The 71310-nt window shown below is 44.0% G+C and overlaps 5 protein-coding genes across 7 annotated transcripts; 3 read left to right on the top strand and 2 right to left on the bottom strand.

The window, feature by feature from the left end:
- The first annotated feature begins 32593 nt into the window (after positions 1-32593).
- LOC147856135 (uncharacterized) lies at positions 32594-41554 on the top strand. 2 transcript variants are annotated; one of them, XM_087329457.1, is made up of 20 exons: positions 32594-32845; positions 33100-33173; positions 34766-34843; positions 34976-35231; positions 35462-35542; positions 36454-36630; positions 36787-36930; positions 37482-37553; positions 37652-37945; positions 38488-38529; positions 38738-38785; positions 38891-38947; positions 39078-39245; positions 39328-39456; positions 39906-40010; positions 40131-40409; positions 40519-40674; positions 40760-40845; positions 40934-41045; positions 41163-41554. In XM_087329457.1, exons 1-20 carry the CDS (start codon positions 32711-32713, stop codon positions 41286-41288), a joined length of 2619 nt encoding a protein of 872 aa, XP_087185583.1. In that variant the 5' UTR covers positions 32594-32710; the 3' UTR covers positions 41289-41554. The 2 variants fall into 2 exon arrangements, with proteins under 2 accessions (XP_087185583.1, XP_087185582.1); XM_087329456.1 differs by having other exon boundaries at positions 32597-32845; positions 38488-38553.
- A 1284-nt stretch (positions 41555-42838) lies between these two features.
- Positions 42839-59291, bottom strand: LOC147856132 (Pseudouridine synthase family protein). Of its 2 annotated transcripts, none has more exons than XM_087329739.1 (5): positions 59029-59291; positions 44520-44659; positions 43841-44203; positions 43671-43733; positions 42839-43450 (listed from the first exon to the last, which is right to left on the bottom strand). In XM_087329739.1, exons 1-5 carry the CDS (start codon positions 59255-59257, stop codon positions 43208-43210), a joined length of 1038 nt encoding a protein of 345 aa, XP_087185865.1. In that variant the 5' UTR covers positions 59258-59291; the 3' UTR covers positions 42839-43207. The 2 variants fall into 2 exon arrangements, with proteins under 2 accessions (XP_087185865.1, XP_087185866.1); XM_087329740.1 differs by having other exon boundaries at positions 44525-44659; positions 59029-59172.
- LOC147856134 (uncharacterized) lies at positions 46926-48726 on the top strand. Its single transcript, XM_087329886.1, has 2 exons — positions 46926-47560; positions 47640-48726. Exons 1-2 carry the CDS (start codon positions 47055-47057, stop codon positions 47662-47664), a joined length of 531 nt encoding a protein of 176 aa, XP_087186012.1. The 5' UTR covers positions 46926-47054; the 3' UTR covers positions 47665-48726.
- On the top strand, positions 50179-51592 carry LOC147856133 (uncharacterized). The gene is made up of 3 exons (XM_087329568.1): positions 50179-50403; positions 50441-51325; positions 51444-51592. Exons 2-3 carry the CDS (start codon positions 50563-50565, stop codon positions 51590-51592), a joined length of 912 nt encoding a protein of 303 aa, XP_087185694.1. The 5' UTR covers positions 50179-50403; positions 50441-50562.
- Positions 59292-60543: 1252 nt separating the features above from the next.
- On the bottom strand, positions 60544-63566 carry TAF7 (TBP-associated factor 7). The gene is made up of 5 exons (XM_087329898.1): positions 63366-63566; positions 61534-61667; positions 61291-61410; positions 61112-61181; positions 60544-61018 (listed from the first exon to the last, which is right to left on the bottom strand). The coding sequence occupies exons 1-5, from the start codon at positions 63484-63486 to the stop codon at positions 60882-60884; spliced, it is 582 nt and encodes a 193-aa protein (XP_087186024.1). The 5' UTR covers positions 63487-63566; the 3' UTR covers positions 60544-60881.
- Between the last annotated feature and the right edge of the window lie 7744 nt (positions 63567-71310).

Here is a 71310-nt window from a genome sequence, read left to right as displayed (position 1 = left end):
GTCTGATTCGACCACCCCAAAGTACAAGGCCAGATTAGTTGCGAAGGGCTTCCGACAAGAATATGGCGTCGACTTCGACGAGATTTTTTCACCAGTGGTGAAAATGACAACCCTTCGTTTTCTACTCGGCGTAGTGGCAGCCGACAACTTGGAGCTGATTCAGCTAGATGTCAAAACAGCCTTCCTCCATGGTGATCTTGAAGAGGAAATTTATATGGAGCAGCCAAAAGGCTTCGTGGCAACTGGCCAAGAACATCTAGTCTGCTGACTCAGGAAGAGTCTATACGGCCTCAAACAGGCACCGCGACAATGGTACAAGAAGTTCGATGACTTCATCCAATCGATCGGCTTCTCAAAAAGCGATGAGGACCATTGTCTTTTTACCAACACAGCTCAAGATGGATCACCCATCTTCCTCATCATTTACGTGGACGACATGCTAATTTCTGGACGCCACGCGGGCGAACTTGCCGATCTCATTCGGCAACTGCGGTTGAAGTTTGCCATGAAGGACCTCGGTCCGGCACGACACATACTTGGCATGAAGATTAGTCGGCATCGCGATAAACGACATCTTTTTTTGTCTCAGACCGACTATATCGGACGTGTCTTGGAACGCTTCAACATGCAATCAGCCAAATCTGCTTCAACCCCGCTCCCCATGAATCTTCGGCTCTCTCAGCGAGACTGCCCGACATCCGGTCCGGAGGGGGAAGATATGAAGTCGGTACCGTATGCACCGGCAGTCGGCTCCCTTATGTACCTGATGGTCGCGACACGACCTGATATCTCTCATGCCGTAGGAGTCGTTAGCAGATTTATGCACAATCCTGGCCGATCGCATTGGAACGCAGTCAAGCATGTGTTCAAATATCTGGCTGGCACAAAAGACCACGGCATTCTTTTCGGTCCGAACTCAACCTCAGGCGTAGTCGGTTACACCGACTCGGACTTCGCCGGCTGTATAGACAGTCGGAAATCAACAACTGGATACTGCTTCAAATTCGGCAATGGAGCAATTTCGTGGAAGTCGAAACTTCAGGAGTGCACAACGACCTCAACGACCAAAGCAGAATATGTAGCTGCGTCCGACGCTGCAAAAGAAGCTTTGTGGCTCGGCCGGCTGGCGCACACGTTTCGGCAAGTCGACCACGACTCGGGTCCAGTTGTCTATAGCGACAGTCAAGGTGTTGTTGCCTTGTCGAGAAATCCGGTTCACCACAACGCCTCCAAACATATCGACGTTCGATATCACTTCGTTCGGGATTGCGTCATTTCAGGGAAAATCGGTCTAGAGAAAATATCCACAACCGACAATGTCGCAGATGGAATGACCAAGTGTCTTTCGGCAGACCGCTTTCGGTCCCTTCGGCATTAGATGGGCGTAACGACAAACCAGTCCGGTTAGAGCCGGACACAGCGCAGGATGGTTTCAGACAACCGACATCAGTTCCTTAATGATCGGCTTCAACTCTTCCGACCCGACCAGTTCGGTCTTCTGCCTTCGGACCCTGCCGACTCGAACAAAACTGATATGTCCGAGAACCTAGGCTTATACCTGTAATCTTAGATAACCCATGTATACGCCCATTACGGGGGAGTGTCGAATACAAGTGTATAATGGACGTATTCACACTATCCCTTTGTATAGATCAAGTTTGGGCCATTTGTGTAATTAGCATAAATGGTAGTTGCCCTAAGTCGGTCACTATATAAAGTGACCTTGTAACCTTCTTGTAAGGTTGGTTGTGTTAGGGTTGTATTATTGTTTTCTATTGAATAGAAAGTCTTTTGTGTCTCTCTCTCTCTCTCTGTGCACGATCTTAGAAACTGTCATACGCAGGTACTCAACTCGAATCGAATGCTACTTGATCTTCCGCATCGACACGGCCTTGTCTTCAACACTTGTTATTGGCCGATCTTGTCGTGTTGGTTCTCTGGGTCGTCTGCAGCTAAACAACCATTCGTTGTTGCTCGTCTGTGAGGAAACATAGATCACCAGGTGTGCCAAAAGTGTTGCCGTTTAGGAACACGGTCCGTGGTCAGTCCTTCGACCTAGACCTCAAGGTGGGTGTGGAACAACGAACAGGGGTTTAAGCGTAATGCGTAAGGGGAGAACCCCTGTAACCTCTCCGCGTATAAGGGAAGACGGCTACAACCGAATCCCTATCAAGGGCTACACTTACGTACTACAACGCTTAAGTATCCAAGACACCGACACTGAATTAGCCGCAATTATACACAGAAAATCAGAGAAGATAGAATTCTATTATCAGGTGTTTCTTTACATTCCCAAAATTACACGCCCCTCCATAAGAGGTTTTCTGCCCTTTATATATGTAGGGTCTAATTAGCCGTTCACGCTTCCTGCGTGAACCGTTACATGCGTTATGCTCTTTTATAGTTTCTTATTCCTACGCTTTTGTCCGTTGGTTACTATTCCGGCGGACAACAATCGTCAAGTTGGGGATTATCGGAGCCAAACCGGAGGCACATACTCGAAGTGCCTTTCCGATACCGGAGTATCCACTTGACCACGTTCCAGTGCTCTCTTCCGGGATTGCTCATGAATCGGCTCACCACTCCGACTGCATATCCGATGTCCGACCGAGTACATACCATCGCGTACATCAAGCTTCCGATGGCAGAGGCATATGGTATCTTCATCATATCCGTCTTCTCCGCCTTTGTCCTCGAGCTTTGTTTTTTGGACAACTTGCTGTTTGCCAAAAGTGTTGATTTGACCAGTTTCGCCTTCGACATGTTGAACCTTTGTCACGTACTTTTCCTGTGACAACCACAACACCTTCTTCGACCGGTCCCGGATGATGTGCATTCCCAATATCTGTCTTGCCAGACCCAAGTCTTTCATTGAGAAGGTTTGGCTCAGAGCCTTCTTCAGCATCCGAATCTTGCCTTGGTCTCGTTCGACGATCAACATGTCATCCAGGTACAGGAGTAGTATCAAGAAGTCTCCTCCGTCAAATTTCTTCACAAACACACAATGATCGGCTTGTGTTTTGTGGTACCCTTGGTTGGTCATGAAGGAGTCGAACTTCCGGTACCATTGCCGGGGAGCTTGCTTCAGTTGGTATAAGCTCTTCTTCAGCCGGCACACCAGGTGCTCCATCCCTTTCTTCTCAAATCCTTCCGATTGATGCATGTAGATCTCTTCTTCAAGGTCCCCATGGAGGAATGTCGTCTTCACGTCCAGTTGCTCTACCTCGAGATCCATGATTGCCGCTATGCCCAATACCGTCCGGATGGATGTCATCTTTACTACGGGGGCAAAGATCTCATCGAAGCCTACTCCTTTCTTCTGCTGGAAGCCCTTCCCCACGATTCGGGCCTTATACCTTGGTGGATTTCCGGCATCTCTCGGTTTTAGCTTGCACACCCACTTGTTCCGGAGTTCTCTCTTCCCTTTCGGCAACTTCGTCAGTTCATACGTGTGGTTCTCATGTAGGGAATCCATCTCATCCTACATGGCACTCAACCACTTGCGGCTGTAGGTGTCTCTCTTCGCTTCTTCGAAGCTTTCCAGCTCCCCCTCATCGGTTAGCAACATGTGCTCTGCATCCGGAAATCTTCGTGGGGCTCTTCTCTCCCGGAGAGGATATCTCCGTCCCTAGTTTCTGACTACTGGTTCCTCCGTCTGTTCCTCATCCTCATCCGATTCGAGATCTTGTCTGGTGTCGAGTTGCTACGCGCGTGCGTGGAGAACAAGGCGGGAGCACTAGGGTCTTGGACTGAGGAATAGGTGAGAAAAGAGGGAGAAAGAGAGAGACGCTCACACACGTATAGACAAAGAAGCGCACGAGGACGCGGCCCAATCAACACAGGAGACACGAGTTGAGAACACTAGCGTATGTATATAAAAATATGTATGTATTTGTATGTATGCGGACGACTCGAACGGTTACATCCGATCAGGTCGGCGAGATGGATGCCGACGCCTGATCACCCACCCATGCACACAGGGGAGCAAGATGGAGATTCTGTCGGAAGCACACGGGCGTTCCACGGAGCAGAATCAGCCTCCTGAGAACCTGCGCAAAAGAAAGCTATGGAGAACGACAGAGAAGAAGAGCTCAGTCCTAGTCCAACAGCACTTCGTCCCCTCTAGCGCGCGATACCTTCTCTCCCCGTCTCCCTCTCTTTTATAGCTCAAGGAGGGAGGCCGTTTCACCCGTTTACATCGCATTAATTCTCTGTCCTTTCAGACAGAGATACTCCTCGATTCTCCCTATAGAATCTTGCTACCTAGGATTCGACTTTTGTGCCTACCTATCTACTATACAACAAGGGGCGTGCCCACGTGTAAGGGCCGGTTCACACACGCTATACACGGTTTGCGCCTGGGTACGGTTTTCTTCACGACATCCACCCCCACCTAACCGCGCATCCACCGATATGCGCCAAAATTGGGTTCCTACTGGAGAAAACAAGTCCTTGCTTTTATTCCTTGTTTACCAATTCGTCCTCCGCCTCGGGCTGCTCGTCATTGCTGTCCATGCCCCCTAGCTCCGGCTCACCGTCGTGTCGTTTCTTGAATGCTTTGATCATCTTCCCCGCTACCGGTATCGCCATTCTCGTACCGTCGAGCTCCGCGAGATGGTACGTCCCATTGTCGTTGGTGCCTGTTACTACGTAAGGCCCGAACCACCTCCTCGCAAACTTCCGCGTGGCCCTGTGCTGATTGTCGAGGCTGCTGTCGTAGACTAACACCTAGTCGCCTTCCTCGATCTTCCTTGGTCGGAGCCGGTGTGTTCAGTCGAACCGGGATTTGTTCCTTATCCTCGCTACCCGAAGTTTTTCCGCGGCTCGCTCTATGTCCTCCGGCCTCCGCTCGAGCTGTCGAATCCGCGCCGCCAACAGTTCCTCCTTGCTCATCTCATCCCTCTAGTCCACCGTGGCCCACGAGGAGATTGTTCGCTCTGTTGGCATGATCGGCTTCTGTCCGAACATAAGCTCTGCCGGCATGAACCCGGTTACCGAACTGTGCGTAGTCCGGTTCGCCCACAAGGCATAAGGCAGCAGCCGTGGCCAGTTCCCGACTGGGCCTCTGCACGCCCGTACTAGCGCTTTGACAACCGGCCCGTGTCCGCGCTCTACCTTCCCGTTCGCCTCCGGATTGTACGCTGTGGTGAGCGAAAGTTTGACTCCTAGCCGGTCGAACAACTCTTCGGCCTCTTCTGCGTCCAACTCACCACGGTCAGCCACGATCTTCCCTACGCACCCTTATCGACATACCACGTCCTCAATCAAAAACCGGCACACGACTGCAGTCGTCTTGTTCTGCAGGGCTCAGACTTCAACCTGGTTCATTAGATCCTCCCGAGCCAGCACCAGATACCGCATCTGTCCTACCCCCATTGGCATCATCACCAAATCCACCATCCACTTGAAGTGGACGGTCGGAGGGTAGGTCGGGTGAAGCTCGTCCTGGTGTTGGATCATGGAGCGCGCCTGACAGCTTTCGCAAGTCGTCACGAACCGATGCACGTCCCGATATAGTCCCGGCCACCAGTACTTCCCCTTTAGCTTTTCGAACGTGGCCCATGTTCCACGGTGTCCCGCCCAAGGACTATCGTGGTACGCCGCTGTAAACGTAAGTGTTTGCGGAAGCATAAAACAGAGAACAACAGAGAGAGAGAGAGAGAGAGAGCAGAACACAATTTCAAAATTATATCAAAACTCTGTACACACACTGTGCTAAGTAGCACTATTTATACAAGTCCTCTTGGGACTGACAGAAGTACCATGTACTTCAATGCTCACACGAGCATCTGACACTTGCTACGAGACTGTAGCTACCTAGTAGTCTATCCTATACTAGGCTTCCGATTGGACTTCCGGTTACGGATTGCACTCAGCCTCCACTGCTTGTCGGTTCGGTTGCTCACCGTCATACCGATCCGTTTCGCCCGATCCGTCTTGCTTACCGGCTCTAGCTTATTTAGCCGATCCGGCTCCAGTTGAGCTTGCCGCTCAACACTCCCCCTCAAGCTCAACCTGAGGTGGGGTCGCAGTGTCGACCTCTGTGGCAGTCGGTTCTTCCAACCGACTTCTCCTGGTGTCACTCCGCCTTGCTCGCGCTCCTCGTCCGGTCCGGTCCCGTTTGCCGCGACCCCTTTGGTTCTGCGCGCCTCGACCCTCTCGATCGGCATGTATGCTCAATAGGCCCATCTCAGCACTCACGTTGCTGTGACTCCGGCGCTTGCCGATCCGTCGGTTCTCCCACGATGGCATCGACTTCTGCTGTGTCCGTGTCCCCTTGGCCTTCAGTCGATCCGTCTCATCCGGATCCATCTGTTGATCCGAGTCAGCTGTCTCCGACTCGTTCCAGCTCTTGTCCGAATCGGTACACTCCGATTCGACTTCCGGCGTCAGGCCTCTCACCACATCGGACCACTTCCGAGTCTTGGCCTTCTCCATGCTTCCCTCGGCTTCTTCAGCCGGCGAACCGAAATCGAATTCTTCATTCGACTCTGTATCATGGTCAGTACCGTCGTGATGACCTTCGCACAGCATGCGCTTCTCTTCCTGAGTGCACAACTCTTCTTCACAGCCGCTTGCTCCGACCTGTTCGGATGTGTCGACTTCCTTCGTCGACTCGGCTTCCTTCATCTTCTTGTCTCCTCTTCTTCTGGCTCTCCTCTTACCAACGGGTTCAACAGGTTTTTGGCCTTTGCCTGTTTCGGTAGAGACTTTGCCCTTGCTTCTCCCCCTCATGTGCGGCACGTCGAGATGCTGAATACCAAGCATGTCGGTAAAGTACTGCAACTTGTCCGATCCGAGCGGCTTGGTGAAGATGTCGGCAACTTGCCGATCCGTATGAACATACCGTAGGTCAACTTCACTGTTCAGGACCTGCTCACGCACGAAGTGGTAGTGCATCTCGATGTGCTTTGTGCGAGCATGGAACACAGGGTTCCTGGCGAGCTGTACGCTCATGTTATCGCAGTAAATCGAGATCGGGGTCGGTACCTCGATCCGCAAGTCTCGCAGCAGTCGCCGAAGCCAGATGGCTTCACAAGTGGCAACAGTAGCGGCCCGGTACTCAGCCTCAGTGCTTGACAAAGCCACTGTGGGCTGCTTCTTGCTGCTCCACGCAACGGCCGCGCTACCTATGGAGAACATGTATCCGGAAGTGGAGCAGCGATTAGACGCATCGCCGGCCCAGTCAGCATCTGTGTAACCGACAAGCTCTTCGGGTATACCTCGCCGGTATAGCAGTCCCCGGTCCTTAGTGCCGCTGACATACCGTAATATTCGTTGTGCGCAGTGAAGGTGCTCCATGGTCGGCTTCTGCATGAACTGGCTTACCATGCCGACCGGATAGCTGATGTCGGGTCGGGTGATGGTTAAGTAGATCAGGCTTCCGACAACCTGTTGGAACCGTTTCTCATTGCAGGCCGGTCCGGAGTTGGGACGGAGCTTCTGGTTCCGGTCCAGGGGTGTGGAGACAGGTCGGCAATCCGTCATGCCGAACTTATACAACATATTCAACACGTAATCTCGTTGTGAGAGCAATATGCCGTCGGGGGTCCGGATCACTTCGATCCCAAGAAAATAATGAAGGTCCCCTAGGTCCTTCATTTCGAATGCGTCCGACAACTGGGACTTGACGCGGTTGATTTCGGGAAGACCTGGTCCGGTGATGACTAAATCATCCACATACAAGAGTATACATACCGGACCGTCAGAGCCTTGCCGGATGAACAACGAAGAGTCCGACTTAGAGACCGCAAACCCTAGCTTACGCAACCGGTGCGTGATCTTCGCGTTCCAAGCTTGGGGGGCTTGCTTCAAGCCGTAAAGAGACTTCTTCAGTCGGCATACCGCTGATTTGTTCATCTCCGATTGAAATCCGGGGGGCTGAGTCATAAAGACTTCTTCTTCAAGCTCTCCTTGAAGGAAGGCGTTCTTCACATCCATCTGGTGAAGATGCCACCCCCTTGCCACAGCAACCGCCAGTACCACACGAACCGACGTCATCTTCCCCACAGGAGCGAAGGTCTCGTCGTAGTCGATTCCGTGGGTCTGCGCGTATCCCTTCGCCACTAACCGGGCTTTGTACCGGTTAACAGAACCGTCGGCGTTGTACTTGACCTTGTACACCCACTTGCATCCGATCGGTTTACAGTGACGGGGAGGATCAACTAGGTCCCAAGTTTCGTTGGCATCGAGTGCCCGCATTTCTTCGTCCATAGCGGCACGCCAATTTGCGTCCTTTGCCGCTTCTACGTAGCTCTCCGGCTCACGCACTTCTGTTACCTTAGAAATGTACGCATAATGATGCGCCATGTATTCATTGTACCCGTACCACATGACGGGATCCTTCTACCGGGTTGATCTGCGCAACGCACCGTCACTTGATTTGAGGCCCTTCTTGGCCAGTTCGGTCTTCGTTGCCGAAGATCTGCCTTTCTCCTTTCCGGAGTCGGATACGCACCGATCTGACTCATCGTTGCCGGTTTCGAATTCCAGCATCTTCCTCTTCCCCTTCTCTTTGCGCGTGAACCGTTTCCTTGGTTCCTTGCACGGGGAGAGCATGGCAGAGTCTCCACCACTTGCCGTCTCTTCATCTGACTGTTCCAACCGACTCAGTCGCTCGTTCGGTCCACTCAACCGCAACGATTCCGGACTCTCATCTTGAGTCCCGGCTTCATCATCCTCTTCCAAGGCTGATTCAGGCTCACTGGCCTGATCTTCCGGCATTCGGTTGGGATCGGAAGTCGGAGTCTGTACGGAGTACCAGGATGCTGATTCATCGAACTCGACATCCCGGCTAACTCGGACTTCCTTCGTCCGGGGGTTATAGCACTTATACCCCTTTTGCTCTTGAGCATAGCCGACTAGGATGCATTTTTCCGATTTTGCATCCAACTTCCTCCGCTTCTGATCCGGCACATGCACATACGCTATGCTGCCGAATATCCGAAGGTGTCTTAAGTTCGGCTTGCGCCCGAAATACAGCTCATGAGCTGACACCTTGTCACCAATGCGGTTTTGTATGTAGACGGTCGTCCGGACCGCCTCCGCCCAGTAGAACCGGGGCATGCTCTTCTCCTCCAGCATTGTCCTTGCCGCTTTGACGAGTGTCCGGTTCTTCCTTTCGGCCACACCATTTTGCTCCGGTGTGTATCTGCAGCTGAACTCTCGCCGAATTCCCTTCTACTGCAGATAACTAGTGAATTGGCCGGAAAAATATTCCTTTCCGCCATCCGACCGAAGGCATTTGATCTTCCTCTCTGATTCCCGTTCCACCATCTTCTGGAGGCTCCGGAAACAATCGAAGACTTCGCTCTTCCGCTCAATGAGGTAGATCCAAGTATGTCGAGTATAGTCGTCGATGAAGGAGACGAAGTACCAGCTCCCGCCAAGGCTTACACTTTGTGCCGGTCCCCACACATCCGAATGGATGAGATCGAGCTTGTTACGGCTCCGGTTCCGTTCGGTGGGGAATGGAAGCCGGTGTTGCTTCCTAAGTTGGCAGGCTTCACAAATTTCGGCTCTCCGGCTGCTGAACTTTGGCAAACCGAAAACGACTTGTTTCGTTTGCAGGTCTTGAAGCCTCCGGTAGTTGACGTGGCCTATCCGCTTGTGCCATAGGTCGATGTCCGACTCGACCTTCTGTCGTTTTGCGAACAGAGCAGTGCCAATGTCATTGGTGTTGAGGATAAACATCCTCCCGTCTCTGCGCCCTTGCGCAATGACTTCGCTCTCATCCTCAATGAGGCACCCGAGGTGCGTAAACCGCACCTGCATTCCCTGGTCGACAATCTGACCGACGGACACCAGGTTCTTCGTGATCGTCGGAACGTGTAATACGTTCATCAGCTTCCCTTTTTGTGCAACGTGGCTTAGAGGGACTTCTCCGACGTGCACGATTGGGTGTGGAGTGTCGTCTCTAGTTTCGACTACTCCTGGTTGATCCGGTTTTTCTAGAAAGGAGAACCACTCTTTGTGGATCGTCATGTGGTTTGACGTGCCGGAATCAACATACCACACTTCCTCTGTTTTGGAAGTGGTCTTCTTCATTGAGTTTGCCTTGTGATTCATCACCAAGGCTGGCCCCTTACCGACCTTTCCGGTTCCGGATCCTCCTGATCCGTTTGCGTAGTGCGAGTTTTGCCGACCATCCTTACCGGTCTTGCTGGATCCGGATTTGTCCGAATCAGCACGCTTTCTCCAGCACTCGCTTTCCCTGTGGCCTTTTTTGCCACAGTACCAGCATTCCATAGCGGATTTGTCTTGCCGGCCTCCGGCACTGCCTTGACTCCCCCTGCTTGTGGAAGTCCCAGAACTGCTGTCGGCACACTCATAGTGCCTCCGTTCCTGCTCTTGCCGGCCGCCTCCATTGCGTGCCGACCCACCTCTTCCACCACGCCCACAGTGCCAATCCGTTCCCGTGTACAACATTCGGCTGTCCGGGGATGCACTGGTAGATGCACCGACGTGGTTCTCCTCTACAAGGAGCATCGACTGTAAGTCGAAGAATGAGGGGGTATTCTCCCTTGTACACACCGCAGTCCGGAAGGCTCCGAACCTGGACGCCAAGCCTCCGAGACATGCCTGCACCATCTCGTCTTCCTCTATGGTAACATTGATAGAGGCGAGTGAGTCGCAAATCTCCTTTATCCGGCCCGTGTAGTCTGCCACGGACATGTTCTTTTGTCGAACATTGCTCAACTCCTGTCTGAGTTGCAGCTTCCGGGCAGTGGTGCTTGCGGCGAAAACCTTTTTCAGGTTCCCCCAAGTATCCTTCGGTGTCTTGGCGTCACGGATGTGGCTGAGCAGCTGATCGCCGACACTGGATGCGAAGCAGTACATCACACTGCTTGCCGCCTGTTCCCATACCGGGAAGTCCTTGTGTGCCGAGTCTGGCGCCGCATCATTCGCTCCTTCGACATAACTCCAGTACCCATGTCCAAGCAGGTACTGGTGCATCTTGTAAGACCAGGATGCGTAGTTGCTCCTGTCGAGCTTTTCCACCGGGAGTGACGTAGCCATGCCTCTATCCATGTCTTCTACTGTGTCTGTTTTTGACCTGTTAGGGTTTTCTTTTCAAGAGTAAATGTCTGCAGCAGAGGTTCTCAACCCTCGCGCTCTGATACCATGTAAACGTAAGTGTTTGCGGAAGCGTAAAACAGAGAACAACACACAGAGAGAGAGACAGAGACAGAGAGACAGAGAGAGCAGAACACAATTTCAAAATTATATCAAAACTCTGTACACACACTGTGCTAAGTAGCACTATTTATACAAGTCCTCTTGGGACTGACAGAAGTACCATGTACTTCAATGCTCACACGAGCATCTGACACTTGCTACGAGACTGTAGCTACCTAGTAGTCTATCCTATACTAGGCTTCCGATTGGACTTCTGGTTACGGATTGCACTCAGCCTCCACTGCTTGCCGGTTCGGTTGCTCACCGTCATACCGATCCGTTTCGCCCGATCCGTCTCGCTTATCGGCTCCAACTTATTCAGCCGATCCGGCTCCGGTTGAGCTTGCCGCTCAACAGCCGCCAACAAATCCTCTTGTTCCTCCTTCGCCACCACTCGGAGCGGGATGTCGTTCCTCTTCTTCGGGTGCTTCCATATGTACCCGTCCCGGAGAAAGAATCGGTACGCTTTCTTCCGAATCCGGTTGGCCTCATCCTTTGTCCATGCCGCGTCCGGTGTCATTGTTTTCAGGAACCCGCCGATCTACAGCCACTCCCCGTTGTACTTGCTCTCGTCGAAATCGTTAAGCGTTGGAGTGCATTCCCTACCAGTTGTTACGTAAGCCGCCTCGAAGAAGTCCACGCCGACTTCCTCGTCCTCCGAAACCATGCCGCCCGCGTTTTCGAACCTTGCCCTTGAAAGCATGTCGGCCATGGCATTGTCTTTCCCGGAAATGTGTCGTATTTCCGGATTCAGGGACTTGATGTACGCTATCCACCTGAGCATTGCTAGGTCTGGCGTCGCGCATCCGGAAACCATGCCAAGAATTGGCAGGCAGTCCATCTCGATAATTACCTCTGTCCCAATCAGGTAGTCTTTATCGGCCTTTACCGCCGAAACGATACCCCAGAGCTCACCTTTAACCTGGGCGTATCCTCGTTGTCACTCACTGAGGACCTTCGCGCCGAACCGGATCGGGAAACGCATGCCGTCCTCGTCCTCTTGGTTGACGACCCATCCGATCCCGGTCGGACTTGTGTCTACCGTTACGTAAATTGGAGTGTTTTTTTCGTAGACAGCCTTTCGGAGCGTCGGAGTTGCGGCAAGTGCTTCCTTCATCTTTCGGACAGACTCCGTATGCTCGTCTCTCCACTCGAATTTTCACCTTTTTTTCAGCAACCCGTATAACGGCTCCGCGACATGGGCGTAATGCAGGATCCATATGTGGTAGAACGCGCATGCTCCCAAGAACCTCCGAACCTCCGTGACCGAGCTACAGTCGTGCTTCATTGCGGAGATGGCTTCTACCTTAGCCGGAGACGGTTTCCGGCCGTACGACCTGCATAGGTGTCCGACGACCATGATCTCTGATTGGCCGAAGGCCGATTTTCCCCCGGAGAAGGTGAGCCTCGCGCCCTCTAACCTCTACAGCACCTTCTCGCAGTCATTGATGTGCAACGCCACGAATTTCTGGCACCCGTCCGGTCCGATCGTCTCGTCCTTTTCCTCCACCGGGCATCCCTTGATCAGCACGTCGTCCAAAAACGGCATGTTGATGTTCGGGATACAATCCCTCAGCACCTTGTTCATTGCGTTCACCATGTGAGCCACCGAGTTCGTCCCTCCTTGCGGTAGGGTACACATCCGTACTAGGCCGAGAGGAGTTCGCATTGTCGTGATGTCTCTACTCTCTATGGCTAGCTGGAACTGATCGTACCCCGAGTACAGATCACCGACCGAGTAAATCGACCTTTCGGCGAAGGCCTTTTCTTCTTCCGGCCAACGACGTCGACTATCGTACACCCTCCGTTGTCGGAGAACCAAAATTTCCTACTTATAGTACAGGTCTTCTTCGCTATCGTACACTTGTGGGGTTTTCCCGAAGTGTCTGGACTACCGCGACCCCACGCCTTGATAGCCCTCTCTAAAAATCCTCTCGGCTTTCGCCCCCGAGGGTCTCGCGGTTCCGCTCATGGTTCGGTCTCACCGTCAGGAACTGGACCGAGTGACGCCCATCCTGGCTCTTGACCCTTGCATAGGTTGAGCCGTTGTCCAGCACCTTGGTCTCCATCCGTGCTGTCGTGATGTACGGTTCTCCTAGTATAACCGGATGTGAGGACATCTCCTGCACGAAGAAGTGTTGGTCAATCTCGACATCGCCGATCTTTACTCGTACATTCGGGCAGGCTCCATGCAGTTCTTCGGTGGCACGCTGTCGCGTTGTTACGCGCGTGCGTGGAGAAGGGCGGAACCACGGGGGTCTTGGACTAAGGAGAAGGGGAGAAGGAATAGGACTTCGGAATGGAGCTTAGCACAAGAAGAGAAAGAATGAACAAGAGGAAGATGGAGGCCAAATGCTCAACAAGTTATATTAGAACCGAAAACCGATTACAAAATGGCGGCCGCGTAGGCCGCACCGAACGACTATGAAAAACCCGAAACCCTAATCCGACGAAGAAGAAAAGAAACCCTAACTAATGAACCCTAAACGAAATGGTATACCTTACTCTCACTCCAAAATAAGGCAACCCCCACAATGGTGCTCTTCCTCTCCCTTTATAGCACAAGGAGGGAAGACCGTTACATAAAAGGGTGCTACAAAATATCCCCTTTCAATCAATGGGGATATTTCCCTTGATTTTAGGGGAGGTGGGAAGGATGGGTCTTAACTCCCACCTCTACACGAACTACTATGTACCTATCTCTCTCTCTCACGTGGATGTGCGCGCAAAAGCACATCACCTCTACACTTTACAAATCCTAAGGTGCATTTCTAGCACCATACTTATCACTATCGATAAATAGAAATACAACATGGTGATGTGCAACGTTGCACATCGCGGGTTTGCTTGCTTCGCTCGGTTTTCCGCCTATGGACGAAAATCTTCACGACATCCGCCCCCACCTAACCGCACATCCACCGGTATGTGCCAAAAGGGGAACAAAACGCGAGATTTTCGGCCAAGGCGGCCAACCGAGCCCTTGACAACCTCGTGGGCTTGCCCCGCTTCGTCTTCCACTTCGAGCAAGTCCACCCCGTCCACACGAACCACCGTCGCCTTCCGGCCCACCATCTTCGTCGAATGGTCTCGAACCGTCGGCCCCATCCGATCCGCCACACTCGACGATGCTCGCCGAGTCGTTGCCTCCACCCGATCCGCCACGTCCACCGTGATTCCTCGAACCACCGTCTACATCCGGACCGCCGTTTCCGATGCCCGAGCTTTCTTCCCCGATCGGTCCTCCCGAACGCCGTTGCCGACCCGGTTGCTCTTCTTTTGTCCGCCTTTCCCGTGCCGCACACCTCGCCGTGCCGACTCTCTCCGCTCCGTGATTGCCTTCCGTGGGCTTTCCCCGTATGTCGATGCTCTCCCCCGAATGCGTGCTCGTGCTTCGGTCCTTCGACGACCCCATCGCGCATCTTCCGCCTTCCCTTCGCCTTCCGTGCTCTTTCGCCGTAGAGCATACCATCATTCCCGTGCTCGTTGCTTGGCCCTCATGCGGCCGCATTGCACGTTTCGCATTCCGCTCCTCTTCGCGTACCCTTTCGGAAAGGTACCTTTCTTCCCCGATCTCCGTTTCGCTCGGAGGAACACCTTCTTGGCCCTCTTGGCCCGCTCGACCGCACACATCCTTCGTGATGTCGTGTTCGTTCTTTTGGGCGCATACGTCTTCGTTCCCCGCGACCTCCCGTATGCCTCTCTCGGTGCCTTCATCCGTTGTGGCCTTCGTCCCCTCGCCGCCACCGTCCGCCACTCTTGGTCTCACGTCGGCACTCGCGCCGACCGCCGGAGTCTCTATAGCCGGTGTGGAGGATCCCTCTCGGGCCTTATCTTCGTGGCCGCCGGTCTTAGCCTCTCCGTAGGCCACCTTTTCCCACCAATCTTCCCTAGCATCGTGCCAGGTCTCGTCGTCGCCGCCTTCTTCCTCGTATTCGCCTCTCGAAGGCGTGATCCGACCGTCATCTTCGGTCGCTCGATGTGGCTCCTTCGTAGGCATGCTTGTGTCTTGGCCCTCCCTCGGCCGTATTGCATGCATCTCGTCTCGCTCTCCCGCCGTAGACCCGACCTCCGTGTCGGTCTTCTCCTCCTTTGTCGCCGTAGCCCGTTCCGACACGGGCTCGCCGTCTTGGACCCACCCGTCCACCATCTCGTACCGGATATCCGTTCCGGTAACCTCGTACGCTCCGGCCTCCGACTCCTCGCCGCCACCCGCCGTTTCTCCGGTCTTATGTTGATCCGCAACCGCCGTAGTCTCTAGAGTGGGTATGGAGGGTCTCGTTTGTCTCCGTTTTTCCCCCGAACCATGGTCGTCGTGCCCGGTTAGCCTCCATCTCGCGCTTACCGGCTCCCATCGTAACCGTAACCGTAACCGTACAATCGGTCTTGCCGGCTTCCTTCGGTTTGGGCCCGGTTCGCCGGCCCTTACTCTCTTCTTCTTCCGTGCCGTATTCCGGTCGGGTCGGTTCCCGACTCTCTCCTCGTTTCCGCTCCGGTCCTCTCCGTCGGACCCACCGTATACGCCCATTCCGGGCCCCGCATACTCGTCTTCGTATGCGCTCTCTCCGGGCCTCACCTCCTCACGGTCACCGCCCATCTCTCCGGTCTCACGTTGGCATCCGAGCACAACCGCCGAAGTCTCCGGCTCCGGTGTCAAGGGGTCTTGCCTCCGTCCGCTCCGATCTTCCTTCTCGTATCCGTTGCCCGCCTTGCCGTCGTCATCTCCCGTCGCACTAAGCCTCATGCCGGCACTCGGGCCGGCCATTGGAGCCTCTAGGATTGGTGTGGGTAAGGACCCGGTACCGCCGCTTGTTGTCTCCGTAGCCGCTTTCGTTCGGACGTCGTTGTCCGCGGCTCCCCCATCTCCGATTCCGTAAGCCTCTAGTATGCTTGCCACCACCTCTTCTTCGCCGTTCTCCGCATCATTTTGTTTGCCCGCCTTGCCGCCGCCACCGCCCGTCGTTCTAGGTCTCGTGCCGGCACTCGGGCCGACCGCCGAAGCCTCTAGGGCCGGTGTGTGGAAGGTCGCGGCACCACCGCTCGCCTCCCCTCCGCTCGATGTTTTGGGCCGCCGTGCCCCGAATCTTCCGCCCACTTTCGAAGTGGCGCTCTCCGCTTTGTGGTCACCGGCCTCATCCTTGGCCGTCCATTCGCCGCAAGACGAGAGGGTTGCTCGCTCCGCACCCTCTCCCATGTCGTCGTCGTTTCGGTTGCCCGCCTTGCCGCCGCCACCGTCCGTCACTCTAGGCCTCTCGCCGGCTCTCGGGCCGGGTGCCGGAGTCTCTAGGACCGGTGTGTGGAAGGTCGCGACACCACCACTCCTCTCGTCCGTAGCCACCTCCATTCGGACATCGTCGTCCGTGGCTACCCCGTCTTTGGTTTCGCAAGCATCGAGTATGCTTGCCGCCGCCTCTTCTTCGCCGTTTTCGTCCTCATCTCGGTTGTCCGCCTTGCCGCCGCCACCATCCGTAGCTCTCGGTCTCGTGCCGGCACTCGGGCCGACCGCCGAAGCCTCTAGGGCCGGTGTGTGGAAGGTCGCGACACCATCGCTCGTTTCGTCTTCCTCCTCCATTTCGCAAGCCTCGAGTAAGCTCGCGAAATCCTCGTAGAACGTTTCGGGCAACCGCGTCCCGAAACTTCCGCCCACTCTCGAAGTGGCGTCCATCGCTTCGTAGATATCGGCCTCGTCCATGGCCGTTCTTTTTCCCCATGTCGAGAGGGCGGTTCGCTCCGCACCCTCTCCCGTGGTACCGATGTACCATTCTCTTTCGGCCTCCGCATAGGCCCCGTCCTCCATGTGTGAGGAAGCTCCTTCCTCCGCGTCCTCCGATCCGCTCGGGCCCGACCCCGCAATAAGCCATTCTTCGGCTTCGATTTTCGCCGTTACGAGCCCGCACGCCTCCCGTATTAGCGCTTGTAGGTCGAGCCCCTCCAAACCGGTTCGCGATGAGCTCTCGTCCGACGGCACGGCGTAGTCGGTCGTAGCTCTCTCTTCTCCCCCGCTCGCGGGTCGTGTTGTGGCCGACCACCTCTTATCATGTTGTCGGCACACCCGTTCTACTTCGGGCCACTCCTCGGTGAGACCATGCGCCCCATAATCGTCTTGAAGCTCGATCATGATGTCCATCCTCTCCTCATGATGGACCGTCTTCAAAAATAGGAGGACTTTGTCCGCCCCCACCGATCTTCGTTCCCACTCCGAGAGTTGAGAGAAACGACGCTCGAACTCTCGGAATGCCTCTATTGCGCTCCGATGGCGCCTCGCCGACGCCATCCACCGATCGAACTCTCGCCGACCTCTTACCTCCGATTCCGCGCACCCGTATGCCTCCATTAGAGCCCCTTCAAAGGACTCCCACGATTCGTGAGCTTCTTGGAGCTCCTTGACCTCCTCGTACTTTGATGCGGCCGCCGCTCGACGAAAGAACTCTAGCCTCGTCGCTTCGTCCACGCCCATCCCCGTCATTTCCGCATCGTAGGCTCTCAAAAATTTTGGGACCTCCTTCCCATCGAACCGGCCGACTAGACGGACCACCCTTTCGACCGCTTGTTGAGCCGCCTCTCGCCTCGCCCTCTTCCGTCCGGCGTCCGTCAAGATCTTTGTCATCATCTCCTCGAAGTCGAAGCCTTCCTCCATCTCTTTCTCCCTTGCCGCCCTTCACGTCGGGTTCACCAAAGATGTCGCGTTGTTACGCGCGTGCGTGGAGAAGGGCGGAACCACGGGGGTCTTGGACTAAGGAGAAGGGGAGAAGGAATAGGACTTCGGAATGGAGCTTAGCACAAGAAGAGAAAGAATGAACAAGAGGAAGATGGAGGCCAAATGCTCAACAAGTTATATTAGAACCGAAAACCGATTACAAAATGGCGGCCGCGTAGGCCGCACCGAACGACTATGAAAAACCCGAAACCCTAATCCGACGAAGAAGAAAAGAAACCCTAACTAATGAACCCTAAACGAAATGGTATACCTTACTCTCACTCCAAAATAAGGCAACCCCCACAATGGTGCTCTTCCTCTCCCTTTATAGCACAAGGAGGGAAGACCGTTACATAAAAGGGTGCTACAAAATATCCCCTTTCAATCAATGGGGATATTTCCCTTGATTTTAGGGGAGGTGGGAAGGATGGGTCTTAACTCCCACCTCTACACGAACTACTATGTACCTATCTCTCTCTCTCACGTGGATGTGCGCGCAAAAGCACATCACCTCTACACTTTACAAATCCTAAGGTGCATTTCTAGCACCATACTTATCACTATCGATAAATAGAAATACAACATGGTGATGTGCAACGTTGCACATCGCGGGTTTGCTTGCTTCGCTCGGTTTTCCGCCTATGGACGAAAATCTTCACGACAACGCGTCGCTGCCCGTATTTTCCACCCGTGCTTGGTGTTGATCGGCCATTTCCCTTTCTTGTAGAAGTCCATGGACATCAAATTGATTTCTGAACCGTGGTCCACCAACGCCACCACCGGTTCATGAACATCTCCGATCTTCACGGGGGTCTCCGTGGTCGCTCTGGCCCAATGCGGCCTTGAATAGTGGCTCTCCGCCAAGACGTCTTCCAACGCCATGTCCTCTATGTGCGTCGTTCGCACCTCCACCGGCTTCTCCGGTTCTGTCTCCGTCGACAGCCTCTTCCTCTTCACCAAGTCTACGATGGAGTCGTGGAACTCCTTCTTGGCGATCCCGAGCACTTCCCTCAGCGATAGTTCCACCTTGCTGTCGAGGATTCGTTCTTCCAGGACCTTTCGCAGGTCCGTGGATCTTTCGATTTCTGTGCCCAGCCGGTACCCGCCCTTCTTGGGATTATCCTGGGCGCCGGTTACATCGGCCTCATTCCGCCTTTGCCCGAATCGAGTTTCATATCGTTGCGAGGGCCCGGCCCCTCCGGTTTTTCCTACCCGCTTGTCCTCCACCAGAGCCTCGTAGTTTTGACAAGCGGCTTCGACGAAGCCCGTCTTTTCTTCCATCGGGTCACTCCACCCGGTTACCTCCCGAACCCGTTTTTCCGCACGGTCCGCCTCTTCTTTCCTTAGTCATGCGCCGGCGAGGCCTTCTAGCATTGTCGGCCAGAACCCGGCTTTGTTCGTCTTCAGGGCCTCGCCACCTCTGACCCGAATATCAGCTGACGCCGAGTAGTGGACGGTCTCCGCGTGACGAGCCGCCGCCTCCTCCATCAGCCTTTTCATACCTCCTCGCCCGACGTTCAGGTCCAGGGGCCTTTGGGTCTAGCTGGCGTGCACCCGACCGTTCCACAGGTACATCACGTTGCTTCTCATCGCCTCGGCGAAGTCCCCACAGTCCTTCCAAATGTGGCCAACCGCATCACACCACATGCACCTGTTTCCAGCCAAAGGTCGTCGGTCACGGGCCTGTTCGCCACTGTCCCTCCGTGCTTGGGCGATCTGGAGATCCTTTACCATCCGCGTCAGTTCCTCCAGAGCTGCTTCCCCGGGCGAGCCCTTGACCATGCCGGTCGAAGCCGATCCGGTCTCGAGCCAATCTCGGGTCTCTTCCCTTCGCGTTGGTGGTGTTGGCTCGAGCTTCCTTGCTGCGACAGAGCCCGCCCCTGCCGATCCTTTGTCAACCCATTCCCGTCATTTGTCGAAACGGCCACAAACCCTCTTCACCACGGCCCAGTCGGCCGTCAGCCCGTCATCAGTCTCCAATAGGAGGCCTACTTGCTCCCGATCCCACTCGTCAACTGACTTAACAAACAATAGGACACGACTTGTGTCCAGAATGGTCCGGTCAAGCACCGAGAGGCGCGCGATGCGTTCCTCAAACTCCCAGAGGAGCACCGACGCGTTCCTTCCTTTGTCGGGGGTCTCCACCCACTCCATGAAGTCCCGCTTCGAAAGTCGAAGCACATCTTCAAGCCCGTATTTTTCGAGGAGTCGACCTTCGAACTCCTCCCAGGTCCGGCTCTCGGCCCGTACCTCGAGCACCTCCGTATGGATGCCCGACATCGCCACTTGAGGGAATCCGGCTAGGTGCCTCTCTTCCGGAATGTCCTTCATTACCATCTCAGCCCGGTAGGACGCCAAGTAGCTCGTGGCATCCTTCCCACTAAATCGGCCGATCGTACCGACAACCGCCTCGATAGTCCTATCAAGGGCGCCGGTGCCTTCGTGCGCACTCACTATACGGTCCACAGCCGAAGCCATGGCTTCTGCGAGATCCGACCCCCTCATCTTCTACTCCTCTGCTGCCTATTCACGTCGGGTTCACCAAAAGATGTCGAGTTGCTACGCGCGTGTGTGGAGAACAAGGCGGGACCACTAGGGTCTTGGACTGAGGAATAGGTGAGAAAAGAGGGAGAAAGAGAGAGACGCTCACACACGTATAGACAAAGAAGCGCACGGGGACGCGGCCCAATCAACACAGGAGACACGAGTTGAGAACACTAGCGTATGTATATAAAAATATGTATGTATTTGTATGTATGCGGACGACTCGAACGGTTACAGCCGATCAGGTCGGCGAGATGGATGCCGACGCCTGATCACCCACCTATGCACACAGGGGAGCAAGATGGAGATTCTGCCGGAAGCACACGGGCGTTCCACGGAGCAGAATCAGCCTCCTGAGAACCTGCGCAAAAGAAAGCTATGGAGAACGACAGAGAAGAAGAGCTCGGTCCCAGTCCGACAAAACTTCGTCCCCTCTAGCGCGCGATACCTTCTCTCCCCGTCTCCCTCTCTTTTATAGCTCAAGGAGGGAGGCCGTTTCACCCGTTTACATCGCATTAATTCTCTGTCCTTTCGGACAGAGATACTCCTCGATTCTCCCTATAGAATCTTGCTACCTAGGATTCGACTTTTGTGCCTACCTATCTACTATACAACAAGGGGCGTGCCCACGTGTAAGGGCCGGTTCACACACGCTATACACGGTTTGCGCCTGGGGACGGTTTTCTTCACGACACCGGTTCCGGTGTCTTCTTCTTCGGCCAGTGCGGTTCCTATCCGTATCCAGCCAATTCGTCGAGTGTCATCCGGTTACCGGCTAACATTTGCTTTTCAACCGGGTAGGTCCTTGTTTCCTCAGGCCGGTTTTCATTGGATGATCCAAAATTGATCATCTTCTTCTCCGACTCCCAGTCGGCAATGGTCATGTATTCCATGAAGACTATGTCCTGTCTCCGGAACACCTTCTTGTCCACCAGGTCCCACACCCGGTAACCAAACTCATCATCGCCGTATCCAAGGAATATGCATGGGCGCGACTTTGGATCTAGCTTTGCTCTCTTGTCCTTCGCCACATGCACATATGCGAGACATCCGAACACCTTCAGATGCCGGTAAGCCACATCCTTACCGGTCCATACTTTCTGAGGTGAGTCTCCATCCAAGGGTACTAAGGGTGATCTGTTTATCACATAGGTCGCCGTCATCAATGTCTCAGCCCAAAACATCTTGGGTAACTTGGCATGTGCTAGCATGCTTCGAACTCTCTCCATTATGGTCTGGTTCATCCTTTTGGCCAACCCGTTCAATTCCGGCGTCTTCGGAACGGTAAATTCGAGTTGGATTCCCTTCAACCGACAGTACTCCTCGAACTGCCCTTGATATTCTCTTCCGTTATCAGCTCGAACCGCTTTCAACTTCCAGTCGGTTTCTCTTTCCACTCTCGCGTGGAGCTCCTTGAAGACGGATATCACATGATCCTTCGTCTTCAATGTTGAGACCCACAACTTCCGGCTGTGGTCATCTATGAACGTCACGAAGTACTGTGATCCGGCATGTGACTTCGTGTCCACTTGACACACATCGGTATGCACCAGCTCCAGTAGTGCATTCCATCTCATCGGTGGTCTTGACCGGAAGGAGGTTCGGTTTTGCTTCCCGGCCAAGCAATCGATGCACTTCTCAAGTTGCACGTCCTTCACCGGAATGAGGTTGTCTTCGGCTAGCCTCTTCATCCTCTTCTCACTCATGTGACACAGTCTTTTGTGCCATAGCTCACCGGTAGCATCGGATGCTACATTCACTTCTTCCCAGCATATCCGGGCATTCATCAAGTACAGTGTGTTGATCTTTCGGGCTTGAGGCACTATCAAGCTTCCCTCGCTGAACTTCATAACACCGTTCCGGATGCTACCCGTGTAGCCTTCATCATCTAGCCAACGAGTTGATATCAGGTTTAGTCGAACCTCCGGAACGTGTCAGACATCCTTCAACAACACATCTCCTATGCCAATAATTCGGCATGTACCTTCATTCCCCATCCAGACACAACCATGATCATTGATTGTGTAGGATGAGAAGCATCTCCGGTCCGGTGTTAGGTGGAACGACGCTCCGGAATCGACAACCCACGTTGTTTCGTCGCCGACAAGGTTTAACTCATTCTATTCGGTAATGAGCATAAGTTCTTCTTCACTTGTCGTGATCGCCGACGTTCCTTTCCGATCCGGGCCTCTCCGGTCCGAACTCTTCTTCGAATCGGTGGTGCCAGTTTCCTTCTCTTTCTGGAAATGCCAACAGTTCTTCTGGAAGTGCCCCGGCTTCCCACAGTAGAAGCAAGTAGGCCTCCCCCTTGACTTCGACCTCGTTCTCGATTTGTCCCGGTTTTGGGGACTCTAATACCAGCCTCTTCCCCGATTGTGGTCATCTTCCGTGACCAAGGCCTTCGGATCGGTTCCGGACTCCCGGTCCTTCCGGCGAGCTTCTTCATCTAGCAAGCTTGATTTTACCCTTGCTAGGGACAACTGTTTTCCTTCCGGCCCGGTGTTGCCCAACGTGACAACTAGCATCTCCCAGCTATCCGGGAGGGAACCAAGCAAGGGCAATGCGAGTACCTCATCGGCGAGAGGTACTTCCAACGAGGTTGCTTGATGTATCAGCCCCTGGAAGGCATTCATGTGCTCTGCCATATTGGAGTCGTTTTGGTACTAGAGCCTCACTAGCTTCCAGAATACCGAAACCCGGTTAACAACATTCTTGTTCTGGAACATGATGTCGATCTTCTCCCAGAGTTCATGAGCCTTGCTCTCTTCATTGAAGTTGTTGTATAGGCTCATGTCGATGAAACACCGGATGTATGTCATCGTCTTCATGTGCATCACCTCCCACACTATGGTGTCGATCTTATCCGGTCTCTTGTCCTTGAACTAAACCGGCAACCAAAGATCTTTAACCACCAACATGTCCCTCATCTTCGACTTCCACACTGAGTAGTTGGAGCCGGTGAGCTTGAACATGTTGTCAAACGATTCTTCCATTTTCTGTGTTGTTCGCTCTGATACCAATTTGTGAAGAATAGTGCGGAATATCGCTCGGCCACAATCGAGTCTTGAATCACAAAAATAGGAATGAACGAGAGAGTACATAGAAATGACACTGGATGTTTATGTGGAAAACCCTAATAGGGAAAAAACCATGGGAGCCCACAGACTCCAACTATCACTTTATGAGAGAAAATACAAAGTGGAGGCATAGAGGCAATGACCTCGTGCTCGTGATCTTCACCAGACGACGGTTACAACAGAGAGTGCTCGTAGCTACTCTCTCTCTCTCTCTCTCTCTCTCTCTCTGTCGCTCTCTGTATAGTAGTTATGCACATACAACAATATGACAAAATCACATTAAATGATTGGCCTAAGTCATATTTATACTTATATGAACTTAGGGTTATTTACAAATATAGCCTCAATAGGCTTACTCGAAACAAATTTATAGATATGTCTCTCTTCCGGTTCAGGGACCTGTCTCCCAACATATTGCAACTTAAAAAACACAACCACCACTAACTAGGTTACAAAGTCAGTTTATATACTGACTAACTTGGGGCAATTGCCCTTCTCACTATTTACATAAATAGCTTAAGCCTAGTGTGTACAAAAGGAGACGGTGTGAATACATCCATTAGAAGCTTTTATTCAACACATTCGACCTTCTCTCCGACCGCAAGCAATGAGTGGCCTTCTTTTTGTATGAAGCATCTTCCATCGTTGAAGCGGACTTACATGCCTTGTTTGACTATCTAGCCAATTGAGACCAAGTTCTTTGTTATTGTAGGAACATGCAGAACGTTCTTGATGAGGGTTTGGTTGCTTTCTTCCCCAAATGGGACGTTGCCGACATGTTGAATGGGGTGAATTGTGTCATCCCCAGTTTCCACACAATTGGGTCGTTCGGGCTTTCGTAGCTCCTTAAACTAATCCTTGTGGGATGTCATGTGGTTGGATGCACCCGAGTCGACAAACCATACATCTTCTGGTTTGGAAGTATTGGTCAGGTTGGAGGCTGTCATGGAGTTTGCTCTGTGCCTCATCACAAACATTCTGCCACAATTGTCGTACTCGGAGTTGGAGGTGTAGTTTGTGAGTTGTCGGCTTGTGGAGGTTGGCTCACTCTTCTTTTTCTAACACTCTGCCTCATAGTGGCCGAATTTACCACAATCCGCATTGAGTGGGATTGTTTTGTCGGCGGCTGGGTCCGGCCTGATTGCTCCCCCTTCTTCCGGACACTCTGCCTCGTGCGTTTGACACGTCTTGTCAATAATAGAAGTTATGTTCTTGGGGTTGCTCTTGATTGTGTCGGCCTTGGCCGAATTAGCCTCTTCTTCCCTGACCTTGTCTTCTTCCTCCATTGAAGTTCAAATAGAGCATTTTTCCTTCTTGCGCATTGCTTCTTATTCGAATGTGATTCTCCTCGACCAACAATATCGACAGGAGATCGAAGAAGGAGGGAGGATTCTCCCTCGCGAGGACTACCAATCGAATAGCTCTGAACCGAGGTGCTAAGCCTCTGAGACAAATCTGCACCATTTCATCGTTGTCAATGTTAACATTGATAGACCCGAGGGTATCACACAACTCCTTGATCTTCAAGGTGTAGTTGCTGATTGACATGTCCCTCTATTTTATACCGTTCAACTCTTGACAAAGTTGAAGCTTTCTTGCAGTCATGTTGGCCACGAAAATCTTCTCAAGGTCCCCCCACACCTCCTTCAGTATTTTGGCCTCCCTGATGTAGCCAAGCATGTGATCATGGACGCATGATGCAAGGCAATACAACACACGACTCTCCGCTTGCTCCCAAGCTGGGTAGTTGGCATGTATTGGGTTGGGTTGATTCTCGTTTGCCCCTTCGACATAACTCCAATAGCCTTGGCTGACAAGGTATTGGTGCATCTTGTACTCCCAAGATGCAAAGTTGTTTCTGTCAAGCTTTTTAATAGGAAGAGCACTTCCCATCTATGTGTTCAGATCGAGCTTCTTCTTCTTCTTTGATGTGAACTGTGCAGATTGCTGCTACAACAATCAACCGGTTCTATCCGAACACAAAATCGGACACAACACACGCAAAAGTGATGGCCTTCGATCAAGCTACCATGCACTTTGATACCATGTAGAGAATCAATGATGATTCTGTGCAGCGGAAGAATGGTGTGTGTGGAGAGAGAGCTCGCGATTGCCGAAAAATAGAAAACTATATTCACAAGGAAAACAAGAATAGCCAACTCTTACAAAGAGAAGGAGGAGGTGCTTATGTAGTCTCCTTCTCTCTAAGTTCTCTTACTAGTACCGCCTCTTGGGAAAGAGGTCGTGTCTTAACTACCTAAGGAATATGTGTCATAGAACATTAACTTCTATGACACACTAGTTATTATACAAGGAGGTGTGATGTTCACACACTTGAGTATCCTAAAGTGTGTTCCCACACACAAGAAGTTGAGTTTGCTTCTCAACATTCTTTTTATAGTTTCTTGTTGTATACGCCCATTACAGGGGAGTGTCGAATATGGGTATATAATGGCCGTATTCACATTGTCCCCTTGAACAAACTATATATAGGAAAATTCTGTAAATATGCCAAAGGGCAGTTGCCCTAGCCCAATTAGTATATAATGGGCGTTGTAACCTAGTTTGTAAGGTTGTTGTTATTGTTAGAGAGTTGTTGCCTCCATTGTATTCTAACGATTCTGAATAAAGTGTTACATTGTGTGTGTGTGTGTGTGTGTCTCTCTCTCTCTCATATTGTTCCTTGATCTTGCCTTCACTTGTGCACTTAGTGATCGTCATCTTAAGGTGGTGTTGATGTTTTCAGCACTAACGGCCTTAGTTCTCAACACCGAATTACCCAAGGTCAACACTGACCAGAAGGGATCCTAGCAACAACAATGCTAGCACCTCATCAGCTAGAAGTACTTCTAAGAGGTGGTTTGATTTATGAGTCATTGGAAGGCATTCAGGTGCTCAGCCAAGCTTGACCCATCCTAATATCTTAGCCTAACTATCTTCCTGAAGACGAAGACCCTATTTAGGGCATTCTTGGTCTCGATCACACTCCCTATCTTCTTCCAAAGGACATCAACTTTTGTCTCTTCAGTGAAGTTGTTGTATAGACTCATATCTATAAAACTATTGAGAATCCAGTCCCTTCGAATGGGATGGAGAGCTAGCTAGGTCGGCCTGAAGATGATCGACTAAAGAGCTGGATGATAGCCGGCTTGTCCGAATCGGAATTCGAATATTGTGCAAGGAGTCAGACCATCAGGAGCCAACTAAGCATTGACTAGGGAAAGATAAGTCGAATCAATCAATAGCAAACTCAGTTGAGGCCGAAAATCGACTAATTACTAATTCGGTCGAGGCCGACAATCGATTGATAACCGACTCGGCTAATAGCCAAATCGGCCAAAGCTAACTTGGGGCTATATTTGTAAATAATCTTAATGTGCCTATTGTGGGCTTTATTTGTAAATAGTCATATATGTATATGGGTATAAATATATCTAGGGAAAAAAGTGATAATAAAAAGTATTGAGAATATCAGTGGGTAAATATATGTATGTACAAAGTTGATAAGTGTGTGAGTGTTGTAGCCGTTTGTAAGATGAAGTCAAGCTCAAGGGTGTTGCCTAAGTAGAGTTTCTTGTACTCTCTTCATATAGTGATTCTGTTTGGAGTTTGTGGGTTCCCATGGTTTTTCCCTTTCTGGGCCTTCCACGATAACATCTTGTCTCGTTGTATGTGCCTTGTCTATTTGTTTTTTGTTGTTGTTTTGGCTATTGTCTTCTCTCATTTGTCCTTGTGAACTGGTTGTGGGAGGCCTCATTCACAACAAAAACATCTTATGTATGTTTGTGTCTTCAGATGCATGACTTCCCAAGTCAATGCATCAATCTTGTCAGGTTTGTCTTTGCCATATTGTTTTAGTAACCACGAGTCTTTACACACCAGCATATCCCTCATCTTCGACTTCCAAACTAAATAGTTTGAGTTGGTCAACTTCAACATCCCTCCAAGGGACTCATCCATCTTCCTGCCGCTTTGGGGAGGTTATGAACCAAGCTCTGATACCAGTTTGTTGTATATATAGTGCCGGCCACAACCGACAAACAAGTGGAAATGAAAAATAGCAAGAAAAGATGAACACAAAACAAAGACACATAGATTTTAACGTGGAAAAACCCTGAATGGGAAAAACTAGGAGCCCACAGACTCCAAACAAAATCACTATTAACAATGGGCACAGTTTCGGCTCAAACCGAATTGAACCGTTAAGCCATGGTTTAACGGTTTATTGGTTCCCAAAAAATTTAATGGTTTGGTTTGGTTTAGATTTTTGATAAATGGTTTGGTTTCGGTTCTAAACTTGGGTTTATAGGTTTGGTTTAAAGGCTTAAAGGTTTTTGGTTAACTGTTCTTTTTACCTCAATAGTTTATTAATTTAATTGTTTTTTATTGATTTAATTAATTTAATGGTTAAATTAAAGTTTCTTTTATTCATTTAATAAATTTAACTTAAATGCTTATTTAATTTAATGTATTTTTGTTTATTTAAATGTTCAATTAGTTTGACTTAAATGGTTAGGTTTAACTTTTTTATTAAATAGTTAAACTTTTCCCTAAACGGTTTGGGTTTAAATGGTTTGGTTTAAATACTTAAGAATTCATAAATGGTTTGGTTTGGTTTTTGTTTTATATAAACGGTTTGGTTTGATTTCTTTGCCTTGAAACTGAACAGAACCATGCCCATTGCTAATCACTATGTATGAGTTTGTACAAGATTCAAAGCCACAACCTTGAGATAATCTTCGTCTTGATAGATGTATACACACACAGAGTGATCAACACAAGACTACAATGCAACACTTTGATTATCCAACTCTAATAATGTATTCATCATCAATATCATGTTGCCCTAGTTTTGTCTCTCTCTCTCTCTCTCTCTCTCTCTCTATATATATATATATGTATGTATGTATGTATATGTATATGTATATGTATATATGTACATAACATATAGATATGTATTTACAAATGTAGCCTGCTTTGGCTAAATTGGCTTCCAGCTCTTAGTCGTCCCTCAGCCGACCAATCGGCTCTCATGTCAAGCCGGCTAATAGTCGGCTCCCTAACCAATCAACTCCCGACCGATCCGGCTCTTTAACTCATCCCATCCAAAGGGACTAGTTATCCCAACAAATACGACCATTATATGACCGTATTTGACACATTGTACTCAAGTGAGGGTTCGATTCATATTTGTGTTGATTATGTTGGTAACGTAGTGTAGCTTCCACAGTTTTTCTTGTGTTAGCACGTACGCTTCCTTCCTCCTAGCCAATGCTGCCTCAATGTCTTGAGTGAGCACTTCTGACCATCCTCCTTTCGTAAGTTGGGCCATCCATAGAGTGATTTCTTGTTGAATCGTTCAATTTTCTTGCGTTGTATCTTTGTGGTGTTGTTCTAAGCTTTGTGAGTCTTTAATCGGACTTTCATGGTGCGAGGGCGTGGCGAGTGATGCGTTGGCGAAGGGGCTAGGGGGAATGTTTATAATTGGTAATGCCCCAGGGGTTAACCATCCTCCATAGTACCGAGTGGGGTTGGATGTGGTGGCCTCTTGATTGGTCTCTATTTGGGCCACCTCAAATGGTGGTGTGAGCTTTGATTTGAAGAGACCAGCCATGTAGAAGTAGCCATGTTCCTTTGTCAAAAATTTTAGTTTTTTAATTATATTTTGTTATTTACCCGATAACTTTTGACTCATTGACCCTTTCACTCGATGAGTTTTTCTCGTCAATATTTCACTCGACGAGGTTTCACTCATTGGCCATTCACTCGATGAGTTTTCACTCGTCGACCATTCACTTGTTAACTTTTCTGCTCGACGACTTTTCACTTGTCGACCTTTCACTTGAGGAGTTTTTACTCGACTGTTTTTTTTTTTTAATGGTGCCACATTCGATTCTGGCGCCAACGAATAGATTTCGATTGCTTTGAATGCTTCTCAACATGAATCACGCTAATCCTCTTGTGATATGTAACGACTAAATCTCGATTCTCAACAAATAATTAGTGATAACTGGATGATTAGAGTGCTAATGTCAAGGTAATTAATAAGAGATTAATAGAAAATAAGAATGAAAATAAAATGTCAAAGTGGGTAAAAAGGGTTTTAACTAAAAAATAGAATGCTTCTTTTCTGAATATCTTCCTAGCTAAGTGGTTTGCCTTATGAACCTAAGCAAAGCTCATCGCTAGCTTCAAGCGTTGATCGTATACCTAGCATCAATGCCAAATAGATGTGTAGGATCCGTGCGCCTCACGGAAACACCTCTATATATTGATGGAGTTTTGCATCCTATCAATGTCGTTTGCTTGGGGATCGGACCGGCGTTTACCCTATTGGTGGTGAACTGGGCAGAGGTAGTTGTCAAATACCTTTGAGCCGCTAACTCACTTTATGATAAACAATTAGTACTAATATCTCTCGCTTACTCACTTAGACAAAGTGAAGAAGACCAAGAATATGTTTTATTTCACCCTCTTACTAAGAGGTCTAGCACCAACAAGGAGGAGAAGTTAGTGTTTATTTACTAAACACTATCACTGATCTCTCTTGAGTTTTTTATTACAAGAAGGAGAAGAGGCTTAAAGTTCGAACCAATAGGAGATTTTTTTAGAATGAAAAAGAAGCAAAAAAGTCATCACAAGGTGTCTTTTATAGCTTTTCCATTATGTGAGTGGTCATTTCTCACTAGGTTGCCCATTGGGTTACCCTTCCCCCTATTGGATGCTTCTACTCCCTTTTTGTATGTCTTCTTCGTTGCTCGGTGTCCTTTGTTGATGCGCTCTTCTTCGTGATTGGTGCATGTTGCATTTTGCATGCCAAATGCTTAACACAAGTATTCTCTCGTTAGCCGAGAATTAGTCACCAATATCTTGTGTCATTCTTAGGTTAACATAGCCACGAGAACTTACAGTATCACGAAGTTACACGCGTGCATGTGAAATGTGAGTGGGACCATTGGGGACTTGAACTATAGAGGATGGGTTGCAAAATCGAATTGTTTTGTTGGTTTTCGGCCTCCCATTGATATTTGGTTTAGTGCCCATAAGGTTTGTCTTAATGCTTTTTAAGTAAATATTCATACGTAAATTTTATCTATGAGAAATTTAACATTAAATAATAGTGACCTTATTGATAAATATGTACAAATCTTCTAGCTCTATATGTGCAAGGTTTGAATCTTGCATTACATGATTACATCTATGTAGCACATTAGGCCTATATACTTACATTATTATTTAGAATTCTCTATCCGGATGTTGGAAGAGAAGAGGTTCTTACATTGGAAGCGGAGAACATTTAAGATGGAGAAGGTTCAAAGATGAGGAGAAGAAGGTTCGAGTGAGGAGAAGGCTCCAACTTCTCACGCAGTGGTCGAAATCACAATCTGAAAATTCCATTGTGACCCTTGAGACAAAATCTTCGTGTTCACACGATGAGGTTTTCAAGATGGCAATCTAAGTTTCACCTTTTGTCAATTAAGCTCAGAATTTTGAGCCCAAATGTCTCATGTTTTCCTCATTTAATCATGATTAGTTTCGGAAAAAAGAATCACAAGAAATAACTAAATATTGATATAAAAATATAAATTTCACAAATTGAGTGGATACAAGTGAGATTATCTCAACTCCATTACATGGAGTGAATTGAAAGGGAAATAGATCATGAAATAGAGACATAAAATTTCAGGGTAGAACATAGAGGATTTCCTCGAGTTTTGGTTTAGTGGACCAACGAGACGACTTTGTTACCTCTGTCGTCGGTGTTCTTGAAATCCCTCTTGATTCACTACTCATCCAAAATTTTGGGAGTGCTTCCACATTGATCCAAATTTTGATCCCTTGCAATAAGCTTGCCTCTTCCTTTTATAAGCCTTAGGGGCACTTCATGCGAATAAAAATAACGACTCTCTTTTTTAGCATGCACCTCACTTTTTCACCTTTGCACACACTCCTTTTCGTTGAGCTCTTAGTGCAAGAAAAATGATGGTATCCTCATCCATCTATTTGCATTTCTCTTCATCCATCCCACAATCGTGCACTTGATCTTCTATAGTCTATAAACATGACCGTTCTTGGAAAAAGCTCTTGCCAGTTGAGCTATGCCTCCTTCTTATCGTACCTTTACCCTATCCTTCAAACTTCTATATGTATCTTGTTTGACATGTTTCCTCATCTACAATGTCCACATCAGGAAAATGAAAAGTTAATCGTAAGCTTTGAGTGATGGTTCTAATCCCTAGCAACAACATCATATATATATGGTTTTCTATGCATTCTTTTCAGAAACCACTTTCTCACTTGAGTGTTATTCCTTGAGAACCAACCACCTTGAGGTCGTGTGTGGGAAGGGTCCATAGTCTACCCTTTGGTTAGTGGAGACGGGTGAGAGTGGGTATCAACCACTCTCGATAAATGAATTACGAGAGCAAACTCTCGTACTTAATAAATATTCAATACAAAATATAAATGATTACTTAACTACGTATATGAGCTTGACCACAATTCAAGCACTCACTCTACAAAGAGGGAAAATATGAGAAATCACGAACACAGTTAATTATGTATGAGGTTTGGGCGAAATACAATGATTTAGTTTCCGAGTACGTGCTATTCTTTTACATATATTTATTAACTATCGCTATTCTTCCCCGATTACACTGTTCTTTTTACATACATATGATTAGATTATTAACTATCGTTATTCTTCCCCGATTACACTGTTCTTTTTACATACATATGATTAGATTATTAACTATCGTTATTCTTCCCCGATTACACTGTTCTTTTTACATACAAATGATTAGATTATTAACTATCGCTATTCTTCCCCGATTACACAGTTCTTTTTACATACATACATATGATTATTAACAATCGCTATTCTTTTTCTTCTTCATTTATTTATTGATCTATTGATCTATTGATTTATTTACGAAATTATGCGATCGATTTTTACTGTGAGAGAGAAAATTGCATATGATTTGATGATGATGGGCAAGGCGGAGCAGAAAGGGTCGCGACTCTCGACGAAGGAAGGTTTCGCCATATCTCCTCCACAACAGAACACCACTTCCTCCTCTTCTGTCTTCTGTCTTCTGTCTTCTGTGCAGTGCAGACAGAAGGAAGAAGACAAAGAGGAAGAAGCAGAAGCAGAAGAAGGGAAGATTCCATCCATCCATCCATCCTTCCTTCCTTCCCCTTGGCCTCCTGTGCAGCTATGGCGTCCACCCCGCCACTCGTCTCTGACGCCGACGAAGACATCATCCAGGACCTGGTGACTCTTCAGCAAATGCCTGTCATGACCAAATTGCAGGTCCTGCTTCGCTCCATCTGCACCCGCCTCTCTCTGCAGGTCCGATTCCCTCCCCATTCCTCCTCCTCCTCTTGGTTTCTGTTGGAGCTCTCCTGTTCGTGCACTGTTTCTTTGTTTGGTTTTTGAGTTATAACGGTGGATCATGGCGAAAGCTTCTTTGGATCTTCTTATTCTTGCTCCTCTTGATTTCTTCTTGCTTTCTGAATTTATTTATTTTTCTTCCTGTTGGCGTATTCTTTTATTTGTCTTGTCTTGAATTCTATTGGCCATCTATGAACGTTTCTTCAATCCAGGGATCTAAACTCGACAAAGCCGAGGAACAAGGACGAATGGCTGCATTGCTTAAAGACGAGCTTGAAAACCTCAGGTTCTTTCCTTTCCTTCTTCTTCTGTCTTCTATGCTTCAATGGATGCCAAGCATGCACTATCAAAGGCGGATGAGTACGTTGAAAACATCAAGTTCTTTCTTTCTTTGTAATCCTTCTTTTTTGTGCTTCCATGTATGCTGAGCCCGCTCATGACTGGCGGTTGTGAAAAGCTAATATATTTGTTGTGATAGAAAGAGGAGATCACAAATTATAGAACATAAAGTTCATATTTTTTTTCTCTTTATTGCTGGCTTCATGAGACATCATCAGCACGTTTAATATTTGATTAGACCTTCCTACTTCTTTTTATGTCTTCTGTTCTCCAATGGCTGTCAAGGCTGCGTGGTTTATGTGAACCATGGATGTGTTATAAAATGAAAACCACAAATAACATACGAATGTATCTTTTTCCTCATCATGCTGGCTTTCATGGGACAACATTATCAATTGTGGTCTTTACTTGGTCTTCTTTTCTATCCTCTATGTATCGATGGATGCTGAAATTCGAATCAGAAGAAGCAATATCCCCTTGCAAATGCAGGTTCATAATTTCAACCATGTCATTGTGCTCTGTAGAACTCACTGTCACTATGTGGCTGTCTTTATATGGTTTTGTTTCTTAGTAACTTCATCTCATTTTGACCTTACAAGTCTTGAAATATATGGCTTTATAAAGGACCCTGGAATGGCGTTTCAAATTGGCCTTTCTAATGCTGTTTGGTTCTTCCATTAAGAAATATGTATGAACGTATTTCTGTAAGAAGAATGGAATGAGGCTCCAAGTTAGATTTACTAAGGCTGCTCGGTATTTCAACACTCAAAATTGATCCATTTCAGAAAACATACAAGATTAACAACCTTTTTATTATTATCTCGATATGATATTATTTGCGTAGACTGAATTTATATAAGAGATAATAGGGATCATAAGATATTTTGGCCATACAACGCATGAAGTTGGATGGGAAAGTTATTCCTCACCAGTATCTCTAGGTTGGTTCATCTATGACACCCATAGGGAGTTCCACCTATCTATACATGGTCAATCTTTATCGGAGAAATTACATGGAGCCCATTCTGATACAAAGAACACGCATGTTGGATCTGAATTGGAAGCTGATTGAAGAAAATAAGATAAACCGAGGATATTTGGGAAAAGATTACCATCATATTTGCAGGCGGTTATGATTGTCCAGAAGCAACCTAGAGCTACATTTTAATCAATATCAATCTGTGCATTCTTGGAATGCAACTATCTTGTCAAATTGTTCGGTTTATTCACATTTCAACACCTTTCTGTTATATGGAAAGAGAGATGGCTATGCCAATTAGACCTAGATCAGCAGCAAATGGTCAAGAGACCTAGAACACCAAACTGTATCTAAAGGAACAGTTGGGCTATGTAACAAGAAGATGGAATGGGTGTAGCCTCTCCTTCTCGACAATATATAAAAGTTGAGAAGGATCAGTATAAAGCGCAGCTTTTGTTATCTTAGAAGCATCTAATTTGCTCAAATGCTCTTAACTCAAGGGAAAGCCACATTGTCAGATATTATCCAATGCTTAACTCGTATTTGGTGCACCCATACAGCAAAGCTGCCGCATTAAAAGCAGAGAAGGAAGCTGAGCAAAATAAGTGGTCAAAACTGATCGAGGATAGATTGAAAGGGTAATGTTATAAGCCAAAATGGCATCACATAAAATATTATTGTTATCATAATTCACAGAGGGTGCAAATGGCATTCTGATGGATCATGGATAATACCTTCTAAAGCCATATTTTCATGATTTGGACATGTAGATTAGATGATATTGCAAAGAACTATGGCGATGTGATGGCAGGATTACAAGGTGTTGATCTTTCCATCCTTCAGTCACTACCAGCTCGTCTGTCTGCAATAGAGGAGAATACCCAAGGTTTCAATGAAGGGAAAAATCTATCCGAATCTAAGGATTCTAGTAGTCGACAGTCTAAAGTTCCAATGAATGAGAGAATGGAATCTTTACAAGCAAGTTTTGATGACCAAAATGAAAGGATGAGTAGACTGGAAGATCAGGTAGATTATCTTTTGTTTGAATGTGATGGTCTGCCTGTGAATTCAAGACTCCAAAACTGTTATATTTTATTGAATGAATAAGGAGGGTGGAAAACAACAAGCATTTAATGGCTGATTACATTCACAATATGTGCACAAATATATTTCAATGTGTTGAAATGGAGAAACGATCTGTTATCCTTTCTTAGTTTACAATACAAATGCAAACACAATGTTGGCTGAATCTGCAGATTAAGGAGTTGAAGTCGTCAGTGCAAGGTGCAGCCAAGGCTTATTCTTCTGATATCGAATCCCTTCAAAAGATCTGCAGGGTGAGTATTTGTTACTATCAACTTTTTAAGGGGATGGACAAGTGCATCAATGAGGCGATGCAAATCACAGTAGCATCATTAAACGATAGATGGAAGGAAAGGAAACAAGAACATAAAATCAGAATTCTTCCACAAAAATATTAGCGTTTATGTGCATATTGTAAGCTTTATTTGTATATAGAGGATATATACCGGCTAGAGAGATGCTTATGATGGAGATCTAATAGAGAAATAGCTTTTCTTGGCTGGGGGTTTTGGATCCTTCCCTTCAAACTTATCAATGACTACAAGGACAGAGATGTTCCACTTTAGACACATTTTGATGTGCCATGTCCTTCCCAGATTGATTGGTTGACAAACTTCAACATTCTAAATAAAAGATGTGCTTGAGCTAAAAATGGTCGAGCATTGATTGTAACTTGTCCTTGAACTACCTCACATTCCAGGAGGGTTCAGCAGAGCGTTAATGGAACCCTTCAAACATACTAGATAGATATCACGTGATTCATGGTAGCTTAAACACGCAACCAGTAGGTTATGTAGATAAATATCACATGATTATTCAGACTATCATTTTGGAAAAATGGTTTTATTTTCAATTTGGTAATCTGGTCTCTTCCTTTCAATTATTTATTAATGTGGCAGATAAAGCATCTGAATTTTTTTTACCCTGTAATGCAAGTTAAATGCAGGTTCTTTATAATGTTTGCAAACTTGTTAATAATGTTAAAGCAACATAAGATTTAACCTTGAAAGTCATATACAGTAATAAAAAGCAACATCACCATGTATATACAGTCAGAAAGAGAATGCTTTCTTCCTGTGTATATGAAGACACATAATTCCAATCTAACTTCCTGAAATAAGTACTGGTATGTTTAGTTGCTGATCTCAATTTTAAACATTATCAGAATTTGCGATCAGACATTGAGATGCAGCCAATCCTTGATGTAACACGGGGAAGTATCACAACCACAGTCTGCCCAGACATTATGGTCGCTGTGAACGAGATTCAGAACAGACTTCAACGAAAAGCAGATAGTGAGACTGTGGATCAACTTGTCCGGAGTACAACCCATGCCAAAGAGGTTTGAGATTTTGTAATTTTGATTTCAGGTTTTTAGTCAGAGAATTTTGGAAAGAAATGCATACTCTCAAGGTTGCATTTTGAATGCTTTATGATTTACTTTTGTTGTAATTGCTGTATATAATTGTGCATATAATTCACGCTTTTACATATGCAGGGTCTTGAAAAAATGAAAACTGCGTATGATGAACTTAGGAAGCAGATGCGGTCAATGAGGATGCCTCCGTCAAGGAGGACGTCTTCAGCAGACAGCAACATCCGAGATGGAGACTTAAAGTTTGACATCACAACAGAAGAAAAGGTTTGTCACTTTTTCTTTGATGGAACTAACCTTTCAGATTCTGTGAACCTACTAAAAAAAATCTTGATCATGCTTCTATTAGACTTTTGTCTTCAGGATAATGCTGCATTGAGTTTATAATTTGTAATTGTCAGAACAATTGATACTTTATCGTACAATATTATTTTCAAATGACACAGTTTGTAATTATTATGTTGCATACTAGAGTTCTTTTAATTTTGCTATTTGGCATTTATTCAACCACAAAGAGCAGTAGACTATGTTTTTTGAGAATGCTTGTTTCAAATAAACAATTTATGAAGCCCTACAGAATGTTTGGGGATGAAAATGGTTTAGGGTTTTAATTTATAGAAAAATCACTTTGAGCTCCTTTGTAGCTGAATTCACCGTTGAGGTGAGCTGATTTTGATGTGCATGGTTTATAACATTTTAGGTTAAACAATCAGGGAAAGTCTTTTAACGTGACCATGGATGTCTGTTTTTGAATTTCCGTTTCTTCACTCTTGTCCACAGGAATGCATATACTTACATTCCTTGCTTTCATTGAACAGCCTCCAAAGTCAGTTGATGACGATCATTTTGATGGGCGCCTAAAATATTTAGAAGAAGAAATTAGAAGTATGGTGAGTTTATCATGGTTTAAGACTATACATTCTGACTTAGTTTGAATAATCAGTCTTTCTTGATGAAAATTCTGACAATTTTTTAAAACTTTTTCCAGGCTTCTCAGTTAAGAAGTAAAGCTGATCGTAAATGTGTGGATGGACTACAAATACAGGTGTCTCTCCTGGGAGAGACACAACACGACATCTTATCACCGAGAATATTTTCTTCGGATGGAGTTTCTATAGAGACTGAAAAGGTCAACCAAGTGATTCCAAGTGTAGCAAATGATCAAGGATCTGAACAAGTACCAGCACAGAAAGAACAAACACCTGATACTGTATCGCCTACTGAATTTGCAAAAATAAAATCAAGCTATATCAGATTTCAAGTCACACTTCAGAAACTTCAGGTATGAAGGGTTACTCCCTTTTTGATAAATTTACATGTACATTACGCTGTTGGTTATAGTGTTTATTCTTGATTGCTATATTCCTGTTGCTAAAACTTCTTAAGAGCTTATACTAGAATATAGAGAGTTGCCCTAAGAATTTGCTACCAAATTGCACTCTGAAATTTGCAGAATTGCCGTTAAGAATTTTGTCAGGGTTTTGCTAGAACTTATTTCTCTAAATGTTTAGCAAAGTTAGATATTCTTATTCTTGCTCCATGGTTCTTTGTTTTGGATACCAATCAGGTGTAATGGCTCACAATGAAGGCAAACTTAAAGGATAGCCACTTCATTAGCTTCACTAATAGGCACAATTTGTGATTTGACTGCATGCTTGATGTTATTTTACTGCCATAGGTGATACAGTTGGTATCTTTTATTTAGGTTGGAAATTTATAAGAATACGTTTAGCTTCTACATAGGGCCAGTACCAGGAAGTTTGTTTGTAATTGAGACCTGTTAGGTGTAGTTGCTTATTTGACACTACGGTTGTGATGAAATAGGATATGATATCTACGAAAGCAGATCGAGATGAAGTGCTACAGGTACACGAGAGTATGAAACAGCAGGTAGTGCATGCTTTCTGTTTGGTTTTCCTTTGGCTTTAGCTTTAAGAATGTGAAAGTTGTGTCATTGTATGACATGATTTTTACATAACAAGTAACATATGAATAATAATCTGAAATGGTTCTACAATGTGCACAAATGAAAAGAATATCCATACTTAGCATATTACATGTATTTGCATACCAGAGCTTAGATGGTAGATGTGGTCAGTTGCCTGCAAGCTTTGACAATGAGGTATTCACTTATTTTCCAATATGCATGTACCTTAGCCATTTAGAAAGTTATTCAATTTACAAGTAAAAATTATTTTGACCTTCCAATATCTAAATCTTTGAGCAGAAGTACAAAAGTTTGATGCTGGAGCTTGATAATATCAACGATAAGATTGAAAAATTGGTAGAACTTTCACTACCTGATACAAATAGTTCTAATATTCTAAGGGAATCTATGCGTTCACCACAGTTTTTCTATTAGCATCATGGTTAAATAAGAGGGTTTGCAATAACAGCTTTATCAATTGGTGCAGGAAGAAAGAAGCGATCTGAATGTGCTGGTATCAAAAAGGCTAGAAAACTTTTCTCAGCCTGCTGCAACCATTCAGGAGACATCCCCAGGATTGGATGTAATGAAAGATGCTATTAATGAACATGCGAGCCGTATGATGGGGTATGCTGACACTCTTTTGCAAATGGAGGTCTGAAACTACCTTGCCTAACCTTCGTTATAGAATTCTTTTCATTATTTTCTTTCTTTTGAATTATTTTGTTACTTTGTAGGCTATGCTAGCTTCCAAGGCAGATGCAGCTGGTTTACAAGCTCTAAAAGCTTCAATCTTGGAGCTGAAGAAGAGGAATAAAGAGCTCCAAGCTGGGTTCCACCCTTCTTCGAGAGAGTCCTCTAAGGAGGTTTTGTGTTGGATTCAAACTCTTTGAGAAATTCATTTCTAATGAGAGCATCTTTCTAGCTATTTTATTTGCGGATGTAATCAATTCATAACCTTGCACACTGATGTTTTGCATAATTGTGGAAATTATTAACGTCCAAGTTTACTGACCTCTTGTGCTTAAAAAATCTTGTAATTATGGGAGAGAGGTTACTTAAAAGGAGTTTATCGCATTCATTCAGTTGCGTCAAAAGATTGGAGAGGGAACCCTATCACTATCATGCACAAATATTTACCAATAAGGATTTCTTCTATCCATAAGGGGTTATTCAAGATGTCTTAGGCTTGGTGGTAGATTGTTAGATATATATGTTCATACTTAACAGAGTTAGGCAAGGTTCTGTTTTTCCTAATAGCAAAGGACTGTTATTCAGGGTGGTTCACGTGATTCAGGGTGCCTCTGTTTTTCAGGGCGATGCTGTTTTCCATAGTGCAGCTCACTTACAGGGTGAAGGAGTGGTCCGTGCTTGGTCAGAAGATGAGAAGTTCAACAAGCATGAGATGATGTTGAACAAGGTGATTCTGCTTTGAAGTTATGTTGGAAATCATTTTACACACAAATAGGATGTCTGCATAAAATTGTCTTTTAGCAAAAAATTCATATAGCTGCTTATATGGTAATATAAATCCCTGCAGCTCATTAAAGATATGGAGCTACTTGGAGCAGGCATCCTGACATTATCAGGACATGACAAGGCCCGGTTGCATGAGAAGCAGACAGAAACAATGGAAGTGAAAGATCATTGTACTGGAGGCTCAGCTGAATCTAGTAGTGGGGATGGTATTGTGCACGTTGAGATAAATGACAGTGTGACAGTTATACAGCCAAGTGTGGGGCCCATAGAAAACCATCCCATTTCTGGATCTGAGGGTGAGAGACATGGTGATGATTATGGTGCACTCTCAGAGCTTCAGGTATGAAGCTAAAACGTGAATAAGATAAGCCGTACTTAATAAAATAGTCTCTATTTCTCAGAACTTGGATTATCATTATCCTTAAAAATAACGGTTTGCTTTTCGGCAGGGAGCCTTGCATGAGAATCTGATTAAACCTAAAGGGGATGCTGAAGTTGTGAATAAGCTAGCGGAAGACATTGTACCTCTCTCTGTGAAAATGAATGAGCTTGATGTTACAATTCGCTGTTTGAAAGATAATACAGCTGAGAAAGATGAGCTCCAAGTAGGACTGCTAACAATCATGTGTCAATAGGTTGTCGATGCTGTGCTTATGAATGGATGCTCATGTGAGCTATGAATTTAAACAGAAAATGAAGAGCTACATGAAGAAACGACTTGACTTTGCAGAAACTGCAATGCTCAGCGGCAGAGGGCTTCCTGGGTTCAAGTGCATGTATGCATATAGATAGATTGATAGAGATAGATAGATAGATATATTCAACTTTTCTTTTTAATTGATTAATTGATTGCTATATGTCTAGGTCTTGTGCACATCGGCTTGAGAAGCTCAACCCAAACAGAGCAAATTTCTTGCCTACAAATTGTATGCGGCGGCAGGTTCTTCCGATGCATGCGGCAGAACGATTGTATCATGTAATGATATGCCAATCAATACACTCTTACTAATTCATTAAACACACTCATATTTCAACTATGCATGCTTTTGTTTTCATGGAGCCTAATGTATTATGGGGTTCTTTTGAAATGCAGAAGGAAGGGGATCATGACAGTCCCAGAAATGGTAGCCCAACTTGGGAGAACCAGAACAAAACCATTAATGAGGCGCAAGCACAGATAATTCCACTTGGAAAATCCAAGCCAATGAAGAAGAAGTAAATTGTTTTTATGGAAACCAGTTAGAGCTATCCAATACAATTTTGTTCCCTAAATGCTTTGACTCCCCCAAGAATTCCCTTTCTGTCTCAAGACAGGGAAATGGCTAATCAATAAGGCAAACCCTTTGGGCGGTGACATTAGGTGTAGTTAACGTCTGTACTGAATATCCATGTAATGATTTCAAGTTGGAATATCCGAAGAACTTATGTTTTCCTTGTTTGAAATATCCATGTGTAAATGATTTCAATCAGATAATGATTTGTACATTTGTCTCCCTTTTATCTTCTTTATCGTGGAATTTTGTCTATTTTCCTTGTTTCACCTGGTAACAAATAATCTAATACACTGCAAAATAATGACCTAGTTCACGTTAGGCTATATGACGAATACAAAGAAGATGGCTTAATCTTTTTAGCTTATTCGGAAAGTTGGGAAACCAACTTTCTATGATCGTTTGTCTATTTTGATGTTCCCCATATATCATCTGATGATGAAGGCATCCATTGTTAAAATAATGTTGCACATGGGTGTGAAATTTGTAGGTTGGTATATCAAGTTTTACTTGCCCAAAAACTATATTATGAATGCCCAGAATATTTGAGTGACGTTGAGTACTGATGAAAGTACAATGATCTATACATTAAATTATGACAAAATATCTGAATTTACTTGTCTTTTGCTATTGATGCATTGGTAAAACTTTGGGTTATTGAGTTGGCAAAAATCTAGTCAAGCAAAGTGGTATGACATTTTACGTTCGAGGACTAGATGAATGCAACATATGGTTCAACATATAGGCTTGAACCATAAATGACTATAATCATGAAATTACAACATATAAGGGTTGTATAATAATCCAATATTTTAGTATTTTTGCTAATACGTTGTTTTGTACCTAGTCAAGGCAAGCCTTCATTAATAGTTTCTTATATTAGCTTTGCAAGTCTTCAATAATAGTTTATTATAAAGTTATGCACGCCTTCAATAGTTCCTTATACCAGTTTTGTATCTTAGACTAGGTTCACAAAAAAGTACATGAAACTGTATTGTTTGAGGTGGTGAAAATCTATTAGGTAAAGTGGATTTCTAGTAAGAGAGTGGCTTAGTGGGAAAATATTAAACAATGTGAAATCTAATCCATCTAACAATTCATTGAAGACTGATAATAACTAATGTCAACAACTATGATCCATCGAAGACAACTTCAATTCTGCATTTCATCCAAATAGACAGCTTCACTCAGATTACTATATTACATCCATAAGCTGTTACATGCTATAGCTCTAAGTAATTACACAATCAAACATTGAATTTATTGGACCTTTGATAAACTCAACTATATGAGCCTACACAAGAGAGACTGATCTGTATAATCTTTTTTGATGAAATGAAAGACTCACATTTGCACTGATTCTGAAAAATGTTCACATCCAGCAGCTTTCACAGAGCCAATGTTTTGTTGCAAGAAAGAAAAAATAATAACGAATTCCAAGGCTGCATCCTTTAACTGAGCATTGGAAAATAAAATTACAAACAATTCCACGACTGTATTCTTCAACTGAAGACTGGAAATTTGTAAGCAAATTTAGCTTTGAAAATGGTGAAAATTGTCAGCCATTATCTATACAATTATAAAAATGCTTCTGTGACCACCAATTCATGAATAAAAAAGAGCATGTTCTTGTATGATGTATAATCAATTCCAACAAGAAAATGGGCCATTTTGCCGGACTGCGAACAGAAACGTCAACAAGTGGTAGTTTTGCAATGCTTGACAAAACGACAACAGCTCGAGACTCGAGAGTTCATAGGATGTTGCTATAGCTTCTCTGCTGCTCGTTTCTCATATAATCATGTTAAATCTCTGTTTCTGTATTCTCTGGGGGACAAAGTTGCCCAAAGGGACAGCAAGATACCAGTCACTTTGACAGCTGTAACAGTTTGCATTTGGTGTAAGTTTGCATAATTCCACAGCTTTTGGATGGAGACCCTGGCGGAGGTTCTAGATCTGCATCATCATAGCTTATATGCATCAGATAAAGGCCATGAGGTGGCGCAGTTGGTGCAAGATCAGCAAGTAGTGTACGATTTCGAGAAGCTAATATCACACGTGCAGCTGTTGGAGGTGCCAACTCTTTTCCAACCTCCAGTAGTAAACCAACCTGCTCATTGAAAAATGTATCATACAGCTCTCAAAGTCTTGTCCAATTGTAGTACCCTTCTTTTACGAATGAATGCACAAGAGAACTTAACAATTTTTTTCTTTTTAGGGCTTTTCAGCAGCATACAGTCCAAGAGGTTATCATTTTGAGGTTTTCCCCACATGTAATATAAGTTATTTACTAAAGAAATTGATAAGAAGCGGATTTTGTAGTCTCTGACCATATTGCGCACTTGTTTATAGAAGAAACCATTTCCTTCCACTTCAAAGAGAACTGAACCTTCCTGAAAGAGGACCCCAATGTTCATTCAATTCTTACAGTGCAGTACAAAACCATCACAATCTTGACCCAACAAACACATTTCAAATGCTTGGTAAAGAAACAATATACCTTTTCAATAATGTTGAATTTATATATTTCCCTTGGGGAGCCATCCCTGAAGAACTGTTTGGAGACATTCGCAAACGCTGTGAAGTTATGCTCTCCTACAAAATAGTTTGCCGCCTCTCTCATGGCATGGATATTTAAACCTTGTCGAACATGAAGGGAGTAGCGTAGTTGAAATGGATCCATGATTGGACTGCAGTGAGCTTTATAGTGATACAACTTTTTCTTCGCAGAATAACGTGGATGAAATTGTGGTGGTGCAGCAGAAATTTCCTTTATTTTTATGTCACTTGGAAGCACTCCATTAAGTGAAGAGTGCAAGGTTTGTAGCTCCTCCATCGGAAAAGGTGTGCAGAATTGGGCCACCTAACAAAAACCACAAGTTTATCACCTCAATTTGTTTCTTCAGCTCAATTGAGTGTGAAAAACTAATGTCAGTGTTAAAACAACTATTATGTGGGCTCCCATGTTTTGGGTACTATATCTGGTGGCTGATGTTGAACCTTATGGACTACTACATACTTGAGATCTCTTCAAAATATAAGCTTCCCATGACATGAACCCTTTCACGTCTTTAATTACGTGGAATTGAAGCAGCAAATGGAATTGAATACAGATTTTTAAGCAATTAGAAAAGAATGTAGAGAGTGTTAACAAATAAAACACAGAAATTTGTGCTTGCCTGACCCAATGCATGAACGCCAGCATCAGTACGGCTTGCTCCCACAAGAGATATTAGTTCTCTTGGCTGTTTTGTGACCCTTACCAGTGCATCCTCAAGCATTAGGTGCACAGTTGCAGGCTTCTGTTGCAGCTGCCATCCTGAATCCCAGATCTCTCTCTCTCTCTCTCTCTCTCTCTCTCTCTCTCTCTCTCTTTATGGACGATAAAAATTCTAATTCTAATTCTAATTCTCTCTGTGTGTACAAGGATATAGATGGGAGTCAATATGTCATGCCCAACCTTGGACAACGGAAAGCCCTAGAGATTTGGGAGGAGTGGCTGTGTTATACCAAAAGGAGCTCCATGATAGAGTGCATGTTGTGCATAAGGACATAGATGCACGTTACATGTGGATACGAATCAAAAGAAGGGATCCATAATAAGAGGATTTATTGCTGCCTTGTGGATTTCCACAAAGCATTTGACACTATTCCACGTGCTCAGCTTATGCAGCGGCTAGAAGCCCGTGGTGTTTCTACAGATATGCAATGGGTAATCTATGCACTCTATGAATCTGTGTCAGGAAAAGTGCAGTTTTTCAAAGGTTTGTCAGCGGCGGTGGCTTGCACAATCAGAGTGAAGCAAGGATGCCCACTATCCCCACTCTCTTCTGTTTCTATATAGATGAGGTATCACATTATATAGAGAGATTCGGGGGTTCAGAAGCATGTTTAGCAAGTATAGCTATACAAATATTATTATATGCTGATGATATTGTGCTGATTTGTGACTCTCTAGAGGGACTACAAAGACATCTAAATGCCTTAAAAACTATTTTGTATTGACAAAGGTTTGTCGATAAACATGGATGAAACTAAAGTGATGGTGCTTAACACCATTCAAACATGGATCAGAACCAGAATTCTTCTTGGGAGATGAAAAGGTGGTATATACGCTCCTACACATACCTGAGAGTAACATTTACAAGGTCTAGGTTCTCCTTACAGGAGGCTGCTTGTGCCCAACTTTCTCGTGGATATGAAGCCCTTGGTGCACATTTGCAGTTCCAAAAGCCACGAACTAAGCTGTGGCTATTTGATACACTTGTCACACCAACTGGAGTAGAAACGTGGCGACCCCGTCTTAATAAGACAAATCATTGGAAAGATTTACAAAGACTTTTAGTGTCAATGATTGCACGCGTGATAAGGAGTAAAGCATCGGTGCCCCATGATATAATCCTGGCAGACATCGGAGAAGCCCCTATATCACCAAGGCATTGTTCCTATCAGAGACTTGTATCCAATGTCTTTGGGAGCTCCCTAAACAAAGGTACCCAAGGTTGGCACTTATGTCATCAAGATAACTGGCTGAAAATGGAGACATTCGTTGTTGGTATACTGAAATACAGCGATGGTTCAAGTCACATGGCATAAGCATAAATGCACTGCCCCCGTTCCAATAAGCTTGGACCGTCCCCATCTACACATGACCAAAGTGAAAAAGAATAGAGTGATCCGCACTGATATTATTAACATGGAAAACAACATAACATGGATCAGCCCCAAAATATCACTTGGTACAAAGATGGCCCACTACATGTCTATTTTTACACATATCGGAGGATGGATTCATCATCAGACCACCTTATATGGAGATGTATCTATCCTATGCGTTGTGTGGTGTGATAGAGCAGTTAGGAACTTCATCACATCAGTTAGAGATTTAGGTAAGCAGATATACACAAATACAAATATCCAATTGTGTCATCAAGGAGTGGAAGCCGAAGAACACTATGTTTGTCACTGTAGTGTGTTTTATGAAATAAGGAGATAACATTGCCCACTATGCAAGGTAATGGAATATGAGGACCAACGGCGTTAGGACTTTTCTTGCTAGAACTCAAGCGACATTGGGAAAAGTTGTTGAAGAACAATAGTACAGCCACACAAGCTCATCCACAAAGAACAATCACAACTTTCATTAGCCCCATCACTCCTACTAATGCTACAAGTCAATCAAGGAATACACAAATGGGCTCCAAACCAAGGGGTGACAATAGATCGGGCAATAGCAATTTGTTGTGCACATAGGCCCCGGCCCCATGGATCATGACCTCAACACCCTTTATCTCCCGCCATCACAGGTGCTTCCCTTGCTTCAGAGGCCTCTCCATTCTCGATTGACCTATGCTAGAGATCTTTTGAAGACAAAAGTTATAATATATTTAACTTGAGAATCTCGCATGTGCTGAAAACCAGATTCTTTAGTCTCTTTTTATCTTATTTATCTTTATATTTACTTAGTAATATTTATTTTATGTTGATTTGTTGTTCTCAAAGATGAGACAACAGTTAAGATGTAGTCTCTTGTTTGGCCTTTAAAAGAAGTTAATCTCTCTCTCTCTCTCTCTCTAGCACACCTAGCAAGTATAGCTATACAGATATTACTATATGCTGATGATATTGTGCTGATTTCTGACTCTCCGGAGGGACTACAAAGACATCTAAATGCCTTAAAGCTATTTTGTACGGACAAAGGTTTGTCAATCAACATGAATAAAACTAAAGTGATGGTGTTTAACACCACCCAAGCATGGGTAACAAGATCAGAACCAGAATTCTTCTTGGGAGAGGAAAAGGTGGAATACACACGCTCCTACACATACCTAGGAGTAACATTTACAGGACCTAGGTTCTCCTTACAGGAGGCCGCTTGTGCCCAACTTTCTCGTGGATATGCAGCCCTTGGTGCTCTCGAAAGACAATGTGCACATTTGCAGTTCCAAGAGCCACGGACTAAGCTATGGTTATTTGATACACTTGTCACACCAACTCTTCTCTATGGAGTAGAGACATGGGGACCGAGTCTTAACAAGGCAAATCATTGGAAAGATTTAGAGAGACTTTTAGTGTCAATGATTGCTCGCATGATAAGGAGCAAAGCATCGGTGCCCCACGATATAATCCGGGCAGAGATGGGAGCAGCACCTATAATAACCGAGGCATTGTTCCGATCAGTGACATTTATCCAACGTCTTTGGGAGCTCCCTAAACGAAGGTACCCAAGGTTGGAACTTATGTCATCAAGACAACTGGCTGAAAATGGAGACACTCATTGTTGGTATGCTGAAATGCAGCAATGGTTCGAGTCACATGGCATGAGTATAAATGCACTACCCCCGTTCCAATATAGCTTGGACTGTCCCCATCTCAATATGACCAAAGTGGAAAAGAATAGAGTGATCCGAACTGATATTATTAACTTAGAAAACAAGATAATATGGATCAGCCCCAAAATACCACTTGGTACAAAGATGGCCCACTATAAGACATACTTCTTACATACATCGGAGGATGGATTTGTCATAAGGCCACCTTATATGGACATACATCTATCCTATGCGCTGCGTAATGTGATAGGGCAGCTGCGAACCTCACCACATCAGCTACAGATTGAGGTGGGCAGATATACACGACTACCTCTAGAAGAGAGAATTTGCCAATTGTGTCATCAAGGAGTGGAATCTGAAGAACACTATGTTTGTCATTGTAGTGTCTTTTATGAAATTAGAGGGAGATACCATTGCCGCTTTAAACAAGGCTTTGGCCCACTACGCAAGGTAATGGAATATGAGGACCAAAGATGCCTAGGACTTTTCTTGCTCGAGCTCAAGAGACATCGGGAAAAGTTGTTGAAGAATACAGCCACACAAGCTCATCCACAAAGAACAATCACAACTTTCTTTAGCTCGATCACTCCTAATGCTAGAAGTCAACCCCAGGATACAGAAATGGGATCCAGACCAGGATATAACAAAGGGGTTACGATTGATCGGGCAATAGCAATTTGCCGTGCACATAGGCCCCGGCCCCATGGACCACGACCTCGACACCCTTGTCATCGACAAATAAAAGCCATTATCTCCCGCCATCGTAGGTGCTTCCCTCGCTTCGGAGACATTTCCATTCTGGATCGACCTATGATAGAGATCTTTCAGAGACAAAAGCTACAATATACCTAACTTGAGAATCTCGCATGTGCCAAAAACCAGATTCTCTCGTCTCTTTTCTTTTCATCTTATTTACTTTTATATTTACTGTGTAATATTTACTTTATTTTGATTTGTTCTCAAAGACGAGAAAACATTTAAGATGTAATCTCTTATTCGGTCTTATAGGCCATTTTGGCCTCTTAAAAGACGTTAATATATCTTTCTTTCTTTCTCTCTCTCTCTCTCTCTCTTTTGGTGAAAACACACAATTATACTAATAAATGTGTGTAAAAAACACTACTTACAATGGGTGACAATGAAGTATGGTCACCCACTAACTACACTACATGGGTAGTGGAACATGTTGAATTGCCAATAGGCAAAACGAACACTCCACTGAGGAAAGAATTTCCACTTACTCCAATAAAGAAATTGCCACATTAGTACTCCCTTCAACTTTCGTAGATATGCTTTCACTCCATGTCTACACCGGCGAATACAAAAGCGTTGCGCATGTTCCAATTATAACGCAATCCCCAATATCTCAGAAATAGAAAAACGATCTCCATCTCTGATTTTGGGTCAACCTGTGTAAATTGTGCAAACACCCACTGTCTAGGTGTCAAATAACACCGTGATAAAACTTGCCAAATTTGAGCAATGTAACTCCAAATCTGACAAGCAATCGGACATTGTATAAATCGATGAGTACTATATTCCATTTGAACAGTGCCAAAAAAGCAATTACCCGTTGCTAGTCCATGACGCTTTAGAGCTAATCCCAAAGGCAATCCTCCAATTAAAACTCTCCAAATGAAGACCTTTGCTACAAGTCGCAATTTAGAATGCCAACTACGTTGTAACATCTGCCACCACCCATGATCAGATTTATGTATTTTTCATTTTTCTTCAGCCTTAGATGATAGCCATCCAAGGGACTCAACAGAGCAATGATACAAAAGATTAGTAGTCACTTGTAACAACAACGTTTGACCTTGTAAACACCAATCAATCCACGCTTGTTCTCCTGTTTGTAGAGGTAAGGAACCTTGCATCAATGCAATATTTTGTAGTTGTTGCCAAATAAACCCATAATTAGGCGGGATGCGTAATAATTGTCGTGCTTCAACAAACTCCAAAATTCTTTGAGATGGAACCGCAACTATATCTCCCACCTCTTTGACCCCCAAACGAAACAAATGATTAAATTGAGAGCGCAATCTCTCCTTTCCTGGCCAACATAATAACTGAGAAGACACAAGTAACTCTTTTTGCAAAGAATTACAATGCTCTCTACTAGATGACGGTTTCCAAACACATTGTTAGAGGGTTGCAGCTCCAGACCTGCACTCTCTTTCATCTTTATTATCTCTATTGTACATTCTCTCTTCCTAGATTCTTATCTCTCTAGAATCTACAACTCTTTAAATGCCTTCTCTCGCTAGAATCTACGCTGCTTTAAATGCCTTTTCTCTCTTCCACCTTTTCCAAGATATTCCCTCTTATTCCTAGTTTATTGTACCTGTTTGGTAGTACAAGAGTCATTTAACTACCAAACAACCATTTCACACACTTTTCCCAATTTGATATAAATAGGCTATACCAACCTCTTTTTTAAAGACTTTTACTTTTGCTGCTACTTAATAACAAGCTCTACTCTTTGGTTGTGTCTCTACTCTTTGGCTGTGTCTCTACTCTTTGCAACCATTTTTTTCTACTGCTGTCTAACAGCCTTCTCATAGCTTGGCTGTGTCTATTTTGTTCTAACAACTGTTCCGCTGCTGCTATTAACAGCTTTTCTGACATGGTATTAGAGCAGTGAGGTCTCCATATCCTCAGCCTGATTTTTTTGCCAAAGAGCACACAGACCTATCTTCTTTTATCCCTCCCTCCCAACCCTATAGAGGAGGTTCTCTTAGCAGCCACCCTCCCAACCTATAGAGGAGGTTCTTCTTTTTTCTTTTCCCCTCACTTGAGCCTCACCTAGCATCTAGGGAGAAGTAGAACGACCCTAAGCATCTACTTACAACTGCTGTAAATTGTCCAATTGTAGCTCAAGAGGATATCCATGGCCTCACATGCCACCATTGTTTCATCAACCATTCCCCAACCCCCCAAAGAGTCCATCTTGGATGGGAACAATTACTTGGATTGGGAGCGGCAAATAAAGACCTTGCTACAATACCATCGTCTATGGAATATAGTCAATGGTAGTGACAAGAAACCACCGGTAACTTCATCCTTTTCAACCAAATCAGTTGCTGGCTCATCTAACGCTGAGATTGAACCTTGGCTAGATAAGGATTCGCGTGCTCATGCTTTCCTCATGTTTAATATTAAACCAAGCATCGCTCATCAATTTCAAGATACAAATGAAGAGACAGCCAATGAACTATGGGCAGCCATAAAAAAGAGGTATCATCGAGCTAATCCTGCTCAAATGATAGCTATTGAGAGCCAACTAGCAAATGTCAAGATTCATGACACTCCCAACATCATGGATCAAATAACGCAATTTGTTACTCTCCAAAAGGAACTAGTTTCTTTGGGAAGTAAGTCAACTGAAGTTGAGTTTGTGCATCGTCTAATGATAAAGTTGCCCAAGTCATTCTCAGCTTGTTGTGACACAATTTCTCTTCTTCCCAACACACCTGATATTAATACATTTCTTGGCATGCTACAAGACAGGGCAAAAAGGAAGAAAAGTGCTCAAACTTCCAATGAGATGCTTCTACATGCGAAGAGTAAAGGCAAGTGGAAGCAAAATGGCAACTCCTACAACAAACCCAATCCAAGACCACCAAACAACCCAGCCTACAAGGAGCTCACATGTAATTATTGTGGCTACAAAGGTTCAGCCCAATTGTCGAAAAAAGAAAAGGGACAATGCCAAGAAATCTTCTTCTACCGAAAGTCAACCTACACCAAAATCAAATTCGGTCCACTCAGCCAAAGAAACAGTTTTCCTTGGCATTGTGGAACATTCATCTTATTTGGCTGGAACAACTACCTCAACCATTGATGAGTGGTTGATAGACAGTGGTGCCACTGCACACATGACTTATGACAAATCCATTTTGCATGATTTTGAAGCCTAGCTCCTCCCAAATCTCCATAGGAGATGCCTGAAGCATTGAGGCTTTGTGTGTGGGTAATGTGTTTCTTAACGCTTCTTCAAATGACGAACCTGCCGTTCTTCAAGATGTGCTACACGTGCCTCTCGAATCTTTGCCAACCTACTCTCGGTCTACCAAATCACTAAGCAAGGTTATGGTGTCTACTTTGATAACTCAGTTTTGGAAGTCATTGACACCAACAGCCTACAAATTGTAGCTAGAGGCACACAAGAAGGGGGCTTATACAGCCTGAAAAGTTCCCACAGCCCCTTGGAAAAATCCAAATCTCATCTTCTTCAAGGTTCTCATGCCTTGGTGGCGGCACAAGAAGATCCCACATTGTGGCATGCTAGGTTCGGTCACCTCCGTTGTTGTAAAATATGTAGCATAAAATACGCGTACAATACGTATTCTATTTATTCTACAAGTATTCTAACTTTATTTTTTTAAATACTTAGAATACGTATTTTATAGATAAAGTACGTTAAATACATTAAATACTTAGAATACGTTTAGAATACTTAGAATACGTGTAGAATACTTGTAAAATACGTTAAATACTTTTTAAAATTTAAAGTTTTTTTTTTTCAAAAAAAAGAAAATATTTTTTGAAATGATAAATACTTGTTAAATACGTTGAATACATAGAATACGTCAAAATTTTAAAAACGGCAGTTCTAAAACGTAAAATACGTGTAGAATACTTCAAAGTATTCTAAAATGTACTCTAAACGTAGAATACTTCAGAATATTCTAAAATGTACTCTAAACGTAGAATACGCGTTTTTTAACAACTATGGTCACCTCAACTACGATTCTCTACAAAAGCTCTCCTCTTCACATCTAGTTGAGGGTTTGCCTATTTTCAAAACTCCCAATACCCCATGTGTTGCTTGTCTTCATGGCAAGCAACATCGAGAGCCTTTCCCTCATGAAGCCACTCACCGTGCAACATCTATCTTGGAGTTAGTGCACATGCATCTTTGTGGTCCCATGAAAACCACTACTCTTGGTGGTGCACGCTACTTCATGCTTATAATTGATGATTTCTCTCATAAGGTTTGAGTTTATTTTCTTGTAGAGAAATCTCAACCCTTCACCAAATTTCAAGAATGGGTAGCTCTTGTTGAGAACGAGACCTCAAAGAAAGTTCAAATGATCAGGTCCGACAATGGTGGCGAGTTTATCTCCCAAGCATTCCACCATTTCTGCTCTCAACGAGGCATCGCTCGCCAATTTTTACACCCAATACTCCTCAACAAAATGGAGTTGTGGAAAGGAAGAACCAGATAGTCCAAGAGATGGCTCGTACAATGCTATCTTAATCTGATCTTCCTCTCTCGTTTTGGGGTGAAGCTGTCAACACAGCAGTCTACATTATCAACTGCTGCCCAACAAAAGCAGTTGTTGCAATGACCCCTGCAGAAGCATTTACAGGTGTAAAGTCCTCAGTATCTCATTTTAAAGTCTTTGGTTGTGATGCTTGCAACTTATGTTCACACTTCAGATCATAAAAGGACTAAATTGAGTCCAAAACCAAGAAATGCAAATTTCTTGGTTACAACACACAATCTAAAGCCTACAGGTTATGGGATTTAGAATCAAAGTCCCTAGTCATCTCTAGGGATGTTCATTTTGTGGAGTCTCAGCCGGATGACTCTAGGATTTCACCTGAGTTCACGGTTGAAATCCTAGTTGCTCCGGAATCTCCTATTTTAGACGAAGATGTCTCACCTTCAAGCCCCCCATATCCTCCTACTCAATCTCTAACTTCGCCAACAATTCAAAACTCTCCGTCAACTCAACTCGTTTCCCCTCCCTCTACACACCAACTTCCACCACTTCCCAAGTGGCTTCAAGGCATCATTCGTGATTCTCATCTCTCCGATGCTGAACTTCATGAGTATACATCCGGTTCTCTGACCAACATGAAAAAAATACGTAGGTCACAACGGCCTCTTCAATCATGCAACTTTGCCTTATTGTGCAATCACAAGAACCCACAACAGCAAAATAGGCCCTTGATCTTCCAAAGTGGAAAGCAGCAATGGAAGTTGAACTTGATTCCATTGAGCGGAATCATACATGGGAGCTGGTTCCATAGCCTCAACATCGACAAGTCATTGGACTGAGATGGATTTTCAAGCCCACGTACCATGCTGATGATACGTCGGATAAGCACAAGGCATATTTAGTTGCAAAAGGCTACTCACAAGTCGAAGGAGTGGATTACGAGGAAACTTTTGCTCCAACAGGTGCGCTTGCACTTGCTGCTCACAACAAATGGCCCACCTTTCAAATGGATGTCAAGTCAACCTTCCTTAATGGTGATTGGAAAGAGGAGGTTTATGTTGAACAGCCTCCAGGTTTCGAGATTTTAGAGCAGAAAAACATGGTCTACAGGTTACACAAAGCCTTGTATGGCTTAAAGCAAGCTCCCAAAGCTTGGCATGAAAAAATTGACACCTTCTTTCTCTCTCTTGGGTTTCAGAACTGTTATGCTGACAACAATCTCTATGTTTTTTCCCACTTCCAAGGCATGCCATTGATCAGCTCCTTGGTCGACTCAATGTTGGACCGCCGTTCTGGAGCTGAGAGGAGGTGTTGGAGGGTGGCAGCTCTAGACTTGCACTCTCTTTCATCGTTATTATCTCTATTGTACATTCTCTCTCTTCCTAGATTCTTCTCTCTCTAGAATCTGCAACTCTTTAAATCCTTTTCTCTCTAGAATCTGCACCGCTTTAAATGCCTTCTCTCTTCCACTTTTTCCAAGATATTCACTCTTATTCCAAGTTTATTGTACCTGTTTGGTAGTACAAGAGTCATTTAACTACTAAACAACCATTTCACTCACTTTTCCCAATTTTATAACAGCCTCTTTTGTAAAGACTTTTACTTTTGCTGCTACCTAATAACAAGCTCTACTCTTTGGTTGTGTTTCTACTCTTTGCAACCTTTTTTTTTTACTGTTGTCTAACAGCCTTCTCATAGCTTGGCTATGTCTATTTTGTTCTAACAACTGTTCCGCTATTGCTATTAACAACTTTTCTCACACACATAACAAGAGTGCTTCTTTCCATGAAGTAACCAAGTGTTGAACACATGAAGAGCCTAGAATCCTAAGTGAAATACATCCATTCAGTAATTGCCACCACGAAGCCTTAATCGGTGTCCTCCCATGTGTTAAACCCTTGTTCTCAATGAAATATTAAACAATAGATATCCATGGTTGTGAGTTTGAACACATGACTTGTAATAATAAAAATCTATGAGCCATCATATGCATAGATAAATTCAATATTCCAGCTCCCCCCAAGCGCTTAGGGGTTGCTAGATGATTCCACGTAACCCAAGTGATTCCCATCTTATCCCTTTTTTTCCACAACAAATATTGAAGAGGTTGCAAAACATAATGTAAAGCCTTCTTTGTCCATGGGAACAATGGCAAGTAATATAATATCATGGGTTCCATAATACATTGTACAACCTTCAAGCGTACATGAAATGACCAAGATTGTGACTTCCAATACATGAACTTATCCCTCAACTTACTAGACATCCATTCAATCAATTGACTATTTGTAACATTCATTCCTAATGGATAGCCCAAGTGCCAAAAACTAGAGCCCAAGTGTCATCCTAAACATTCCAAATCCCTTTCAGTACATGATATAAGACTAGACTTCCTCCAATTAATATGTAATCCGAAAGCCAATGCAAATTGGTTCCATAAAAGCATCCCCTTCTCAAGTTCTTTCATGAGGCTTGTAGAAACATGAAAGAATCATCAGCCAAAGCTTATGCTACTAGTTGCCCTCCAGACAGAAGGTGTAGACCCACAATGTCACGATTTGTTGCAAGCCTTGATAGCATCACTAACAAGGGATGATCAACAATAACAAACAACAATGGGCTAAGAGTGCATCCTTGACGAACGAATCTTGTGAGAGAAATATCTGATGTAACTCCCCCATTAAGCATTACTTGAGATACCGCATCTTGTCCTTATAAAAATATGAGGCGAGACATATGAGGTCCAAAGCCCATTGTATGCATTAACCCAAAAACAAAGGACCAATTAACATGATCATAAGCTTTTTCCAAATCTAATTGCACCATAATCAATTCTTGATGAGTGTTTCGATCATAATCCATGGCCATTTGAACATTCAACACATTATGCAATATATTCCTACCTGCAATAAAACCATATTGGGCAGGATGTATCAACTTTGGTAAATACTTTTGTAATCTATTTGCTAAGACCTTTGTAAATATCTTGTAGAACCCCCCCATCAAAGAAATAGGTCTCCATTGATGAAATGACTCGAGAGATGCCACCTTTGGAACTAATTTAATTAGACCAACCTTCCAACCTTGAGGCATACAACCAGAATCCCAAGAATGTTGAAACATCAAAGTTACGGGCCCCTTTAAAACGTTCAAATATCGCTTAAAAACTTCGTTTGTCAAGCCATCCGAACCAACGCTCTTACCACTAAGAAGATGCCTTAAAACCGTGTCCACCTCATCCTCAGTGAAATCCGCATCCAATTCTTGACTAATGAGGTCATGCACAATACATCCAACCACATCATAAAACTCATTACGTGCTCTACTCACTTCATTTGTCATTAACAATTGTCGGCCAATCAACCCCTTAAAGTAATGAACACATATGTCAATTATTGTAGTAGAATCCACTATCAATTCATCCCCTTGCTTCACATGTACCACATTAGATCGAGCATAGGTAGGATGTAACGCTTGAAAAAACAAATGAGATTGACATTGATTATCTATGAGCTCATCCCTCAGTTGACGCATCTTCGCATAACTATAACTTTGGCATTGCAACTGAGAAATAATAACCTGCAATTAACTTTGGATATCCAAAAGCTCCTCATCTAATGGTGCATGTATCAATAATGCATTACACCTGGAGAGAACTTGTAAGAATTGTCGAAGAAGACCTCTTCTTCGTTGAGCATTAGTTACTCCATACATACGATGAATGATTTTAATGTTTCGTAACGTGATATCCCATGCTGAACTCCTTTAATATTCACTTCTTGTGAAAAATTTACCAAAATTTGTTCCATGAGAGAATCAAAATGAGGTTGAAGCAAAAGAGAAGAGTTAAAGCGTAATGGAGGCTTTCCAAGTAAGGATTACATGTCAAATGCATGACTACAAACCTCCAAACAAATAGGAAAGTGATCTGAAGTTCCTACATCTTGTAGAACTGTCATACGAAGTGATGTCGGTAAAAAAGAATCACCGTGCATCACATACATTCTATCTAACCGACTCCATGTTTGTCTATGTTAAGCAGATTGGAAAGTAAAACCTGGATCATTCCCATGCAACCATGTCCAAACATCCAACTTCAAAACCTCCATAGCCAATGAATCCCAAACAAGTTGCTCAGGATCATCCATGATTGAATGTTCAGAAGTAGATTGAGATACATCAACACACATGTTAAAATCACCCATAAGTAATCCTGGACAGCCCACACATAGGGTTTGAAGGAGTGAGCCCCATAATGCAATACGTTAAGTGGCTTCGTTAGGGGCATAAATCCCAACCACCCACACAACCTCGCCAAAAAACATGATTTCTAGAACCAAAAACCGACCATAAGGATCATTATGCACCACTTGAGGATAATATTTATCCCGCAAGATTAATATTTCTCTCTCTCTCTCTCTCTCTCTCTCTGTCCTTTTGTTGTGTTTTTAAGGTTTCTTTCTTTTTCTTGATCATACAAGCATGCAAGAAGGCTGTTTGGAACTGTAATGAGGCACTTTAGACACAATTGGCAAGAATGGAAGAGGTTAAAGAGGGAAGAGACATGCTTCTCATTATAGAGACACACCAAAACCCAAAAAGAAAGACAGCTACATTAAGTTCTTTTAAGAGGCCAAAATGGACTATAAGACCAAACACAAAATTTCCTCGTACAATGTTTTCATGGCATTGAGAACAACAAACCCAAAAAAATATAACTAAACATAGGTAAAGAACTTTGAAATAACTGAATCAAAACACTATAAAAAAGAGTTAATAAACAATCACCTCACCAATTATCACATGATTAGGTAAACTTCTAGGAAGAACTTCTGAACATCAACTCGAAGAATTGGGCTGAAAACACAAACAAGGGTGCAGGCTTCCAGCCCAAACAAAATATTGTTGATTGCCTTGTTTCTCTACAGGTCATAATGGAGGATAATCAGCTTAAATGACAAACATTGTATTGTCACTTAATAGATTTCAAGGAAAACTTTGACATAACTGGATTAAAACATTATAAAAAACAGCTGATAAAAATCAGCTCATAATTTATTGCATGATTACAGTGGGAGCTTGTATAGATAAACCTATAGGAAACAGTGCTGAACGTCAACTCAAAGAATGGGCTGAACAACAAAATCAAGAAAGATAAACCTATAGGAAACAGTGCTGAATGTTAACTCAAAGAATGGGCTGAACAACAAAAGCAAGAAAACAGGTTTCCAGCCCAAACAAAATACCATTGATTATCTTGTTTGTCTGTGGGTCATAATGGAGGGCAGTCACCTTGAACGACAAACACTGTATTGTCTCTTTATAGGTTTCATGAACGCCTTTGACATAATCCCAAGGGCAAAGCTATGGAATAGAATGCAAAAAATTGGAGTACAAACATGCATGAAAGCAATGGGTGGTTCATTATACCAGTTAAGTAAGTTGTAATTTGAAGACAAAAAAAGAATTTTCTAGAGAATTCATGAGTACCATGGGAGTGAAACAAGGATGCCAATAAACATTAGGAGAACTTGCGGAGAAACGAGCTATTGGACGTTTCATAGCATTACTTCTGATTTATACTGATGATTCTGTACTTCTGGTATATTCTCCACTGAGATTATAAAAGCTTTTAGATGCAATGCACACTTTTTTTGAGCATTGCGACCTAGCAGTCTATGTGGGTAAGACCAAAGTCATGGTGATAAGCATGCTCAAATCTGAAATTTAGCAGCCAATAGTGAATTGATGTAGTTCACAATTTCAAACACCTCGTAGTTTACACGTGTAGTGATCATACTCATAAAACGTAGCTAACTATGGACAGGAGTCCAGCACAGCCCACTACCATGGATTCGAGAACATGTGAAACTTAAGCACAGCTCAAATATCGGAAATTAGAGCAATAGTATTTTACTCATGCACAATTAACATTGTTTTGCAGATGTGGTTGTCATTTGCGTGCAAAAGACCCCTATCCTTAAAACATCCTATCCACTCAGTAGAGATACCAAGACCTTGGTCTGATGTATACTGTATACCCAAGACATGAGTGAAGAGGACTCATTCATACAATCCTTTACGGGTTTCCAATCTTAAGACAAGATAAAGGAAAGAAAAAACACCTGCATATTTAGTGCCGTCATATGATACGATCAGTCTCCATTTATAATTGGATGATGATGATGATGATGATGATGATGATGAAGAAGAAGAAGAAGAAATGTTCCTCACTGTTTCGACACAGTCTGATGATTCAGTGAGCATACAAAGGCATGGTTGCGAGGCTCCAGTCCTTACCGGACTAATCGTCAGGCCTACACAAGTTTTCATGGAAAGCTCCACTGGAAGCATTTTGTCTTGCAGAGGTCGTCAGGAGAACAGAGCATATACCACCAACCTCTTCCCAGCAAGGAAGGCCCTGCCCTGTCCACATCCACATTGATTACCACAGATTGAATGTCTTGATACTTTCTTCCCGGAGATTTCCCAGGATGTCCACTGACACTACCTAATCGATCTTTTACATGGTTACGTCGAACTTGACAAATGCGTCCTTGATTACCACAGATTGAATGTCTTGATACTTTCTTCCCAGAGACTTCCCAGGATGTCCAGAGACACTACCGAATCGACCTTTTACATGGTTACGTCGAACTTGACAAATGTGTCCTTGAGACCGGGGCACCTTGTGTATTATGTATAAAGACAATCCTTGACTCCTCTCCTCATTGTTTCAAGCACACACTCTTACCCTCCCTCACGAGGTGACTTTTTGTCACCCATACCATATGACCTCTTTGACATGGAAGGTGAGTTGTTAATTTCACATGGTGAAATATACTTTCATGTTAATGCCAAAGAGACCACATGCATGAAGGATTTATCGAAATTGGATCTGCACACTAATCACCGTGACGTTCAACCTTGTTATGTCAAGTGCTTCCGAAGCCAACCTTTTAACACACTATTCTTGGTTCAAGATGTCTGGTTGATCATATAATTGTGCAAACAATTCTTCATTGGTCAATCTAGACCCATCACTACTCCCTACCTTATTTCATCAACCTATGTTCTCACCTAATCTAACACCCTAGAAGATTCTTAGAAATACAATTATTGTACACATAGGTATCCAGATTTTGAAATTTAGTCACAGATTAAACATACACCTGACAACAATGCCTTGTATATTAATCAAATATACAAATGTTCTCCATTCTTAGTTGAAAATAGAATCATTTCATTTCCATAACACATAGCATCATAATATACATGTATGCTAATCTATATGAAGTAAATGTTAAATTATAGGGAAAAGTACCAAGATACCCCTGGAAGTTCGTCTATTTACCAAAATGCCCCTGGAAGTTCCAAATTTACCAAACTACCTCTATGTCCAAAAAATTATACTTTATAAAGTAATTATACACTCAAATCTTTGATAAATAGGGCTAGTTCGGGTCAATTTCTTCCATCTTTGGTAAATAAGGCTTGTAGATTTGAATGTATAACTACTTTATAAAGTGTAATTTTTTGGACATAGGGCTTGTTTGGTAAAATTGGAACTTCCAAGGGCATTCTGGTAAATAGACGGACTTCCAAGGGTATCCTAGTACTTTTTCCTAAATTATATCATATATTACTCAAACACTAATCAAATACATTTCATTCAGATACATCATATTGTCAATCAATCTTGTTTTGTGAATTCTTGCGTATGCTTCATTGCAAACAGTAATTCTATGTCAAACCATCTTGTATTGCTACCATCGGCTCAAAACAAGGTACACCTTGTTATAAAAAGGCACACATTCGATGAGTTGTCATTGATGTAAGCCCATAAAACAATGTTTATGGCAGCAAAACTTACAAAATATACACAGATTCTACTTCAGAGCATTACAACTGATATGTACATATTTAGTTAAGTATATGCAATCTGAAATGCGAGCTCTAATAAGTCGACATCGTAAACTTAGTCATAGTCATCTGAATCACTCTTTTCATGCATAATAATGCCACCCTTCTTAGAACTGGATGATGGCTTTGCAGAAGGCTGGATAGGTTCCTCCTCATCATCAGCATCCTCTTCCTGCTCAACAACTTCAACATGTGCTAAAAGAATGTCAAGGAGAAACGCTCAACCTTTAAAAACTGCATGAAAAACATCACCATAATAATAAAATACTGTCATAGAAAGGATATCGACATCTTGTGCTGTCCCTCCTGACATGATATTAATCAAATCTTGCTCCACTTTCTGGACAACCTCAGGCTGTAAAACAATAATAGCCTTGATAGTATGAGTATCATGATTTCCAAAAGATTTGCAATACACACATAAGAAAAATAAATGCTGAATTATAAAGCAAAAGAGAAAATACATTCAGATCTGGCTCCCTTCGGAATCGTCGTTTCCTTGCATCACGCATCGGTGGTGTGAGACCATGCCTATACTCAATGTTTTCAGGAACAGGATCTTTCTCCTCTCTAACCAAGATCATCTGTGGCATCCCATTTTTGTAGATATTAGATGTCATAGATAAGGAGAACATTAATATGACATACATAACAAGCACATTAGTATGATTATACCAAAGGTGTCATACACATTGAGAACACCATACCTGACCAATGTCTGCAGTTTTTATCAGCACATTATCATCGTATGTTTTATATGATTCTAATACACATGGCATATCCAACAGAGCTGCTGGAAATGAATCATTGCCAATCTTAAATGAACCTGACCTTCCATCTTCTGCAATAATAAATATCTAATAAGAATCCTAACAAACTTGATATGATATATACAAATTTAACTATTTGTGTCTCTGTTCCCTCAAGGTCAAATTTGAGATGATTGCCACAACTTTGAAAAATACTCCTGCTAACATTTTAAGTCTTAAGAAGTACCAATGCATGATTCTTTTTATAGTTAGAATGACTCTTTGAAAAACAAAGACGAAAATTCATTTGTCACCTAAAAGCAACCCAAAATACATTTGCTTTTGAGGAGCAAAATAGGAGCTTCATAAATGGATGATGGAGCACTCGACATAATCTCTTGGCATCCTTGATATAAAATAAAAAACAAATAAAGAAAATAAAATAGACTTATTCTTTACTGTACATGGTTTCAGTTGTAGCAATAAGAGCAGTATACTCACTTAAGAATAAATTTATTAACAAGCTACAAGATATACATAACTTTAGTACAAAGCAAGCAGGCAGAAAGGTTGTGAGCAAGTATGTAATACTTCATTTTCCCCTGTAAAAACATGCCCTGATATTTTTTGTTCTTTTTCCTTTGCTCCTTATCTGTATGTTCTTGTTAATTTTCAAATATTATCTCTACCGTTTTGATGTTTTTGAAAAAGGTGTTTGTTGTTGTCTGCTCCGCTGAGCTTCAGCATAGATCACCGTACTATCTATACCTATATTTATATCCGGCACAGCAGATTGCATTACTACCATTACCTAAAGATATCAAAGTAAAGATTGAAGCTTCAATACCAAGTTCTATCCAAGGAAGATGAATCAGAGGACTTCGAGAAGTAACAAATAATACACATCTCATCATATTGCAAAGTATTGATAGACATCTAAATCTCAATCATATAAATTCTACGTATGATGCATGTTAAAAATAACCTCAATCACACCTGACGAAAAAGGAATCAAAGGTCATGATCCTATGTAGAGGCATTGATACTCAATTATAAGGAAGAATTCCTAGAAGATATTAGGGATGAAAGAAACTATGACCAAAGATCCAAAACCATACAAGACTACAACTGAAGAAATTCAATGTTGCCAATCCATCAAATACAAATATCTAACAAAACCAAAATGCTGAAAGACTGTCCAGTAACTGCCATTTCAAATACATCTTTCACGCAGTCTTCCTACAAGTTTACTGGAATTATATTTCTCTCTTTCCTACAATTCTTACGATAGATTACTAAAATAGAAGTTTTATCATAAATGGATTCAAAATTTTAATGACAAAAGCAAAGGATCTAAATTTCCTAAACAGTTAAGACACCATGTTACACACGTAAAACCTCTTGACATCGACATGTGAATATGATTCAGAGAGGAATACCATTCTATCTTGATTTTTCATGAATCCAGGAAAGATGAATGGATACTTTAAACCTTTTAGCATAATAAAGCATTCTAGTTCTCTGATAGAATATTTTGACTCCGTTTCATTTCTTTTCCAAGCTCATAACAAAAGACAATGAAAGATGACGCAACTGTATTGGACTTACTCTTGAAAGAGATCTTCGGTTTGGTAGAAATTGTTTCAATGTGATCATTAGATGGCATGCGACCAGAAGTCTTGCAGTGTATAAAGGTTTATAATTTCTTCCCTTTTTTTCTTGTGAAAGCTCTGAGAAAGAAGAGAGAGAGAGAGAGAGAGAGAGAGGGAGGGAGATAATGGTGTACTGACCGATGAAGGAGAGGTCGATGTCGAGATCTTGGGGGGAACATGGAACCTCGTTCAACACCCGCTCCAGGCGCTCAGCAACAGAGGGTGGAACACGGAGGATGAAATGCTCCTCCACCATCATCCAAATCGACAACACCTGGGGAGATGGTGAATGGTGAATGGTGAGAGAGACAGAGACAGAGACAGAGAAGGGGTGCAGAAGCAGAAGTATTGTTCTGCTGTATCAGTATGTATGTACGTATATGTATGTATGTATGTATGTATGTATACAGAGAGAAGGACGGAGAGAGGCAAAGGGGGCGAGGCTGAGTAGTTTTTCTTATTTCCCAAAAATGCCCTCATGTTTTCTTTTAACTCAGCTTGTATGTGTCACACGCGTCCCTCCCTCCTCCCTCCGATAGAAGAAATTCGGCTTTAAGACGGGGGGGGGGGGGGGGGGGGGGAGGGGAATGTTATATTGTTGTTTCGTAGACTTCATGAAAACCTTTTGACACTATATGAAGGAGTGGGCTTTGGAAAAGAAGGATAGAGTTCGGAATGCCATCAAAGTAGAGAGCACTTGTAGTGCGACCGAATGAGCAAGTTATGTGCCAATTGAGAGTCGATAGTGATCCCTCCCGATGCTTTTTTATTAGCAACATGGGGACCAAGCAATGGTGTCCACTCTCTCCGACACTCGATGGTTTTTGCATTGATAATGTTACGAGCATGACCATATAATATCCTGTGGTGAGAATTTACCGTAGTATTCTATACACGTGGATAAGTGTGAGGGTTAAACGAGATTGTAAAGAAGGGGAGGATTACTTTTAATCCTCGGGATTGAGACAACCCATTAGGCCAAGTGTGAACTTGCCTGGCTACCTTCATTTCATCATCTTTTGACTATCTTCATTTCATCATCTTGCATAGATTCAATGATGTTGTAGTGGTAATTAATTGGTTGTATAAAACGTTTACATATGTGTATGAGGTCAATACCTCATTTGACATATATTTAAGATGTGATTAGTGTCGTATGCGTACGAGGTTAATACCTCAATTGCGTATTACGTTCACATACATATGTTACGTTTGCATATGAGGTCAATACCTCGATTTCTAAGTAAATGATACGCGTTTGGTGTTGTATGCGTAAGAGGTCAATTGCGTATTACGATTAACCTTTATTTTTGGATGTTTCGTGTGTGTAGAGGTTATATACCTCGATTACATATCTCACTTACATCATTATTAGCTATTTGATGTTACGATTTTTTTAATATATGCATATGTCGTCATGTGTATACGTAATTGATTGTATATATGTGATAAATATACATATGTGTATATTAGTTATTATGTGATTTCTATATCGAATGTTGTCCTTTTCGGGGAGAGGATCTTGGTGGCCGTCCTCAGATTTTTGTGCATAACATCTATCGCAGCAAAGATAAACAATACAACTAGTACACCAAAGAGAGAGAGAGAGTTAGGCCCAATGTAAAGACTATATTACAACTTAAAGAAACAACCCCTAACTGGGTTACAAAGTCAGTTTATATATATTGACTAACTTAGGGCAACTGCCCTTCTCACTATTTACATAAATAGCCTAAGCCTAGTGTGTACAAAAAGGACACAGTGTGAATACGTCCATTAGAAGCCCATATTCAATAGTGGGTCATGCCCTACATTCTCAACATCATTGTGGCTATGAGCATTTCGTTACGTAACGAAATCGAAGTGATCAATGGGGATGTCAACAAAAACATTTGTTGAAAAAAGGATGGTGACCACGCCATATCTATTGACGATCTTATACGAGCTTATAGAACAAGAGTGTCGATCTTGTTCCGCCTTAGATGGCGGTGTTCCCAACATCTAGTATCAAAGCTTGGTCGTCTGTTTGATTCTGTTGTCGCCCTCTATCTAGTCTCCATAGACAACTCTCGTTTGTGTATCCTGATGATCTTAGCTGATCTCGACAGGCAACCTACAACAAGAGTGTTTACACAAAGAGAAACGTGACAAAGTCTACACATTCTCTATTGTTCTAGGTCACTCTTGGTTATGTGATCATAGCCGCTCGGAGTGAGACTTCTATGTTGACTAGGCCAAATCGTTGCTTCACTTGGCTAGGCGGAAATCGAATGGGTCATCTGACGCTTTTCTCCTACTCGTCGTAGTCACTTGAAGCAAACACGACTCCAGGGGCAACCCCAATCTATGTTTCATTCAACTGAACGACATTCGGGAGGACTGGTCGGATCCGTCCCTCTCATCTCTGTAGTTAACTGAAATTGGATCGGCCTAGAGTATTGCATATAATCCATGTTGAGAAATTTCAAGAAAAATCGAATCATCAAATTCGGGTTCAACTCGACTAATTCAGTTGACAGTAGTCACTCCAAACATGATTCATTGATATTCGTAATCAACACGAGTTGTGTTCAACTTCGGCTAGAACGGCATAGAGTGAGCCAAGCTGCTGCACTCCATCACAGTTCGTAGCTAACTCCGGACAAAGTCTATTATACCAACACAGATGGCTTCAACATCCGGCTCATCATAAATGAGTCTAAGGAAGTTCAACGGATCGAAGTTCAACTTCTGGAAGGAGTAGATGCATGACTATTTAGTAGTCAAGGGGCAAATTGACCCCATTGAGAATGTAGACCCTCCAGAAGGATACAAGTTGCTTAAATGGGAAAAGCTCGACAGAATCGTCCGAGCCACCATTCGGATGCACCTATCGGAGTCTATGTACTTCACGGTGTAATCGTGTTCGACTGCCTTCCAACTATGGAAGACACTTTCAGACACTTTCGAAAAGAAGGTCCCCGCCACCAAGACATATCTTATTCGGCGCCTTTATAACCTTTGGATGAAAGAGTCTGACTCGGTCCAGGCACACCTGAACGAGTACGAAAGCTTAAGCTCCCAAAATTTGGCCCAAAGACAATTATCTAGGATGAACTAAAAGCAATGCTACTCATGAGTAGTCTCCCTCCCTCGTGGGAAACTTTCGTTACAACCGTGTGCAATGCATTGACAGTTGCCGTTAAGTACTCCTCAGTCACAAGTGCAATTCTAACTGAAGCAGCTCGGAGAAAATCGTTTGCTAACGATTCAGCCAACAACTCTTACGTTGTCATGCCTTTCAGCTCCGGATCGTTGCGTGAGTTGGGTGGGAACCACTGGGGTTTTGAACTAGGAGGAGGAGAGTTTTAAGGTTAATAAGAATATAAATAGATTTTAAGAAAGAGATAAAGAAACCTCGTGAATCCCACGAGTCTATTGTATTAGATTATTCAATATTAAGATAAGAATAAAAAATTGGATTAAAAGAGAGATATTAAAAACTTGTGAATCCCACAATTATATTGTATTAATTCGTGTTTTAGGAAATATATCCAATTTCCAAATATTCCACACCCCCCCCTATTATATTGTGCTCCTCATCCTTATATAGTGATGAGAGAGTCTTAACAATCCATGCTTTTTCTATAGATAGACTCTATGCTTTCTCTAACATGCTTTTTCTAAAGTGATCCTACCTTTTCTAACTTGATGCGTTTTTATCGATTATGGTGTTCATGCACGCTACATGTGCATGCGTAGCTTTTTCTTTTATCATGCGTTTTCTTCTAACTAAAGTTTATTCTAGCGTGAACTTACCTTTCTATGTGGGACGTTTACTTTTTTTAACACTAATGATATGTTAGTGTATGGTAAGGCTTTACATTATAAACATGGAGGTGCAAGGTTCGAATTTTGCCTTATGCATGTAATATATATATTTATACTTTCTTCTATTTACAAATATGTCTCTTCATCCGGTGAGAGACTCTCACCGGCCTTCTTCATCCAGTTCTCACCGAGTACTCCATGTCCTATCCGGAGAGACCAAAAATGCAAATTTTCACGTAGTGTGCGAATTACACTACGACAACGTAGTACAAGGTTCGATCGACTGATCGAACAACCGTGGAAGAAGTTCTTCATGGTAGTTGAATAATCAACGAAGTCAGAGCAAGTCCCAGGATAATCAAGTCTGCAACTACTACAAGAAACCCGGACACATAAAAGCCGATTGTCATGCACTAAAGGCCAAAAACGATAAGGCTTAGGGAGCCGAGCAGAAGAGTGGCCGACAAGAGGAGATCAACTACATCAGTTCTTCGGCCAAAGTATTGACAAACGACCCAAATATACTATCAATTGAGAACTCAAGCAAATCAAAAGACCTGCTTACAACTGAAGAATTGAGCACGTTGTCGTGAAGATCCGTCACTACGCACGGATCGTGAGGCGGAACCGTCGGGGTTCTGAACCGGAAGGATTCAAAGTCGGTACAAGCTTTGGCGCAAGCTTTAGCGAGAAAGTACTTAAGATAGATTGGGAAAGAGAGAAGTTGAGATTACACGATTGAGAGAGATTGATTGAACTTTTAACTTTAGATTTAAGAAACAAGTTACACGATCAATTTCATAACGAATTTCTTCCTCTTAATTTTCATAAAAAAAAACGTGTTTTTTCTCCTCCCCCTTCCTTCTTTTATAGATACTCTCATGCATATGATGCATGTGAGGGTACAAGACATGCATAAATTGCATGTTTGCCATTTGGCGCTTATGTATTACATGTGGTGCATGATAACCATGTCACTCATTTTAGCTCTCATGTATGAGAATTTACATGTAAAAGTACAATGATAGAAATATAATTTCAACTAAATAGCATGGCTTAATGGTAAGCCAATTGATTTTTAACTTGGAGGTACAAGGTTTGAATCCTTACTTGCCCTCCTTGTATATGTATATATGTATATATATTTATACATTTATTTATCTAGTCGCCGGATGTCGTCGGTTACCGGTGCCGGATTGCCGTCGGATGCTGGTGTCTCACTAGCGTCGGATGCCGCCGGATCACCGGCTCCATCGCCGGTCCGGTTTTGGTTGGCCAAAACCCTTTACGAGTAGCTAGCCCACCTCCACTCTTAGTTCAAGTTACCTTGAACTCTCTATGCTCCACACATAGACATAAAGATAATATCTTTTGCTCCACCTTATATATGATGAGAGCCGTATTTGTCGTGCCTATGTGGGATATCTCACAATTTTCTCTTTTCCTTTCACAAACTTTATACCCTCATATCTTGACATTTAGTTGTCCGTTTCTCGTGTAATAAATTGCATTCGAAACCTCCATCATTTTGTACTTAGATATTAAATTTATTTAAAATGTTATCTTCACAATTATTGTATTATGTGATTTATAGTCGATTTTGTACGTTTTATGGGATTTTCACACTATTGCCGAAAATCTTCATGACATCCACCCCCACCAAACCGCACGTCCTCCGGTACGTGCCAAGAAGAGAGAAAGTGAGATTTCGGCTACGATGATCAATTAGATTCCTCCATGTCTTCATTTTCATCCGCCCTGTTATGTTCATCGTCGAGGTAATCAGGGTCAAGATCCTTGTCTTGTCTTTTCTTGAAAATCTTTACTCTTTTTCCCGCAATGGGTACGGCTAACCTTGATCCGTCTAGTTCCGCAAGGTGGTATGTGGCATTATCGTTGGCACTTGTCACCACATACGGCCCAAACCATCTTCTTGCGAACTTCCTTGTTGTATTGTGTTGATTGTCAAGAGTGTTGTCGTAAACCAAAACCCAATCCCCTTCTTCAATCTTCTTGGGACGAAGTTGATGCGTGTTGTCGAACCGAACCTTGTTCTTTACTCGGGCTGCCTTCATCATCTTTCGCGCTTTTTCTAAATCTTCAGGTCTTCTTTCAAGTTGCCTTATCCGTGCCGCTAATAACTCTTCTCGGCTCATCTCGTTCTCCCACGGTATCGCTACCCATGAGGCGATCGTCCTTTCGATGGGCATAATCGGCTTTTGTCCATACATAAGCTCCGTCGGCATATACCCTATCACCGAGCTATGTGTCGTTTTATCGGCCCACAAGGCATAGGGTAATAGTCGTGGCCAATTCCCGACTCGACCGTTGCATGCCCGTACGATGGCTTTAACGATAGGTCCATGCCCTCGCTCGATCTTCCCATTTGCTTCCGGATTGTAGGCAGTCGTGAGGGAGAGCTTCACGCCTAGTCTTTCGAAGAGCTCCGTCGCTTCGTGCGCGTCCAACTCCCTCGGTCGGCCACTATCTTCCCTACACATCCATATCGGCAAACAACATCTTCAAGTAGAAATTTGCAAATGGCTGAAGTCGTCTTATTTGTCAAGGCTCGTCCTTCCACTTGATTTGTCAAGTCTTCCCTTGCCAGCGCTAAGTACTTCATTTGTCCCACTCCCATTGGCATCGAGACCAGATCCACCATCCATTTGAAGTGTATGGTGAGTGGGTATGTCGGCTTTAACTCATCACGATGACGTATATTTGAATATACTTGGCAAGTTTCGCATGTGGACACGAAATGGAGTACATCTTTGTACATGCTTGGCCACCAGTACTTCTCCTTCAACTTTTCGAACGTCGCCCATGTTCCTCTATGACCTGCCCAAGCACTCTCGTGGAATTCGGTCATCAGCGTCTCTTGCTCTTCTTTCTTTACCACCACTCGACGTGGTATTCCTATCCTTCTTTTTGGATGTCGCCAAAGGAATCCTCCCTTCAAGAAGTATCGGTAAGCTTTCTTTCGGATTCATAGGGCCTCCTCCTTTGTCAACGAAGCATCTGTCGTCAATGTTCTTAGGAATCTACCGATGAGTAACCACTCTCCTTCGTACTCGTTCTCGTTGAAGGCGTGGAGGGTTTGCGTGTCCCGGTCTTCCGCCGACAATCGAGCCATCTTGAAGAAGTCGAGGGCGACATCTTCATCTTCCGAAACCATGTTACTTCCGTTTGAAAATCTTGCCCTCGACAGCATGTCAGCCATGGCGTTCTTCTTCCCTGCAATGTGACGGATCTCTGGGTTTAAAGACTTGATGCAGGTGATCCACCTTAGCATAGCAAGATCTGGGGTCGCACATCCCGAGACCATTCCGAGAATTGGGAGACAATCTGTCTCTATTATCACTTCTGACCCGATCAGGTAATCTTTGTCCGTCTTCACTGCGGACACAATACCCCAAAGTTCCCGCTTGACTTGGGCATATCTTTGTTGCCATTCGTTGAGAACCTTTGCTCCAAACCGGACGGCATATCGCGCATTATCTTCACCTTCTTGATTGATGACCCACCCGATTCCGGTTGGGCTCGTATCTATGGTCACGTAAATTGGTTTCCCTTCGGCATAGTCGGCCTTCCTTAGTGCCGGAGCTTCAAGAAGCAGTTTCTTTAATCTTCACATTGCCTTTGTGTGCTCGTCTAGCCATTCGAACTTTATTCTTTTCTTTAGTAGTCCATATAATGGTTCAACAACATGAGCGTAGTGAGGAATCCATATATGATAAAATGCGCACGCTCCAAGGAACCTTCGAACCTCCGTTTGGTTTTCGCATTCTTCTTTCATGTCTTGGATTGCGTTCACTTTGGATGGCGAGGGCTTCCGGCCGTATGCTCCACACAAGTGACCTACCACCAAGATCTCCAGTTGCCCGAATGCGGATTTTTCTCCCAAAAATGTCAAATTCGCATCTTCGAGCCTTTGAAGCACCTTCTCGCAATCTTTCATATGATCCGCAACGAACTTTCTACAACCTTCCTTATCTTTCGATTCATCTTTCTCCTCATCCGAACATCCTTTTATCGGAATATCATCCAAGAATGGCATCGTGATGTCCGGAATGCAATCCTTCAAGACTTTATTCATGGCATTCACCATATGAGCCACCGAGTTCGTTGCGCCTTGGGGTAAGGTACACATCCGCACAAGCCCGATCGGAGTCCTCATGGTTGTAATGTCCCGACCGTTGATCACCAATTGGAATTGGTCATATCCGGAGTAGAGATCGCCAATGGAGTAGATGGACCGGCCCGCAAACGCTTC

This window comes from Azolla caroliniana, unplaced genomic scaffold, assembly GCF_043228905.1.
Source record: "Azolla caroliniana isolate FFs.n. ecotype wild unplaced genomic scaffold, voAzoCaro1.0.p SCAF_13, whole genome shotgun sequence".
NCBI lineage: Eukaryota > Viridiplantae > Streptophyta > Polypodiopsida > Salviniales > Salviniaceae > Azolla > Azolla caroliniana.
The sequence above is the reverse complement of the archived record's forward strand: the minus strand, read 5'-3'. Positions and strand labels throughout refer to the sequence as shown.

Coding starts and splice junctions, on each gene's coding strand:
- LOC147856135 (XM_087329456.1), top strand. CDS start 32,711: ATGGCGTCCACCCCGCCACTCGTCTCTGACGCCGACGAAGACATCATC. Junction 32,846..33,099: donor GCACCCGCCTCTCTCTGCAG/GTCCGATTCCCT, acceptor TCTTCAATCCAG/GGATCTAAACTCGACAAAGC. Junction 35,232..35,461: donor TGAGTAGACTGGAAGATCAG/GTAGATTATCTT, acceptor CTGAATCTGCAG/ATTAAGGAGTTGAAGTCGTC.
- LOC147856134 (XM_087329886.1), top strand. CDS start 47,055: ATGAATAAAACTAAAGTGATGGTGTTTAACACCACCCAAGCATGGGTA. Junction 47,561..47,639: donor TGGGAGCTCCCTAAACGAAG/GTACCCAAGGTT, acceptor GCTGAAATGCAG/CAATGGTTCGAGTCACATGG.
- LOC147856133 (XM_087329568.1), top strand. CDS start 50,563: ATGGCCTCACATGCCACCATTGTTTCATCAACCATTCCCCAACCCCCC. Junction 51,326..51,443: donor AGCCTACAAGGAGCTCACAT/GTAATTATTGTG, acceptor CGGTCCACTCAG/CCAAAGAAACAGTTTTCCTT.
- LOC147856132 (XM_087329739.1), bottom strand. CDS start 59,257: ATGCTTCCAGTGGAGCTTTCCATGAAAACTTGTGTAGGCCTGACGATT. Junction 43,734..43,840: donor AATTCAACATTATTGAAAAG/GTATATTGTTTC, acceptor GTCCTCTTTCAG/GAAGGTTCAGTTCTCTTTGA. Junction 43,451..43,670: donor ATAAACAAGTGCGCAATATG/GTCAGAGACTAC, acceptor TTCAATGAGCAG/GTTGGTTTACTACTGGAGGT.
- TAF7 (XM_087329898.1), bottom strand. CDS start 63,486: ATGATGGTGGAGGAGCATTTCATCCTCCGTGTTCCACCCTCTGTTGCT. Junction 61,668..63,365: donor CATCGACCTCTCCTTCATCG/GTCAGTACACCA, acceptor TTATTATTGCAG/AAGATGGAAGGTCAGGTTCA. Junction 61,182..61,290: donor GAAGGGAGCCAGATCTGAAT/GTATTTTCTCTT, acceptor ATTGTTTTACAG/CCTGAGGTTGTCCAGAAAGT.